Below are 57,958 nucleotides of genomic sequence, written 5' to 3' on the forward strand. Positions count from 1 at the left end.
TTTCTGGTTAAGGAGGGGTGTGGAAAAGAGAAAATAAGACAATTGTTCTTTGAAATGTCATCAGCATTGTCTGGACTCCTTTTTCACAGTACAAGTCTTTTTTACATAATCTAGTTAGAATTTGAGTCTGAAGATGTTCAAGACATCCATCTTTTTACTAAACTTGTAATCTACTTCAATGTATTTTACTACTATATGAAGGAAAAGTTATTGGTTGTCATTATGAATGAATACTACAGTGCATGAAAATCTTTGAACATTTTTTTTTAATTCAAATGCATGTCTGTGATACAAATGACTAACCATCTTAAAAATTTCAATTACTATATATATATATATATATATATATATATATATATATATATATATATATATATATATATATATATATATATATATATATATAAACATGCTTTAAAAAACACAGAAAAACTTCTCTCTAAAAATGACAGTCACAGTCTATATACAGAATTTACATATACATAAATGCCTCTGCTGGAGAGTGGGATGGCATATGCCAGGCCTTGGCTTCTAGTATCACATGTAGTCAGATTTTATAAAATCTCTGAAATTCTATTAGTCATATAAAATAGCCCAAACTGTGTTACATTTTTTAATGTAGAAACAGAAAGGATATCTTTACTACCAAACAAAAGATTTTGGCCTTTAAGGAAGTGACAAAGCAATTTGGCATAAATATGTAACAATGTTTCCTAATACTCAGCAGTGACTTATGCAATGTGCAATGTTCCAGGATATGACTTACATACACATGGCATGTGCATTGTTCAGGAGCCAGTAACGTGGCTTGTGGTAGGTCAGAATTAATTAAGCACCAACCTTAAGCACTCTTGCTGTTTGTGTTTAACTTATAGATTAACCTTCATGTTAGACCAGTGGATGTGCAAAGCAACATTTGACTTCCAAATGACTGGATTGTCATGAATATTTTCTGCAACATTAGAAAAGTAGTAGCTCAGTAGTAACTGGAGTGATGGAACTCTGGCAATTAAAAAAATACTGAAAAATATCAAAGTTCTTGCACAACGTTTAAAGTGTTTTGAGTTCAATGTGAATGCATGATTGTATATAAAAGCTTTGCAAAACACAGTTTCCCAAGAAAAGACACCTTCAGTATCACTAGAAAGATTAGTATGGCAAGATTTTTAGCTAGAAAAGACTGCAAGATATCCATGTGGGTCAATTACCACAACAGAAACCAGCTGGGTTCAATCCTTCACATTAATATTTACTTGTTTGTGTGCAGCGGATATACTATTGTAATATCCTTCCATGATCCTGGGAAAGTGGTCCAGGCTATTTGACACAAATACTCTGCTCCCAGGTCCATAAATTCCCAAAGAAAATTCCACAGCAGGCGTTTCCCAGGGCAGGTCAGGTCGTGCTGTGCTACACAAGTGCTAGTGGTGCATGCTGGGAAAGCACATATGGCTCCGGGACAGCCCCGGGTCTGTTTTAGTTCTGCTCTCTGAGGGGGCAGTTTGGACTCCCCTCCACAGACACTTAGCTGGGAGGGACCAGTCACCCGCACTCTTCTTGATCTGTAGCGCTCTTCACAAAAACACCACTGCTCTCGAGTCCTTGGAGCTTGGTGTCCATAGGAAGGCAACACAGATGGATGTGAGAAAGACTCAAAGAGGAAGAGGATCCACAGCTTGGCTTGATCACTACACTATAGTTCCAGGCTTAGAGTCCTCATGCCAATAAAGTGTCTGATCTTCAGAGTCAAAACTATCCAGCGGGCTACTCGTGTGCGAATCCGTTTGGTTCACATCTATGTATGACCTGTAACACAGGGAATATAGATAAGAATCAAGCAACATTAAGGCAAGCTTATATTTCTGAGGATTTTTCTGAATATTTTAACCCTTGGTTGTCTACACTAAATCAGAAAAATATGGATCCAAAAGAATCACTGTTGCACCAATAGCATATAATACTAATTTTCCTGAAATAGTTTTTTGTTTCCCTAGAAGCTGAGAGATTTAGTAAATCTTAAAAAGTAAGAATTAAACTAATTTGGCCGTTCTTGTTCAGTTGTTAGTAGCCCAGCTCCCAGAATTTTGAAGGGGTTAGACACATGACCAATAATGTGAGGTTTTTTATTTTATTTTCAGCATAGGGTTAAAACATTCACACACCTGAAGCAGACCGTGCACAGCCAGCCAGTATTGCCAGTTGTAACTCGCACACAAGCAATCCAGACACACAAGCGCAGGCATCACGTGTTAGCCCTCAGAACAAGACCCCACCCCTTTTGCTTTGACATCAGACCAAAATGATCCCACCACCAGTGAGCACGCAAACCTCTCCAACAGCAAAAAATGAATAAATAAATAAATAAAATAAAAAATAAATAAATAAATAAAAAACCACACACACTACAGAGCTACCGGACAGGTTTGGTGTTATGAGCATGAAACGGTTGATTGAGCACCCTCGTTACAGAGTAAGTGTGGGTAGTTTGTATGCAGCTCACCACATTCTCTAGTGATGCGAGTCTCACTAGCACTGAGTGAAATAATAGTCCTGGTCATAACCACTGGCAACAGCACCAGGCATGTCTAAAGGTCCTGGAGCTGGGCTCCTCCTAGCAAACGCAGGTGGAGCTCTGTCCATGAGAGGGTCTGGGGGTGGTGCTAGCAGACAGAGGTCGTGGCTGGCATAGAAGGGAGGCTGGTTAGTCACTTATATATGGTAACTGTATGTGTGTGTGTTCTTTGAACCAGGAAGATATGTAAGCCCTGGACATGAGACTATGCTATCTGTAGAAACACAGACACACACAAAGCCATGCAGCTATGGTTTGACAGGGCTACAAACCAACAGCAGCAACATGGAGCACAAAACAACCAGAAACTCCTTAGAAACACTTCACAAAACTCCAAAACACACCACATGAAAAACAGAGGAGAAAAAAATAAAATAAAATAAAACCACATGACGCGTTTTTACTTACTATCAAGGGCTACTTTTAGCAAAGGAAGCTTTATTAAGCCTTTCAATTCTAGAGCCAGCAAAGGGATGCAGGACAGAGCCCGACTGCTCCAGCCGATAGTGAGGAGAAGAGGGCGGAGGGAGGGAGGAGGAGGAAGACCAAGTATGAGGTGAAAAGGGAGGAGGATGGTGCCAGGGAAGTTTAAAAAGGGAACTGGAGGCATGTCTATATGAGAGAAAAAAGCAAGAGAGAGAGCAGCAACGAGAGAGGGGCAGGCATGGGGAAAACACAGCGTGAGGGCAGCTTGCACTAAGCGCTGCTGAGGTATAAAAAAACAGATGTCATCTTAGGCTGTTGGCCCACTGCACTGATATCAGAGCAATTAGCTTGTCTATTCTCATCACTCACATAAAATACATGAACCTATGAATAATATGCAGTGAAACAAACCAAAACCGAACCGATATCCTGCTGAATGTCTGGAACAGTGGCGAAAATGCCCAGCTCTGTGATTAAGGTGGATTGCATTAGGGCCTGACAGAGGTCTTGCAGGATCTTACCTGCTATGTGAAGGGTGGCTGTGGTGGACTGTGCTGTAGCCGTATTCCTGCTGAGAGTGAAGGGCCATGTTGTACTCGGACAAGCCCATGGCCAGTTGGCCACGCCAATTACTTGTGCTAGTTGCTGAAGGAACCAGAGGGGAAAAGTGACGTGGTTGATGATGGTGTGTGAAAATGACTCTTGGCATGACTCATGACTTGTGGCAGTGGACCTTAGATTCCATAGTCAAATACTTTAATACTTTTGTATTAAGGAAATTAAGGAAAACCATATCTCATTTTGTTCTGAATGACAGTTACGCACCTCTATGTAGAGTATGCAGGACTTGCAGTAGTCTTATTACAAAATACATTGTATAATATACCCTTAAGTACACTCAAAAATCAATCATTTTTGATCAATAGCTTATACTTCAGTCAAAATGATACTTGCTCTACCCAAATTTCTCTCAATAATATTCTTCGAAGCAGCTTTATTATTTTATGTCAGAAACCTAGAGAACTGAGGCATTTACTTTTCGAAGTCCAGGCAGTGTTCACATTTTTAAAATTTGGACACATCACTATTCCTTAAAATAAATGCCTCACCTGGTGCATATGAGGAGGTGCAGTCATTATAGTTGTACGTGGACGGCACTGCCCTATAGGCCATGCTGTGCTGTGCACCTCTATCACATTCGTAGGCTGCCGGCTTGTGCACTGTGTTCCGATTATACCACCCTAGTAAGTGCTCTGCCACCATGGCCTTTTGTAGGCTCCTTGCTAGGTTCTCGTTCCTGGGGGGTGCACGGGTCCTCGACTGCCGGAACGTGGCATAGAGGTTCTGGCTCATGCCATCCAACTCGTCCTGCCTGTAGCCCCTGTATGGCTCGTGTGCAGGGTAGCCGTGGTAGGACGGGTTGACATTGTAATGTCCCTCCACCTCATCCTCGCACATGTAGCCACCGTTGGCGTACAGCTGGGGCTCTGGGTAGCATGGGTACCCGGTGACGTAGTAGGCAGTGGTGGTGGGCCGCGGGCGTGGCTGGCGGGTGGGGCAGTGCCCCTCACCCTGTGCTAGGTTGGGCATGCTGCCTGTGTTGGCATAGATGTTGGTTCTTCGACGTCGGTGGCGGTTGCGGGCACGCGAGTGACTGCAGTACTCCGTGCTCGATTGGCTGGTGTGGGAGGAGACATCATCCAGGACATCGGTGCTGTTGCTGCGGCGTGCCACCGAGCTGATCGAGAAGACATGATCCGGGCCATCCTGCTCAACAGCAAACACAGGGCTGCCGACATCACCCACCGCTGGGAAAACCGACTGAGACTCCAGACTGCCACTGCGCTGGCGGAAGTGGCAAGGACCGTCCTCTTCACACCTGAATGTGCATGTCCACCCACACACACACAAAAAAGCTCACTAAGTAAACATTTAAAAATGACTAACATGGCTAACAATAAAAGCTATGATGACAACATAACAGCTAGCATGATACCACCACAAGACTGCTGCCTCCACACCAAGTATTTTCAACCAAATCTTGAATGTGTGTTGGAGGGCACTGCTGGTCATTTGGTACCTGAGATGGATGCTGCTGAAGGCATTGCGGGTGAGCTGGGGTGTGGGGGGCATGCTCCTGGCATCACGCGGCTGCCGTGGGGCAGTGTAGGAGGGGCTGCTGTGTGTTGATAAGTGATCTTGTTGGACGTAGGGGTAAGGTTGCTGGACTTCGGCATAATTTAATCTGCAATGCAGATAAGGGCAGTTTACTTCTTCTGAGTTGGAGTTCTAGTCATTTCGACACCACCCATAAATCGCTCAAAGGGGAGACCCACAGGAAAAGGAAAAGGAAAAAAAAAAAAAAAAAAAAAAAAAAAAAAAAAAAAAAAAGCTATTCATGTTTTTTCCCCTGATAAGTTGTTGGCTCCATATTATTTCCTGACTCAAAGATCAAGCACTGCCGAAAAATGACACGAAACACACCCACACCCATACCCAAACCAAGCTCCTGACAACAAATGAATTAAATCTTATCTTCTGATAAAATCCAACCTCCAAATCAGTGGACTTCCAGATCAGTAACTAAAGGTCCCAAGGCAGCATGCCGGTGCAAGACTGCACATTTTCTCTCCACACTCCTTTTGTAACACCTGTCTGTGTTTTAGTGGTCACGCCATAACATGCTTTTCTCCTCAGGCTCTATTTTTACCATCGCAAAACTGCGCTCTCAGATAACAGCAATATGTGGAGGGAGAAAGCCAGGCAGGAATGTGGGCCTGGTTTCTTACATGCAAGCCTCAACTGGCTCTGCAAGGCATGGGACCGAACTGTAATGCCAGATCGAGCTAGGGGAGAAGCTCAGGAGGGGTGGGGGGGCGGTGACGGCGGCAGGATTGCATCACCTGTCTGGGTCCTGGGGCTGCTGGTCGTTGGCCGAGGCCCTGGGGTCCGAGTGGCACGGAACGCTGAGAGTGGAATGGGATCGCTGTCGCTGCATTCCAGGCTGCTCGTCTGGGGGTGAGGAGAGAGGAACGGGGTGCTGTTAGCCAGGCTAAGGTTCCCGTAGAGTCAGCCGTTTTTGCAACATGAAGCAGTGCTAACTATATTGCTGAAGAAATGGAGTTAAGCCTTACCATCGTCCAGATTTAGGCTATCAGAGAGAGAGCTGAGATCTGCTGCACTCACATCATCTATAATCAGGACAGAGATGGAGGATATATTTTAATGTCTCATGTCACTGTTGCAAGATGTACCACAATCATCAGTCATTATTACCCTCAAAATCACTCATATCTATTATGCAAGAGATGGAACATTTTGTACCCTACACTATAGTACTCTATTCTCCCTTGCCCATTACTGTATGAACTACCTTAAAGGTAAATCTGTTCTAGAGTTGTGAGTCAGTCTATTGGAGATCTAAATCAATCAATCATTAGCACATAACTCAATTAGCCAATTTAGTGAAGCAAAATACCTATCTAAAGATTAATCTACATTAATTATAAAAACAGGTGTGTACCAGAGATGATCAGTGAGGCTCTTTGAGTGGGCTTCTTGCCAGTTTTCACTCTGTAGTCATTCATTTCATTCTCGATCTCCTGGAGCTTCTTGACAGCATCAAGGTAGATTCGCCTTCGTTTCTTCTTTACAGTTTTATAGAGCTCCGTTTCGCTGGCAAGCTTCTTTGCTGCTTCGACGATCTTCTGCTGCAGAGCGAATTGGCCTTCCAGGTTCCTTAACTGAGGGTCCTGGTGTTGAGGAAATTTCAAATACTCAGTAGCATATATATCAGTCAATATCATTTAATATTGTATGTTCAGAGCTGAAGGTCTCGCAGTACTGCTGAACCATAGCTAATAAGACTGGGGAGGGCAGCATACCATATCACAGGGGGAAAGGTCCTCGAGTTTGAAGGCAGTTCCTACTCGTCTACGTACAGTAGGGGGTTTCTCTCCTGATTCTAGAGGGTATTCCTTAGGTAGCTTGCCAGTCAACGCCTTGGACAAAAAAAAAAAAAAAAAAAAAAAGTTTAAGTCTCTTTTTAAATAATATAACATCTACTTCAAAGAGGTATAACTTGGTGTCAAGATATAGAGGCATCAAGATATAAACTGAAACACCCACTGCTTCTCTGAGGCAGATCTTCTTAAGATCATTCAGTTTCTGGGTCAGAATATCCTGAAGATGCTTTTCTTTCGTCCTCAGCTCTGTGATCTTCTCTTTCTTCAGCTCCTCACATACCTCAGAATCCCCAGAACCTGAATGTGCAAAGCACAACCTTAGACACAATCTCCATCTTCAGGTCCATAATTATGTCAAACTTGGAGAAGGGCCAAACGTCCCTCTCAGCTCACAACTCCTCATAGATGAGCAACTAATGAGAGGACACCTGTAGTTCAAAGACTTTTATAAAATAAGAGAGTATATTGTCAATGTGCTTATTACCTGCAGAAACCAAGCTTCCATTGCTGGCCATGATGAGATGGTCTTTGCTCTCTTTGCTGACCATCTTACTTATCCTGGGAGCTCGAATATCTGTGAGGTCCATGGCGATGTCACCTAAGCTCTTGGCTGTGGTTATTTTAGCCTTTTTTAGAGAGGAAAAAGGGAGGGGAGAAAGAGCATTTGAGGACATAGTCGCTATATCACGTTAATTAATTTTTCTATAAAGAGCCCAAATCATCTCGCTTCTCGATGGAGAGTAGGAGAGATCATCAATCAGCTGGGAAACTATTCTTGGATTAGAGCTGCCGTTCTCACTGGAGAAAGCAGGTGAGATTAAAGAAGTGCTCATTGCTCCCCCATACGTTATCAAATACACCCTTATTTACACACATACATAAAAAATACAACATGCATGCTTCCATGCATATACTGCGGCATGCCAAACACTTGAAACAGTAATACTAACAGACTCACTTTACTTTGTTTGCGGTCCAGGTAAAACTGGTGCTGACTGATGGCCATTGCCCATATGGTTTTGATCAGAGAGTGGCTGGCATACCAGGAGTGGATAGTCTGTCCAGATTGGCCAAAAGTACGCTTGGACGTTGTCCTCCTGTGGATGCACATGCACGTGTTACAAAAGGGTATAAAAGAATGACCTCAGTGAAGCTGGTACAGAATGACACTTTGATACAGCAAACAACTGCATTGCTACTGCCTGCACAATATTAAGAAGGTACTATACATATCACGGATATAAAACAGCAACAAAAAAGAACACAATACTAATTATGATCATATGTAGTTACCTTAGTAAGGTGGTTAGCTGAAAATGCAGCTGCGTGACGCTTTAAGTTAAGAACTGAAAGGCTGTGATGTCACTTGTGATTACACATCCACTCTAGCCCCCTATTATATATCAAATGATGTACTGCGGATAACTAGACTAACCTTGAACATTGTACTGCTGCAAAGAGTTAACTGAGGTAGGATACTTTACCACTGGTTTCCTTGCTGTGTGGTGCTCACTTTGTGGTTACTTTAGAAGCAGTGCAGTTACATTAAAGGGACTCGCCTCAGTGACTTAATTATGGCCCATGTGGCCAAGAGCAGCATGTTAAATCTGGGTGCAGCACGGTATGAGTACCTAAAATGCTCTAACTGCTGCTGCTGTTAACTGTAGAAAAAAGTCTCAGGGGAGATGGCTAAGAGTTAAATGGTCAAATACATGCAGCCAGGAAGCTATAGCCTTCTGATACAGTGGTTTTGTAACCTCGTAAATCCTCACTGAGTGTATCTATGCTCAAAGGCGTCGTTTTCATTCTTTATCTCACCTGTGAGAGTTGTTGACCTCAACTGCGAATTTCTTCTCCCGGAAATACAAGTTCTCCAGCTGCTTCCAGTGAAAGATCTACAAACAGAAGAAGAGATAGCAGGTTTTCAGGTTTTCTTTTTAGTACATAAAGAACCACTGGAACCTACTATGAGGAAATAGGAGGTAAACAAAAAGATATGTGATGTACAGTTTATGGAAAACAAAACATTTGAATCCTTTCATTCCACAAGCCCAATACAGAAAATGCAACAGGACGGCCACCCAGATGCTGCAACTGACAACCCATTTCTGACAATCACCAGTGGACTTGCGTGAACGTCTATGCGCTTGGCTGCAAGCAGAGGAATAAAAGGCATCCAGTATGAGGTCAATAAAACACTGCTGGTGCTACAATGAAAGCGTAAGTGTTAAGGAAGCGCCTCGGTGGAAATCTGCCCTAAGTGGAGGGGTGAGCTCAAAACAGGGGCCCTGGAAGAAGCACAGGCAAACACACCTGCTTGCATGAGAGCGTGCCCCATGAGACGCAGCTCTTGCGCCGGGACCAGCTACGACCAAAAACCTGCGGCTACGTGCTCAGCCATGTACTGGCGAGATACCACCACACAAGACGATGACAGATCACTCAGGAAGAGTGCGAGCCGAATGGACTGTGTTACAGGACGAGCCGACAATGAGGAACAACACTTGGCTCCTTCAAATACACTCAGGTTATATATTACAGGATCCACAAATGAATGGCTGACCAAGACAATGAAGTGATATGCCTTTTAAATTCCTTCCAGCAAACAACTGAGCTTTTTAAAATTTATTTATTACAAATCTAACTGACAGACACAGTACCGTTTTCATACTGAGTTTACAATAACTCTCCTCCAGCACACCTGTTAGAATACTTGTCCAAGATAACAACCTAAAATGCCGCCTTCACACTGTATTGCAGGATCGGGGATTCATAAAATGGAGTTCTTACCAGTGGAAGTTAGGAAAATCTCTAGAGATTTGTGCCGAGTCCTGTGCTAGTTTCCCACTGGGCTGGGGCTTCCTTGAACAATACTCTCTTGTCTGCTCTCAGAGACCAAAAGGTGTTGCAAGAGCTTCATCTGAATGAGCCCCTCCCATCCACTCCTCCTCCACGTGACATCACAAGCACCGCACGCTGACCTAACCCACCTTTGGCAAGCGGACAGCTTTTAGAATACACATTTCTCTGCCGCTCCCTCCTTCTCTGTGTGTCTAAAACTAGGCCTACCTCTTTCATTTTCTAAGACTTTTTACCTCTACCTCACTCTTTGGCTTTGACTTCATCTTCTTGTCAAACCAGATAAACAGGTTTCACATACATGCACAGTCACAAGCCTACAGTGTGTTCTACCTCTGGTCTCCCTTGGGAAAGAATTTGCTTTTCATTCTATTTGCCATTGTGCAAAAGTTTCAGCACACAGCCGCTCAGTAAGCTTTGGGCTCTGATTCTTGGTGTGTGCATGCCTGTGTCTGTGTGCCTACATGTGTATAATTTTTCCAGCCTCTAAACTGCAACAGTATATCTTGTTGAGCAGGGTGCTAACTTCTCGACCCTCTCGATGCCTCCCAAGGAAAATATGCATGGAATCTACTACTTTCATTTAATCATTAATAGCTGGCCCTGGCACTCCTCACCTCTCTGGGAAAAACAAGACATCCCTCTCTCACAGCACCTAAAGCACTGCTGGAGCTGACAACTGAGAATGTCTCACCCCTTATCAGAGGCCCCAGAAGATCAGTACCTACTTCTACTGAACTCCACAATGCACAGATAAAAATGCAGGCCCTGTAAAAAAGATCATCAGCTGACAAAAGTTAAAAGACAAAAAAAAAACAAAAAACCCACCTTACATTTCTGGTAAAGCTCATTTTTGTTAGAGCTGAGAGTTTATTTGAATATAAAGCACACTGAGATGGTAAAGGTTGTGGGATTGATAATGCAGACACCACAAAAAACGCAAAGATAAGGATCTGTCCTAGAATCATGAAGCTAGGTGTCGTGCAGAATCTGCTATAAAGAGACTTTCTAACAGCTTTTTGCTATAGACCAATCAAATTAATTATCTATGACTTCCCCCAACTAAAATACAGAAAGTTAATTAAAAAGGCAGAAAGAAAAAAATCAGTAACAACACTGCTCAATGTCAGACAGAGCAGGACAAACACGTTATCAAATTTAGAGTTTTAGGGTTCATCCAATAAGTCTGTCTCTGAGAAGAAAAGGAGCAATTCATTAGCTTAACTGCAGTTCAGATAAGGTAATTACAATACAATGCTTGGCATAATTTAAGAGTAATTTTATTTTATCAGGAACTACTGCACTTAAATTATTCTGAAAATGAAATAATTTTGGTGCTATGAGAATGGTTACAACACCATCCCTAAATGTATTTATTAAAATAACTACAAAAATAGCCAAAGAATAAAACGACAAAGTACTATTGGTGCAGTCAGTACACACACATAGCCAGTTGGAGGTATGTCTTTTATGAACAGTAAATTCCCCAGTGGCAAACCTTGCAGATGAACTTGGCGGCAAGAGAAGAAGCTCCCTTCTGCCTTTCAAGACATCACACAGGTGGACTGTGTTCATCAAGTATACATTACAAAGTCAAATTTTCATCTCATCCCCAAAACATCATGCCAGGTTTTTTCTAGAATTCATGACTGACTGTCAAAACAATTATCCTGGCAAAACACATTAATTCAAAACATTTCATCTGCTTCAGGGTCAGTATTCTGGGAAGGAAAATAGCAGTCATGTTTTAGCATTTTATCTCCAAACACCAAACTGCAAACTGATTACCAAAGAAGGATACATTCAGTACTTCCAGTATTGCATTGCATAATGAAAGCACACACACACACGTTCGTGAGTCACTGTAAGAAAGGCAGTGAAGATGAGCCACTGTCAAAATATTTTTCATAGATTCTGACACACCTTAAGCCAATATACAGAACTCAAGTCCCTTCCTACATAGAACAGCGGAAATGAAACTGGAAAGGAATGTTAGAAATGTAGAACATCATGATTACAAGATAAGACTTACTCACCTGAAAAAACGGCAAGAAAACTAGCTATTGGTTTGAATAAAAATAAGTAACAAAGACAATCCTGAGTATAACAACCAGAAAGTATCTTATGAATTGTTGTAATTTTTTGAAGCAAAAACAGGCGAAAGGTGATGGAGTAAGGTCTGTGAGATGCACGTGATCACCCATGTTTTTGGTCATGACGATTTACCATCGTCAGTCCCTGTGTCAATATAACCAGGGATTCGAGGATCTCAACACATACAGCAGCCTCAGGCTCAGCTTTTTCAATATGAACGCATCACAGTTCCATACGCCATCAACTGCATCACCTAATATTAAACACTGACTCACCCAGGCCCCAGGCCTGGGTGAGATATGCCACCATCATACATCAGCCATGAACAGTAACTGTTACCATGTCGACGGGCTCAGGATGACAAGATATACACAAACTATGTGACAAGAGACATACACGTTCATGGTATGAGGCTAAAAGAGACAATAAATAATAATCCTGACAATCCTAAGTAACTAAGTAGCTCTCCCAAAAACACAAAAACAGCTAATGTAACCAAATTAATAGTGCATGAAGTGGAGCACAAGAGTGACATCAGCATCATGCTAGTTACTTTCAGAGATTATTAGAAAAATCACAAGTGAGGATTTTTTATACAGATTACTGCTAGAAAGGCTTATATGGTCAGTACTAGTGGAAAATAAATCTGATCGCTTCATGAAATACCCCAAATACCTCCACAACCACCATTCATACAGAGATATGGGGGGAAAAAAAAGTAGATTTCATGGCATGTTATTTAACAGACTAGGGGATGGGGGGGAGGGCACCATTTAAAAGCTTTTTAACCTGATGACCCCTCATAGATTCCCCATGTGAAGCAGGTCCAGGCACAAGACCTGTCCTCCCTGCTCTCAGCCCCCTGCTAAGCTAATTGTGTATTATTGCTTGGTCAATTGTTTGGGCTGAGAGAAGTACACAATGGCAGGGATAGATTTGCATAATGAGCACAGCCTGCTCGGAGCAGGGTTGGGGAGTGGGGCAGGGGTGAATACAAAGGCTCAAGCATTGACAGCAAGCACAATCGATGCTGGCAAGAAGATGGGGTGCACTCTGACGAGGGGGGGGATGTGTAGTTTTAAAACGAGTGTGTAAAAACATTCACAAGAGAGCGCGAGGGAGGGCAGCAAGGAAAAATAGAAAGGAGGTAGGAATAAAGAGAGGAAAGAAACCCCCCCCCCCACACACACACACACACACCACCACCACCACCTTATATAACTCTGCCAGAAGAGCTGGTAGAGAAAGAAATTGAGAGCAAGGAAAGGATGTACTCCTGGGACAATGCCAACAAATCCCTCACAACCAATCGATGCCTCAGAGGAAGAGTTGACTGGCAAAGGCAGCGCCATCTAAGCCAGGCCCTCCCACTTCAGGTGCCCCATCTATGGTTGGCGGGACTCCAGAGGCGACCCCTGCCTCCCGGAGGCGCGCCCCGTGGAGCTCCACAATTACACCCTCTCTTGCAGCACCGGGACACCCCCTTTAACGTTCTGCCACTGGGCAGGGCACACGCATGCCCAGATGAGCTCAACTGAGAATTCAGCTAATGGATGCCAGTAAGTACACAGAGCAATGAAGGGGGGCGGGGACAGGGACAGGAACAACAACAAAAAGAGTGCAGTACTACAGCTAAATGAAAAGGAGCTAAATGTATGTACAACTTACAGGGAAGGGCAGAAAGCCAAAAATTGTCTCAGTGAAAATGTCTAACAGGCAAGCGAAAGGTGCTAATTAATCACAGATTTATAGCAGGAGAATATCCTATTTCATTGACTGCTGTGTTTTGTCTCTGAAATATAACAGGACACTGGTAGAGTCTTCGGGAAGAGATTTCCAACAGTCACGATGAAAGTACCCAACTCTACCAATTAGCAACATGGTGAAATGCACAAAACATCTCTGTTGATATGAGCACCATTACCACAGTTTCCCTCATCTTAACGGGCCATTTACAGCTTCCTGTCAATTCTCACTGTATCACACATTCTCAGTCACCCTTAATGCTTTTCTCACAGACTGACTCAGTGTGACCTTATTTACAGTTTGGTGATATATTAACTTGGAAAGGTAGGTCTAGAGATAAAGCCTCCACGGGGTGAGGAGGAGCATGCCGCAGTGGTGGTGACAGCAACACAGTGTCCCACCTTCCTGGGTGTCAACTTGTCTTGCTGGTCATACTGGCCGATGCCTTTGTAGCTGATTCCCAGCCACCACGGGATCCCCTGCTTGTCCTGCGAGAAGGAAACAGCAGACCTTTTAAAATGTACAGTCTTAAAGAGATGCTAGGCCATTACTGAGGCAATTAGCCTGTAGTATTAGCAAAAGAAAGAGATCAAAAGCATACACTGTTGCTAGTCAGTTTAGGAGCATCTCATTGGAGAGTTTTAATGAGCTAGGTCAGCAAAATGGAAGCTTTAAACACTACTATAACTGTAGCAGATGAGGTACTAAAATTCTGCTTTTGTGAAGCAGGAAACACTTTAAACCACTTCTAGTTGTAAAATGTCACATTATAAAAATTAGCATACCTTCACTTCATAATAATGAACCCCATATGCAGGTAAAGATTCCACTAACAAAAGATACCTGTTGATGAAAAAGCAGGGATTATTCATTGCAGATAGGAAACTACTTGACCAAAAAGCCGTTGGGATGGACTACATTTCTTAAACACACCAACTAAAGCAATGTGGTTTAATTAATTTAATGATTGTGACAGGCTGTTTAAGACCTTTTTCCCCAATGAACCCTTGGCAGTGGAACAGGTCTAAAAAAACCTTACTCCTCACTGCACTTACTGGGTGTTGGAGAGATAAATTATCAGGATGCTTACTGTACGATGGCTTTTCCTCTGGTAAGTCCTTTGAGGGTCTTGTAATGTTCAATTACCTTGTCTTCACTGGGGGGGAAGGAATAGATTGAGAGAGAGGCAGACAAAGAGACGGGGCGGGGAGAGAGGCACATCTTCATCTACATGTGCAAAGTGAACAGTAATTGAATGCTAGGCTAAAGTGTGAATGTGCCATTTGAAAAGATTGTGCTCTTTAAGCAGTAAGATTCAGAGTTCAACGTGTTCATCCATGAAATGCCATCTGCCCAACTGTCCTTTCAATCACACACTCTCGGTCTGCCATCTCCTCTTATTACACTACACACATGCCAACCCAAAGTCACTAGCACTTTTGCAGCTGCTTCTGGATACATGCCCCCACCACACACACACACACCTAGATTTTTCACTTGTCTGATACAGCTGTTCTTCCTCCAGAATGTCCTCTGACTCAGGCTGACATATCAGTAGAATCCTATGTTAAATAGCTGCCTCTTCACATCTAGGTTTTTAAAACACTGTCTTAGCTTAGCAAGATCATTTGAGATTATTAGGTTGCAACATGCAATGCATGAACATATCTGGCTGTGCTAAAATAATTTTAGCTATCAGCATTTAAACCTTATGGCTATTAAGCTTCTAGCACCTGAGGATGATAATTAAAGAAAGCTTGGGGGGGAAACTTAACGTAAATTGAGGGAAATGGTAAACAAGTAAGCAAAGGCTCTAAATGGTTCTTGCTCCTTTCAAAGTCAGCAAATGTCTTACCAGTAGGCCAGGGATGGGTGCTCTTTTAAAACAGCTGTGGGAAATGTAGGGAGCTTCTTTAAGTCTGATTGTGCACTTTCGTCACTAGAAACAAAAAGAACATTTCACATTAGAAAACTGACCTGCAAGGCAAGGAAAGACAAAGACTCAGTACCCTCTTGGAAATGTTTATGTACAAGTGAGCTATAGACTTGAGAAAAACCATATAAGGTATTCATTGAGAAACACTACAAAGGTGAGTGCGCAGACATAGTCTTGTTTGGTCAATGAGATATGCGATGAGGAAGATGGAACCTCGCTTGTGTCTTAGGAGTGCAGCAGGCTTAAACACAACAGGATTCACACTGATAACAGCCAGCAGAAACTGATGTTATGAATATTTTCTCTCAAGGGATTTGCTGATGTTTGCAGACACCACAAGATTTGATCTCTCCTCATGTCTTGCCAAAGCTCTAGATAAAGACAAAATCTCCTGAGGTTAACAGTGCCTTACCCTTAACAAGAAAGCTGCTTCTTCAAGATTCCTTGTACTTGAAACCCTTGCTTACGTTTAAAATAAACCGTGGGCAATGTTTCCTGTGGTCTCCCTTAATCCCACAATGAATAAGTGGGTTGGTGCGAGAGAGAGAGTAAGAACTCTAAATTTGACTTCATACATCTCATTTTATCCCACATAATCTATAGTGATTATAAGAGATAAAACACAAGCCAGCAGCAATCTGGAATTAATGGCAATAGCATGTTATCTCTGTGGAGAGAACATGCTGTATGTCACTGTCAAGAAGGAAGATAGCACTACCTGTGAAACGCTCAGAACACACAGAGCAAAGTACCTTTCAATTATAAAGCAACAAAAGAGGCGTACTGCATGGCAGGGCATGGCACTGCCAAACTAAAACAAAAGCTTTGAGAGGTTTGGCTGGCTCCACTGCGTTGGAGAGGCAGACACAACCCTCCCATTCTCTAAAGGGCCATTCAGACAAGGAAGATCTGGGTTTTTTAACATATTGGCCTAGTTTGGTTTATCAGCCATTGTACAGTGGAGAAATAGTTAAATAAGTCCTTGGATTGCATCATCCTACCTACCCATGGTCATTAAGCACCACAAGAGAATGTTTGATAGCATTGTCAGGACACAAGTATCAAACTTTTTAAAGGCATACCAGGAACACCAAGCTGCATTAAAAGTAACTCCGCTAAAGTTGCTAACCAAAAACAAATGTACCTGAGATCACTTAGTACTCTCACTCATCTCTTCTGCATGGTAGGGGCCTTCACTATCTTAATACAAAGGACTATAATTTCTGGGAGAAATATTTTGAAAAGCACCTATTGGAAAACAATGGCAGCAGCTTGTATTCAAATGGAGTCATGGAACAAAGTTCAACTATCTAGGCTATTCCTAAGCTACTACAAGCGCAGCTGGATACAAGAACTGTTCTTAACAATTCAACAGTGCTCAGTGGCACAAATCTGGCTTGTAGTGTAGAGTGGTTTGATTATGTGGTAATGTACAGTGCATTTCTGCTCTCTGACCACAATGTTGAGTCAGCAATCTGGCATTCATTACAGTGTCTGTACTATCAAATGGCTGACTGCAGGGGGCCAATCACCCGCCCAACTGAAGCAACATGTAGAAGAAGAGTAATGTGTAAGCCATTTCACTGGAGACTTAACCAACCCACGCAGAAGAGAAATTGGAAAGAGAGAGGTCATCTTATTACAATGATGTCCTTCAGCCATACAGTAGGTGGGTTCTGGCAGAAATCAAACAAGAGTCCTCAAACAAAGAGCATTGTTATGTCAGCATCCAACCTGAAGTCTGAGGAAAAGGCTGTAGATGAGAGGTTTACCTCCCAGAACAACTGTCCAACATGATTGGCCTCTGAAGTCAAAATGAACTTTTCCCCAGGAACCCATGAGAACGCAAGAGATCCAACTCAAATAAGAGGTTCCAGACAGTTCTGAATGCAGAAACAACGCTGATATGACATCACCAGCCAGCCCGACGCCCTCTTGTCTGCCATAAACCCATATCTCGACTCCCTTTAAGCTCCGCATCCACTCAAGCTTAAACATGGAGGTGCAAGAGCACAGTGAGGAGGGAGAGTGGCTAGAGACCTCCTCCACTCTTGCTGCCCTAATCTCCTGCCATGTAGGCCTGCTACAGCTCACACTTTTAGATGGAGGGTTTCACATGGAGGAAAGCAAAGCATCTGGGTATAACAGAATCGGGGGGTGGGAGACGGCCACAACAACAGACTTTCTAAGCTCAGAGGCTGTGCAAATGCGTGCTTTTAGATTTGCTCTAACGGTCATGGAGCTACTTGATGGCTCAGTTTTTTGGTATTGCTAAAATAAAGACTGCCAAAAATAAATAAATAAATAAATAAATAAATAAATAAATAAGCTTGCATGATATTTTTCTCTAGGCAAACTCCATTTGTGCATTACACTATGAAAAGTTAAAAAAAAATAAAAAATAAAATAAATAAATAAATAAATAAATAAATCCACTGGCCCCTAAAAGCAGAATGTATTGATGTATGATGAATGCCTTATGACCATAACCATCATTCGCAGTAATCTTTTTTGCCATTTTGGGGAGGACTATTTTCTTCACAATACTGCCATGCATTTCCAACATACAGTTTACCAGAGAGGCAAAGACAGCTGTTGCAAGGCAAACGCTTTTCCTAGAGTAAAATGGTCTTTTTGCAGCTCTGAGCATACATATATCTCTGCTTTCACTCCACATGACACCTAACCGTGCACAAAGCTTTGTGTTCAAATAATGCAACATGAGGCCACTGGAGGGACAGAGGCGAGCAAACGGATTCAGGCTTAACCTCATCCACTTCACAAGCGTAATATTTACAGACTACTGCTGGCCTCAATATGTCATGATGCACTGCTAACACAGAAGTCCAAGCTCTGAATTTATGAGTACAAACAAAATATAAAACACACATTGTATAATGATTTGGGGAAATACAGAAGTACTTTGACAATGTAATAATCCTACCAGCACACCCTATCAAAACATTTCACCACATTATCTTTAAAATTACTGTAACAACCTTTATAAGATTTTTACATGTCTTAATCCATATCTGAAACTTCTAGTTTAGGATCAAACTGTTGTAAAATTAAACCTTAGAGGAGGGAAGTCAATCCAAGGACAGTGGAAGGAGATTCATTTAGTTAGCCTTTGCCACTCAGTGTCAACTATAGAATCCTGGGAAATGATCTACTGGGCTGGCCGAACTATGCAGACAACTAAGTACAAGAACTTTAACTTCAAACCCTAAATCCCATAACACCAATACCAAAGATCCTTCTTCTTTACATGTATCATCATGAAATGTACTTGGAATGCATTTGAATTTTAAAAAATGTAAGGAGATAAGGAACACAGTCTACTTCCAATTTAAAAAGATAAATAAATCCTACAGGAAAACGTTTGGAATATAGTACAAAACTAAATTTATAGTGACAGCCCTGCATAAATAACACCAGTGGCTTTCATCCATTATCAGATAGGTGATGACAGCAAGCTGAAATTTCTCCACCACAGTTATTTATGCATTTAGATATGGTCATGTTTCCACAAATTCACTTTTTGTACACAGTTACTTATTCGCACCCCAACATTAAAATTACTTTCCCCCCTGTAACATGAGTCATAAACAAGAGAATAAATCTCTAGCCTTTACCTTGTGTAGTCCCCTTTTGCCTCCTGAAAGACACAAAAATAAAATACATCATTGTGGTAGGCCACCTTCTGTGCAAAGTACTCCATGTCCAAAATGAACTGCTTGTCTTTACAAATAGACTTGTGCAGACATCCGAATAAGCTTTACACACATGTCGCCCCCACAGTGTAGTTTAAGTAGGATCTCGGTGCGCATAAGCTTGTTTTCGTAACGGTTTGTCAGCTAAACTTTAACGTGATACATACAGTGAACATCTACCCTGCATTTTCTAGTGAACCACGTTTCGTAAACAATGCGTAAGCAATAAATAAACACAATATAAAAGACCCTCGCGTGAGTTCCATTAACAAACTTCAACGTCACGATGCATCAATGCCACTTGCTATTCGGTTTTGATTCAAACAGAGGAGACTAACGTCCTTGCCTAGAGCCTGTCAAACTATGCAAAATTCAAAGACGCACTTACCTGCAGCACGTACGCAGCTAACTTGAAAACATTTTCACTCTCCACTTCAATAGTTCCCTGTAGATAAGAAAAAAACACGAGCAAATTATATTACAAAAACTTACGCGGATGGTAGCTCAAAATAATTTTCTTCCAACAGTGCCCTCACAGGTTCCTTCGCGGGTGAAACCATTACCAAAAAGGGGTGATACTAACGTCGCCTAATAAAACGTATAATGTTCTTTACGATGGCCGTACATTGAAGAGTACTTGATCATCATAACACGACACTGTTTCAGATTAAAGTTCCAAAATATAAACATCCCCACGACAAATATAGTTAGCATTTTTCTACAATACAAAGACATGGTACAGTCTGTGAGCAGGTTCAGCGTTTAAGTTTCGTCAAGTAAATAGTTACAACTTCTCATGAGGGGAAATGCTTGTCTTATTATCAACAATAGAAAGGTTTATTATTATTATTATTATTAAAAATTTTATTTCAGCATTGTTGTGATATGAGAGCATGTAATGTTACGTCTATTTCGGTTTCTAGTTAACATTTATATAAGCTCATAAAATTTATATTTTTATTCACCAATTTATTCTCTACTTTGTTATTACGACGAAACACTGCAGGAAAAAAACAAGTAAAATCCGGGCAGACAAGTGACATTTCTGCAGGATTATAGAATCAGTTGAAGTTTCTGAATGCTGACATGAAACAATGAATACCAGGCAGCAGAACAAGAAATCGAATTAAATTTAAAATAACTGGATGTCTTGGAGTAAACCTGAGGAGCCTAATGCTGAGCTACCATAATATCTTCAGTGCAATAACTGAAGAAGCAGCTTCATGCTGTGCCTGTGGCTCATAAAACACCCACTAGATAAAATTCAGGGAGGCGAACAGTTATTCTGGCCTGCCACACTTTTAAGACACTGAAGGGTACTGTAACATTTTTACAAGGTTACGAGTCCATCCTCTCATCGCTCTAAAATGAAATATGACCAAAGCGTTCCAACAATACAAACCGAAATGCATGATAGAAATTGTTAATAAATTAAGATAAATTAATAATACATGTTTTTTACAGTAAAACTGAACAGAGGTATTGTTTAACTTTTTTTTTTTTTTTTTTTTAATAGATTACTATAAATAAGGAGAATGTTTATGTGTTTAACACAATAATGGAATACATTTGGAGCACTCACATTGTAGACAGAAGATTTTGCATTCCGGTAAAACAGTTCCACTGTTGCTGTGTCTTTCAAATAAATTATACTCTCAATGTAAAACCTGTCAGAGAAGATAAGGCAGCTCAGTACAAGGAGGCAGTTTGATCAGATTAAATGACATAGAATTAAGAAATATGCTGTACTTCCAGTTGAAATAAATACCCATAATATATACATGTATTACTACAACAGAGACCATTGGATTTGTCTATAATGTTTTTCCAGTTTTCTAAATAAACCACAAATTATGTACTGTATAAACTATAAATTCTTTATGTGCTACTGAACAAAACAGCTCTCACCATTTACTGTATGTTGACATAATAGCGCCCTCTTTGGGACATGCCTGCACTGTGCGATATGCATAATGTCGTTTTATATACAAGTCTACACTCACCTGACTTGGAATTTGAGCTGGAGAGGGCCAGTCTTTTTGGAGAAATCATGCTCCAGTACTCTCCGTGTCAGCTGTAGCCAGTTTGTCTGACCACTAACAGGAAAAAAAAAAAAAGATTATTCACTTTATATTGTATAGAAACCATTATACTGGATATCATCTGTAATAATGACTTTGAACTTGAGTAGGCATTCAGCTTTAACAAAGCTTAATTATCTTCACTGACATTCATTCATCATAGTGGTTAAACAATGTCATTAAACTTTAATGTCATATCACTTGTCATGATATTATTTTCCCTGTGTCTTATCTCTAGGTGTTGTCTTATATTCCAAATAAAATTATGATTAGTGAAAGAGTTGAAGAACACAATAAATGTAATGACCAAGTTATCTGGGCTTTAAGTATATTATTTAGTTTAGTAGAGACCTTATAACAGCTCATTATACATGTTAGACAACAGCATGTGTAGGTCTGCAAGAAATTGTTAATTACTGGAAATTGGCTACACAATGTTTGCTTGATAAAATGAACAAACTTACTTCTCATCAGTGAAAGAAATGCCAAAATACTCTTTTTCCTTCAGGATAAAATGAGATGAGACCAGGTCCAAGAGATCTCGAGATAAAAGCTTTGGCTTCAGAAAGAGAAGTAAAGCTGTCACTACCGGTCTATAAAAATCATGTTTTCACAGAACAATAGAAGTACAATCCAGGCAGTAGCTACAGTGAAGTAAAGAGGCAGAGGCAGCAGAAAGTGCAGTGTAGTGTACAAGGTTTCCAGAGAACAGACCGAGGTCCTCAGATGTGTAAGCAAAGGGCTTCTCCTTTGCACTTTGCTTGCACAACGAATGAAATGTCCTGTTTCACTGGAAGCCTTGTGTGCCATACTGCAATTTTTCCTACCTCTACATCTTCAACTAAAGTACACTGCATAAACACACACACACACACACACACACACACACACACACACACACGCACGCACACACACAATTATAAGCCTCACCTGGACCAAGAGCTCCAGCTCTCTGTCGTCCAGCAGAAGCACCCGGCACTGCCGACCTTCCATCATCTGAGAGAGTGAACCAAACATGCACTGATCTCAATGCGGTGTAAAGGAGACAGCAGTTTAGCAAATAGTTGTTTGAAAGGGAGGATGGCGCTGAATGTTGTTATACTCTGCTATGAACTTTGGATGTAAACCAGGAACACTGAGTGGATGCTGTGGCTATACAGGTTCTGTAAAATGCATTTGGCGCTAATCTAATAACATGGGGGTTATTTGGGTTGCTTGAACCTCGTTCATCTGAAGATGATCAATTGGATTGTGTTTGTATGAACATGTGCATCTCAGGTGAGTCTCAGGTGAATGCCTTTAATAAAATCATCTTCAATAATATGCTGAATGGAGTAGATATGATTGGTGAACAATTATGCTGAAAATGTTGGATACCTTCATTTTTTACTGTACTATGAGTCATACAGAGTACTAATTTTGCATTACTACTCTCTAATCTCTCTGATCATATCTGTGTGATTAAAGTGTGAGTCATATGAAAGTGTGAGCCAAATTGGTGGGGGAGAGTCTATGGCAACATTAACAGTCATATGTGGCCCACTTCAGAAAAAAGGGTGTGGAGTTACATAGTGATGTACACTTGAGTTTGTGGAGACACACTGTTCTTTCCACAAGAACAACACAACAGTGCTTTAACTATCTCTTATGTCATTGTTTTGCACCCATCAAGATCCAAACTCAGGTCAGTTTAGCCAGATACAGATTATCAATCTGTCTAATCCCATTTCATTTTGCAGAATCTACATGTTAGTGTTTCTTAATTAATTGGCATTGACCCACCTCTTTTCAACAGATGCAAATTAAATTTAAGATCATAACATATCTTTAATTAACCAGAAAAAGGAATTCCTGTCCTTACACTGTAAAGGATGTTATCTTATCTTAGTTACCACAAATATTTGGGAATAGACATTTTAATTTGCTATGGAAGGAAATGTAATCAATACATTTTCTAAAACATTTAAACCATTTACAATATATTTACATATGCGAAATAAACTCTGACATGAGCTTCTTTAAAAACACACAGTATTAAGCTTAATTACAAAAGCTCCATTGTCCAAGCAAGGATTAGTAACTGCTTCATGCAAAAGGGCATGAAAACACACAGCACACTCAAAACACAATTGCATGTATAGTTTTTACTCTTTTAGAGCTACTCAAATCAGATGTAGCTACTACTGACTTGTTTCATGTGAACACTCTTTGAATACACATCTTTTGCAAAATTGCTACTTGACACTTTTTGTTACAGGTTATGAGAAATTATCCATTAATATCATTCAGATTAACAAACCATAGAGGTCTTGTTAGACAAGGAAAGACAAGTTTATTTGTGCATTTTCATGCACACTGGAAATTTAAAAAAAAACTTCACATAGACAATAAAGCTTATTACATGCAAAGGTCTATCACTTTGGGGAGGCTTTTGAAAAAATTGAAATGTTACAAAAATTGATTAAAATAAAGCTAAATATAGTTTATTTAAGCAGAAAATTAAGGTTAATTTAAATAAATAAAATGTATAAATGTATTGAGATAAAGAGATAAAAAGTGAATCAAAATAATGTGGAGAAACCTTACCAAAAAACCAAAAGACAATGTCCACAAGATATTTTTGTTGTATGGTAGTATCAACATTACCTAAGCTTAGTGCGGCTGTAGAAAGCACCCAAACCTTGTTGCACCCCCCAACCCCCCTGCCCTGACACACACACACACACACACACACACACACACACACACACACACACACACACATACATACACACACATACACACACACACACACATACACACACACACAGTGTGCTCCACAACACTCTTAACCTTCAGTAATGTATCTGTTAGCCCATTATGAATTCACATGTATTCATTCTGTTGTCTGACAGTCTATGAGGCAATGGCTCTGCCTGGTTCAGAGTGGTCTTGGCATCACCACTGACCACTGTGTCACATTGACTGAGGAGAGAAGCTCATTCAGACCAAGGCATAATCAGAGCAAATGACTATGATTCAATAGAATGTCCATGGTAGTTCTGTCTTTGAAATGACTGCAATTTTAAAACTTTAAAACTGCTTTTTTTTTTTTGGGGGGGGGGGGGGGGTGTTTGAGAACAGCAGTGTAGAAGGTTTCCAATTGAAAAACTGATTTGAAATGGTCAGAACAAATCTCAGGGTTAGGAACTTCAAATGAAGTCCCTTCACAAGTGGACAAGTCCCTGAACCTCTCTGTAGCCAACCACTTACCAATACATCATAAAAACCTTAAATATTCTACTAATTTTATTTATTTATTACTAATATTTTCCCATTTTGCAGTGATGCCTCTTCAGTGACCTGAAAATCCTCAAATTCTTGTGATACTAAAAATGTGATTTTTCCTCCAGCCCAATACTAAATACACACAAAGACTCCATTGGAAGTGTCAGGAAATGGAAAAAAAACAGACTCGTAATGAGTCAGACCTGCCAGCAACAAAAACTACTATAAAGGTTTAATGCCAACAACAACATCTGGAGAGATATGAATATCAGAGAAATGGCAAAACAGTGAAAACAAGACACTATCTTATTGTACAATAAAACGTTCATAAAAATGCAGAAACAATGCAACAAAACGATGCTTCTCAGGGCAACAAAATGATGGATATGTTTTGGTCTAGTAACAGACATTAGTTTCATCTTCTGGCCCAAAATTACAAGTTTAAACAGCTGTCCACAGTACTGACAATGATTTCCATATGGTCCATGGAAATCTCATCAAAACACATCTTTTGGGTTAGAGAGGAACTGGAGAGTGTGTGCAATCCACACTTGGACTCACTTAGCAAACACAGACCAAAAACAAGTTTTGAGCTTTGGGAAAGATTCACCAGGCTGCTCTTAATTCTGTCATAAAATTTCTTCTAAAGTGATCCTCTAATCTGTGTAATTTGCAGAACTGTCATATATTCTTTAAACCATGAAAATGACATTCTGCTTGCCTTCACCAAACCCCATTCAAACAATGCTGTTCATGCTTGTTCTCCAAATGAAAAGCTAAAAAAACAGCCATTGTCATGATATTATTTGATGCTAAATCAGTTTCCCTTTCCAGTGGAAATGCCACAGCTTTGAGAGAAAAAGAGCTCCAGGCAGAGCATCCTCCATGATGCTGGATACAGACACAACAAGTCTAGTTTAGTGCGGAACATTCCCTCGACACTCTGGATACAAAGCAGATCACGTTGTCATCATCAGCTTGGAGTTCTCTCGTCAAAGCCAGAGAAACTCATAGTCACCCTCACAACATAAAGAGCACACTAGAGTTTTTGTGTCAGACCCATAGGCCTGACTGAGGACATTCTGTAATATACTGACATTTATCTAATATTTATTTTAGAAACCAAATTCAGGTCTTGCAATAAAAGCAGAATGGCTAATCCATGTGATGCTTAACTTTCTAATCACTACGTTACCTTTTAAACACAGCTGCTCCTCTTGAAAGAAATCATAATTAAATACTTTGTTAAGTCCGCCATACCTGATAGACATCACCTATATGACACCATGTCTGGAGAAACTTCCTACAGGGCAAGAAGCCATCGTTATAGCATCTCCTCAGCACCTGTTCAGCCACTGTCCACACTAACTGACTCCCAGAAGCTAGAAGGTCTTCTACATCACATAGGAAGCCCAGGGCCATGTCTGTCCTTAGGGGATGTTGAGGAGTGATCCTGCCGTAGGGGCTGATGAAGACTGACTGTATCCCAGAGGAGGCTTGGTATTGAAGCGTCACTGACTGGGCGCAAGGCTTTCTTGTGGGCTTGAGTCTAAGGCTTACTCCCTTGGAGGAGAATAGGAGGGCAGTACCCAGAGTTACCCGGCATAGTCAATCCTCCCATCGTGCCTGCACTACCCACTTCTCACACACACACACACACACACACACACACACACACACACACACACACACACACACAAAAGTATATACACCCACAAGTAGACACAATGACTGCTCCAGTCTTTCCACTGCTCCCACATAAACAAGCACTGTGGTTTGCGATTCTATTCTTTTCATGCTTTTCACAGTCCTCCGTCCCATAAAAAGGGCATTTTTGTGTCTGCAGTGACCAGCATACAATATTGCAGGTTTAGGACTCTGATAGATACAATGTATACCTCAAATTTTACTTCTTGTCACATCTAATGATTGGATACATTGTTTCATACAGTAGGGCTATTTTAAAACTTTCATGCTGAGAAAGCCAGGGAATAAAAGCTTTAATTGTGTGTGTGTTTGTGTGCATGTGTGTGCGCGTGCATGTGCGCATGGTGTGTTATTTTCACTATGCATCCAGTATAATCCAAAGTGAAACCTTTTAAAAATAGAGAGTTTCATTTCAACCAGCTATGGCATTAGCCTTGCTCTGAGACAGTATGACTCTGACTGGGATTTCTTTTATTTTCCCTCTGCGTGTGTCCTGGAAAAGAGGTATCGGCCTCATATTACGACAAAAGAATGACACACACACACACACACACACACACACACACACACACACACACACACACACACACACACATATATACGCACACAAACACACACAGCTGTCACATACAGCAGTGGTCCATCTGAAAACCATTTCCTTTCACTTGTTTGTGAGGTTGCTGTCTCCCAGGACACACAGAACTTGCTACAAATAAACAAACAAAAAACTCCCAAACAAACAGACAGATAGCATAAACTGACTGAGCAGCTCTTTATTTGATTAAAATGTTTGGGTCTGATACCACCAACTCAAAGAACTGATCCAATGGGTAACAGAAAGAGTGGTTTAGAACTTCAGAGATGATACACAGATGTTACTGGGCTTTTTACTTTAACATGTTATTGCCTAATATGCTAGCTAATTTTTGTATTTTAATTTGGTTAAAAATTTACAAAAAATTAAAAAATTACCCCCCCCCATACCCATTTACGAAATGACAGTCACTGATGAATTCTGAGATCATTTTAGTTCAGTACCTCTGATCACTGTGATCAGGGTTCAAGCTCAACCCATGATCCCGCCACAGGATATTTAGGAATGTGGGAGAAGCTTATTCAATAAAGTCTCTTCTCTCTCTCTCTCTCTCTCTCTCTCTCTCTCTCTCTCTCTCTCTCTCTCTCTCTCTCTCTCTCTCTCTCTCTCTCTCTCTCTCTCACACACACACACTCTCACACACACACACACACACACACACACACACACACACACACACACACACACTCTCTCTCTCACACTCTCACACACAAACAAACATCCCACTATGATATTTGCAGCTGTCCTGAACACATCACTTGCATTCAAAAGGAATTCATGTCAAGTGCCTTCTAACTATGACTGACAAAGATTTGACTCTTTGTAGAAACAGGCAGCTGGGGTTTAGCGTGCCGTTGATGCCATTCATGACTGATTTGAGGGTTGGGATCTTTAAGGCAAAGGTTGAAGTGCCTTTGGGAATACAGAGAGCTCATAACTACATTAGAAGGCACAGTTGTTCTAGTGCTGCATCCTCGTGGTCTGCAGATTCACACTTGCTAGGCGGGACTGGAATTTAGAATTCTGGGAACGATAGCACATGAGTTGGCACTCATTAGGGCGTAGAATTCTGGCAATTGCAACTCATTCCAGAAGTAAAATTTCAGGAATCAAATCTGATTTACAGATTCATCAGAATTCCATTAGCCACACCACCTGAGACAAAGTTAAGACAAAAGTACATGCCACTCGCACTGTACACTACAGTCAAACTCCATCCTTTGTATTCAAGTTGGTAGAAGCCCAAGTGCCATTCTTCTGGAATTCTGGTTCATGTCCCAGATGTGCTACTTGGTGACCCTTCCATTCTTTCAGAATCTAACAGAAAGGTTATCATGCATGTGTGTAAAATGAAACATAACAGAGTGAGGGAAAACCTTCATAGTTTAACTGTATATTTTAAACCTGTGCTGTTGTTTTAACCTCTGGTTGGCACCCAGCCAAACCAACAATCACTCATCCACCAATCACACACCGACCACTTCCCAGGATCCAATTATCCATTTATTAGTCCATTCCCTGATCCCATGACTCATTTGCTTATTCCTATTTATTTCCACAGGTCCCTATCCCAGACTCTTCCCTTTAACATGAATACAGATTAAAGCTACACTGCATCAATCTATGGCTCCTGCAGTTTTCTACAGACTTCCTTGTTTTTCAAGACACTCTGCAAGTTTTTTTTAAAACTGTGTGCTCCTTCACTCATGCCTCACTCTCCGACTAACTCTCCTGTGATGTCACACATTCTATGTGGTACAGGCCAACAAGACTCCGAGTTAATCCATTTTACAGACAGACTAACTTACCTTCCCCATAAAAACAGACCAACAACTTCCCTCACTCCCTAGATACTAAAAAAAGGGCAGACAAAAACCCAAGCCAGATAAAAATGACTGCCACACCCTACTCCCTTTGAGATTAAAAAAGAAACATAAACACATAAAAGATATAATGCGTACTAACATTTTACAGACACATACAAAAAAAAACAAAAAACCCAAAAACAAATCAAGCAATCCAGAAGGGTGCAAGGCACTGTCAAAGTCAAGAAACAAGCAGACAAAGTTTGTCACCAGTAAATCTAGCCAAATAATACCATGCAAGCATGAACCCCTTCATGACAAAATACACAAAACCTGATTTAAATTTCCATCACCTGGCAGAGGCTGCTATCTAGAACAAGTTAACAGATTATGCAATCTATATCATCATAACAGTACTTGTGCTTTTTGGAACTGAACTCATGACCTTGGTGTTGCTAGCCTCTTGCTACAGGACTTCAGCTCCTAGCTTACAAACAGCTATTAGAGTCCATAATTTATTTCAAATTTATACTACAACCCAGAACCAAATGCAGTCAAGGTGTATATATATATATATATATATATATATATATATATATATATATATATATATATATATAAATAATTTATTTATTTTTACATTTTATTTATTTATTTTTTTTTTGCCTTTCCAGTTGTATCACAACTTATTTAGAAACAAAATCTACTTTGGAGTTTGCCACAATGTTTGCCACAATGGCGTATTAGGAGAATAATGGTGTGTGTTGTATGAAGTAATGCAGTCTAGGTGGAGGTGGTACAAAGGACAGATAGGTACATATATGGCTCCCTGTCTAAAATAGCAATGTGTGCAGAATTTCCCATGACTTTTAATACATGTACTGAATGAACCAAAAAACACTACAAAACACTTCAATAGCAGCCAAATAACCACAATGAACTAGTTCCAACACGTCTCTTACACTTGTGAGACATATATTAAATTATATTGATTCCATCCACTCAGGCATTTTGGATGGGCAGGCATTTGGCTCAGAGAATAAGTGTGTGTATGTATATATGTATATGTATGTATGTATGTATGTATGTATGCGTGTGTGTGTGTGTGTGTGTGTGTGTGTGTGTGTGTGTGTGTGTGTGTGATTGCCTTAATAATAAATGAAGTTAAGTCAGCTTCTCTGAGGCTCAACTTGCAGTCTTACAGCAGTAGACGAAGCAGAACTCAGCACAAAAACCAAAACATCCACACCCAGTGTTGGACACAGTACAGCATATACATAAACACACCACCACCAGGTGAGACACACACACAAAAATATATATATACAACTGTAGACACACATAGGCACACATCCTTGGTTCACACTCTGTTTCCTGTTTGTACCTCTGAAAAAATTGTGGTTTGGGATGAGTTTAAATGAGTATGGACTAGAAATATGACAATAGATATAGGATTGCTATTAATTCTAATGTGGTTTGTTGACTCACACTCTATGTATCTTTAGTATTTTCACTCATTTAAAGACATTCAGATTGTTGTAGAAAACATTCTGTACCTGTAAGACACTTTAATCAACATAAAGCATTATCTATTCATAAGACAAGTTGCATCTAAATGTTGTCCTAACCTAAACTAAAGCTACTTTTCTCCAGTATCCCTGCTTCAGCTGGGCAATGAATGATGATCTCAGATCCTGGCTCACACTGCTCTGCTGTCATACGTGTGAACTCTGCATTGTGAAGCATCTACATATCATGGGCTACACAGAGGGGCCCTTTCATCACAATGGCCTGTTACTTGCCTGGCCATACCCTGCTAGCCCTTAAGTGTTTATTATTGTTCTTTCAATTAAGGGACAATTGCATGTTGTTTTACAGGACACCCACAGTGTAGTGTTCAACTAAGCATCTCCTGTAGTTGCTCAGGCTGAGCCAGTAGAGGGAGGAAGATCTCAAAGGAGCAGGAAAATGACGGGTACTGTGGGATTAAAGTCAACAACTAGACAGCTAGAGTAAAATGCTCTGTCAGTCCTATCTGATCTGCTTTCTGCATTAAGACACTTTATCAGCATGTGATCCTTTGTTGAAAAGACTGCTGACAGAAAAGAACCACAAAGACCTGTTAAAGCATAAGGCTGCTGTTTAAAGTTTAAGGCAAATATTGGATCTGTATCAGACATAAAAGAATCAGGTCTGACTGTCTCTCTTAAGAGTAACGTCTGACACTAAAAGTAAAAAATGTTATTAAAAAATAAAACACCGTTCCATATATGCATTTCTGGTAGGGTACTTCTGACACACAGATTGACACACAGAGTGCCAGTTCATCCTTCTCTTTGGCCTGTCTAGGGCAGATCATGGTCAGATGCTCACAGTGCATGCACACAACCTTTGTTCTCCTGTATTACAGTCACATGGCATTCATTAGCATGCACAGCAGGAGGAAGGTTATTTGCCTACGTGGCACATGTGAGAACACACATGCGCACATATACATGCGCTTGCCAAACATGGCCACACACAGGCACACACACATGCACAGCTGACAGCCTGAGTTGGAGTCTGTAGTGTATGCATCAGGCTGCTGCCCAGCTCTATCCTATTTGACTGCAACCTCTGTTTCGTCTGGTAGAACAGGTGGACCAGCTGAAGTACCAGAGCAGTCATTCTGAGCTGTAAGTCACCAGCTTAAAGTGATCGCCATACAAATATGATGCAATCTGTCAAAACAAGTGTCTTTGACACTTGTCTAGTTATATAGTTACAGGGGTTAACATCCTAGTAAATGGCAGAGTTAGGGGATATAGTTCACCCAAGCTATCCCATGACCGCATTATTCAGATGTCCCTTTCTTTTATTAATTTTTTTACTATGGTCTTTATGGAGTTGTGTTTCGTCCATTCACTAATACAGTCAGTAAAACAAAGACACCTGATCATTAGCTAAGGCCAACCATACATGCATCAGTGGCCTGTAAATCCACATGGAGACGGAATCTCCATACAGACATCCCCTGCTTTTGTGGGTCTTGACAGTGGCTCTGAGGTGCTAGAGCCTGGGGGTCTGGCCCTGCCACTACCGTACCATTCAGATGTCTGTTGATTTGGGGGCCTGCTGTTGGCTTCAGGCCATGGTGAAGTGTCCTGCCCAAGCCCCTGAACAGTGGCAAACAGGGGGTCTGTGTGAGTGTGTGGGGAGGGGGGGTGGGGGTGCTTAACACAGCTGCCACGGAGCAGTCGGGGAGGTGACTGATGCTACCATCTAGCGTCACTTGCATGCTGTCTGTCTAGGGAGATCCCAAAGGGATATGAGTAGTGAGAGAGAGAGAGAGAGAGAGAGAGAGAGAGAGAGAGAGAGAGGTAGACAGACAGTCACGGAAAGAAAAGAGAGGCTGTGTGGTTTGAATATCATATGCATGAGATGAACAGCATGACTGGATTCTCTTCGCTTCCCTGCAGGGGCTAGAACACCCAGTGACTTGGAGGGCAGTATGCCTCATTTTTAAACACTTTCTGAAATGTAGGACCACAAGAACTCATGTCACTGCACACAGACTAAGGAAGACACCTTTTCAACTGAAGTCTATATCTATAATCTCTGTCTCAACCATAGCTGCTCGCCTTTTTACCAGAGGCCTGGGAGTTCCTGGGTGCAGCGCAACATTTCCACCATTCCCAGGATTGTGCTTGTCTGCATTAAAAGCAATGTTGTCATTCCTGGGATGTGTTCGAGCCACTCCTCCAGTTTAGGGTTCACAGCAACAAAGTCCCTTAATTACCACTGGAAAACACTTTGTGTTATGTATCAATCAAAGTTAATTAAAAAAAAACACACACACAAATGGCACAGATGGGCTATAATCTCTTACTGCACACATAAGGTGTTTTTTCATAAAGTGGTTGGTGAATGAATACACAGTGAACACTGGAAACTCTTTAGCTTCCCTGAGAAACACTACTCTAAAGTGTACTTTCATTTCTATAACTCTAAAACATTATATCCATGCATCATTGTATATCTTCATCCTGCTGACTCAGGATGGGATGATGTTTGCAAATGAGGAACTCTAGAGTTGAATAAATACCAGTGAATCATAGGCAACATCTCTGTTGCCACACAGCATGCTGGTTCAGCCTGGGGCCAAAAAGTCTTTATGGAAAGACACAAATCCAGCTGACTACTGTACTAGATGGATTGTGTGTTTTGTCTGCCATATGGCACAGACAATGACTCCTTCCAGCGGATGGGATTCAAAGTGAATTAGGGTTCATATGATAAACTGCTAACAGAGAGCAAAGTGAATATGTTCCAGCATTTCACTGCTCTTCACATTTAATCACATTTAATCATCCTTTTCATTTCCTTTTACAGTCAGTGTGAGCACAAGACAGCATGGAAGGTCTATGTAACTGAGCTCCACCAGGTTGTTTTACAAGTTCCTGGAAGGAAATGGCCAAAGATTCATTATGTGACAAAAAGAGAGAGATTTAAAGAATTTAAAGAGTCCACTGACGCGAACAGCTTTATATAAGGGTGATTACTTCAATTACTTGTAATTCTTTTAGTCTGAGGTTAAATTATAGTTAGATCTCCCTTGTTGTTTGTGCAAAAAAGTATACATGAAAATGGTCGTAATGGTAGTTATACGCCAGAACTCTCGTCTTAGAGCCGCATAAGTTTAGGCTCATTTGGTGTCATCACTGAACCACCTTTGTTCTGTCTGACACAAGCATATCACTTACACTAACAGGGTTACCTCCTTTCACCAAACCTTCCCACTGTTTTTATCACTTCCACAAGCCTATTATACATTATTGTTAACCAGCAATGTCGCCTGCGTGGTACCCCATCTCAAGCTCATCTACCTTCCCGAGTTGGTCAGGGGGTGGGTGGGTGTTGTCTGACACAGGGCATGTTGGGCAAGCATCAGGTTTCTAACCAAGTCCATGCAGCATTGTCGGCTAATTCCACTCTGTTGCCAAATCCTGGTCATTTTCCAGATGAAGACTGCCAGTGGCCATAAACCTGAGATGGTTCCAAGAGCAAAACTGACAGTGAAACACAGCAGAACTGCAGTGACCACAGGTACTGAGTGAAAATCACCACTGTAAACTCAACACCTATAGTGTGCACTTGAGACTGGTGTAACTGTACACCATATACTGCATAACAGTTTAACCCTTCTGGCGTAAATGTAACACAAGAGCTCTTGCTGTATAAAGAACGTGTAAAGAACATTGCTGCTTCTTACAAAAAATAAATTCTGAAAATAAATTACTATTGTTAGAAAATGCTTGCAAACCCTTGACAATGGTATCTGTCTTTTTATGGTAGACCCATAAACACAAATATTATTAAGTGGAAGAGATGCCTGCATAATTTAAAAATCTCCTAGTTCTTTACCACTTGAGATGACCCTAGAGCATGCCTTTACATTACATCTTCATAAGAAGGCCACATGTAGGGAGAGTAGCAGGATTTCTGAGTTTCATCCAAACTTCCAAACCTTTCCTTTGAGGTCCTTTGAATCTCCTTTAACTGGGTCATACTCTACCCGAACAGAAGTCTATTGTGAACAGCGCATTCTTGCTACAACAGATTAGTTCTGAATTAAATGGAGCATCTGTTTTTTTTCAGTTTTTTTTTTCTCAAACTTTTTTTCTCACATCTTGTCTGAAAGAGTAAGTTTACAAAGTCTACACAGTTCTTCATTTACTGAAGCAAAGTGGTCAAATTCTTTTCATCCCACATCCTGTCCTCTTTGCTAAGGTACACTGTCACTGATGTGTCAGCTAGTTGCACCAATAGCCTAGTCTCGATTCCTGTTATCGTGAGCTCATCCAGGACATCTGCAGGAGGCCCGACTTGAGAATGGAACTGAGTAGAGGGAGACTGATAACTTACCCAATAACAGGCAGAAGTCTGACTCAACAGGAAATCCTGCCTCATATTACTAGATATATGACTAAAACCATGCATTGAACTAATTCCTCTGTCCCCAGCATAAATAATGCTGAAATGGTCAGAATACCGTGGCTGAAGAACGTAATAGTCCTATGCACTTATGCTCTTGTGAAACACATTCACAGACTTAGCAGAGACAGGGGAGGACAGGAAAAGGGAGGGGTGGGGCCTCTCCAGCTAACCATCTCACTCCCATACAAAAGCACCTCTCCTCCCCCAACAAGCTACATCATTCATATGGGGAGTTAAGCTTTATTCACACTGCTCTATTGATTTTTGCTGTTTCCACACTCTAGGCCATGACTGCTCCCATGCACCCTATTATTTCTATAACTCTATGTTAATGTTTCTCTAGAGAGGAAACACATGCAGAGACACAGACACACAGAGAGCGGCATCAGTCTCGATGGTAGCGGATACACCCATCTTCAACAACCTTTCCTTCCCCTGTCTGTCACTGTGGAATTATATTAACAATCAGTATTATTCAGGCTGTGCACTGCTGTGTATGTGTATATGTGTGTTCGCATGCATGTTTTTGCACATGTGTATGTGCCTATGCACATGGGTTTGTCTGTGTGTGTATGTGTGTGTGATGGACAAGGCAATTACTGAGCAAATCATCTTCAATTTTCCCCTATTGCATGTAAGTGGAGCAACAGGGAAGCTACAGAGCACCGTAGGAAACAGATCAGCACCTAAAACAGCCTGCTTTGTTCTTGAGGCTTTCTGCTGTGAGTTACTGCTTGTGATCCACAGGGATAAACACATGTAGTAAAAGACGCCAAAAATGGCAGACACTTGAAGCCTTTTACGGAGCCGACTGCTGCAGTGCTCTAAGGCGTAAGACTTGGACAGCTCATGTGAGGCTTTGTTTCACAGAACAAAACAGTAAAACCTGCTTCAAAGCAGCTCCACGAAAAATACACCAGACAAACAATGGAAAACTTAAAATGGATCATTTCATTGACAGTGGACACAACTTTAGATAAACATAGCACAGGAAAACAAGTCAAGCATAAATAAATTGGCCATGACAAAGAAAGAAGTTATTATGAAAGCAGATATACTTAGCAAACAGATCACCTTTGGGACAAGCACTTAATTATATAGCATAGCACAAAATTGCAAAAAGTAAGGCAATGATATAATGCATTTGAAACATAAATAATTAATGTGGGCAAGTGAGATTTTCCAGGGATTTGTTCACAAATGTGCTAGCTATTGTTCCTGGAAAGTGCTTTTCACTCTGTACAGAGAAAACCTCTCTCCTCACAGAATATCCCAATAGCAAACAGCACTTGAAGCATCTGCCATTGCATCCACCCCCCCCCCCCCCCCCCCCAAATGCACAAGATGGAATAATATGCCATGATGAATTGGCCTATGTATAATCCAAGGGACTAATATGACTCAATAAATTCACGTTCACCTTGTTTACATAATTCCAACAACCCCAATTCTCTTGGATTTAATCAGTTGCGTGAGGGGTACATATTTAGAACATCCATATTGTAAGTCTGAAATGTGTAAGTCTGAAAGAAGTTCTAAGCAAACTATTTTTTTCATGTTCACTAACTTTCAATTTAGGCAAACACCATATTCTAGGTAGCCCTTATTTGGTAGTTCCAAATAAGACCCGTCTTAGATTGGATCAAAGGTTTGCATTCATCACTCTGCTGCTAAGACATTTATAAGCATAAATATACAAACAGAAAACAGCCCATATGAGAATAACACACAGGTGGAAATCTAATTTCTGTGAGATATACATGTGCATGTGAGAGAGACAAAATGACAGAGAGAAAGACGATGGCTCCTTTTTATTGTAGTCTGCTAAACAGTCAGCAAAGATTCTTGTTGACCAAACTAATGCTGTGAACACAAGAAAGTTTGTTGTTTCTCATGCAATCTGATCACTAACCAGCATTTCACATGACATGCAGTGACATGGTTACTTTTATCCACTCAAATTACAAAAAGCCGGTAGAGAAAATGAACTCACTGGTCTTTTGTCCTTCACTCCAATTGTATATTGTCCACCTACGCTGACATAAATATTCAGCCTTATCGTTACTTTAGAACAGAGGGTTAATTATCTGACAAGTAAATTGATTTAATTGAATCTTAATTTGCACAGCTCTTTGGGAGTTATGGTTACCAGTGCATATGGGGGCTTTGAATTGATTTCCATTCAAGTAGAAAGCCTACTGTTGATCCAGTCTCAGACATTGACTATCAGCTCCCGAAACCTCAAATCTACTTTAGTTTCCAAGCTAATCAAGTCACTGAACCCAAGACACATGTCAAATCACATTAGTAGTGTGAATAGTGAGCTTTTAGAATTCAATTCTGCTGCAACATAACATGTTCTTTTAGATGTGTCAAACTTTTTTGTTTCTCCTTATCTTTTTGCAAGAAAAAAGCCAGTTGTCCTTGAGGAAGCATATTGAGGAGATCCTTTGTTCTGAGCCTGCATTTTTGAAAACCTGTTCAGCAGGGTGTTAGACACAATTCAGCTACCTGTCAAATTACACACCAAAATCAAAAGCGAACTGGATGTGCAACGGTGTCATATGACAACACCTGCTAATCCTTACCATGTGAATTTAAATGACTGAAATGCAACACGAGTAGAAAAGATAACAAAAGGACAACAGTCAACATTCAAGATGAGGTAAGATTCAATGATTTTTAACCAATGATATTGACCCAAAAGTCTCCTGCAGCTGAATAAGGAATTTAGTCTAGATAGACAGAACATCACTGCTTTTCTATAATGTTTTGCACTTTAAAGGTTTAGATTTAATGGACTCCATTAATGTAGCCTGACTAGCAAGTCAGCTATTATCTATGCTGCCGAGAACCAGCAGTGGGGTCTTTGGTATCTGTTTTATTGAATTGCAACAGCTTCCCAATAGGAGGAACAAAACATCCCTAAAATGACAAAGCCCACCTGGTTTTATCCTGTGTTCAAGTGCCTGTGTCCCCTTTCATGACCTCTGACCTCTAACTTTTAACCTCTACAAACCTGTAAAAAATATATCTCTTTACCCAATCTTCAGTGGTATAAATTAACAACCTGTGGTCAAATCCAGGACCAGATTTTAGACTCCAGAGTTGAAGGAGTCTGCCTCTATTCTAGGTATTTTAGCTTGGCTTTAACAAGATCATTTGACTCAAATGTCCATGGCTGCTCAAACTTGTACCACAAAGGCCAGCTTTATTTGATCTGGGGGGCAGCTTGTGTTATGTTCTGTCTAATTCTGGCCTGCAGTGGGTCAGTCTCACACACAGCAGGCAGGATGTCACATGTACTCCCCTCCTATTGTTTGTCTTTCTCAGGAAACAGGAAGTCAAGAGCCAGAGACCACAACAGTGGAGGGAAAGACAGAGCCTTTGATAAAGTTTCAACTTCTGCGCTTCATTTAAAACACTGTCCAAGGCAACCAGACTGGAGTTGCTATGTGTTTTTCTAGGAAAACAAGCATGCACATGTCCCTCTGTTGACAACACTGCTGGTTCTCCCTTGGGGCTGACTGGCAGAGGAGCATACCATGGGTACCTGCCGCTAGGTTTGTATTGCTGTGCAAATAGTTTACCTAAAAGCATACTTTGTATGAGCAATGTATGAGCTACTTTGCGAATACCTTTTTTTCTTTTTCTTTTTACCGTAATCAAATCAGTAATCAGAGCTTCCTTGTCTGTGAACATGTGAAGGGCTCTTTTATATTTGTCTGTCTGGTTTCTATTTTTTATTTTTATTTTGTAAAAAAAAAAGTATCATTTATATCACTCTTTTCACTCTTTCAAAAAGTAAAAAAAAAATAGACGTTTTATCAGTGCTGGCAAATTCCGTATTCTGTAACTCATCACCTAGTTGATTCACAGTGCACTTGTCTCGAATGTCAGCTGACCGTCAAATTAAAATCCATGATGAAAAATGTATAATTCTACCGTCTCCAATATACACATTACTAATATGTTGTGAAAGAACACAAGTAATAACAGGACTGTCTTAGGCTTCACGCATTAAAGCTCCTGAACTACCGAGGAGACGATACGGAATGTCACAGCGCAGAGCCGGAACAAAGTACGAATTGCCTTTCCCTGAAAATACTAACCTACAACAAAAGTAAAAAGCTGTAAATAAATAAATAAATAAATAAATTTATTTAAAAAAATTTAAAAAAGAAAAAGAAAAAAAATACCAGTTTAGCGTACATCTCAATAACAAAGAGAACCCATCTCTTACCACTATTTGCTGTCTCCCGACCCCAGGTTTGACAAGTCCGGTCGTTACGTCTTTTGTTTATTTATTCCTACGGAGCCGTAGCTCTTCAGGGTAGTTTAAGCAGATACAAAGTCATTTGTACACCGCAAAGCCAGAAAGCACAGCGAAATACACAGCAAATGTTCTTCACGTTTGCTTTTGTAATGAAGCAAGATCTATCGGCAAGTCTATATCGCGCAGGGTCCCGTCCATTCATGCACTAGCCTACTTCCCTTCCGCCCCTACCTTCACAACCAATCCGTAAACCACTTTCCCACTATTACTGCCAGCGTAACATGACCGCAAGTGACGCTCAAAGTATCAGCCCTGGGTGTAGGAGCCATGCAGGACTGATAGAAGACTGGCTTGACTATTACCTGAATAAGACATGTTTCTAAAGTTTATTGATCTTAATTAACAACTGATACGAATTTCTTTTAAGAGTATCCCAAAATAATAGGCTTTATCCACAGGTTTTGCCATAATGTTTCGTTTATTTCGGATAATTAAGTAAATTAGCATAATGCGTCATCGCCTTCTATAGTTTGATCTCTTTTGATAGTTACATAAAATTTGGGTTGACTGCAATTTCACTTCACATGCGAGTAGCTCACAGCAGGGTCTTTTGTCTTGTTTGGACTACTTACTCAGGTAGCAGCCCATCCCTTTGTTTAGTACAGTCATGGGAAACTCCCACAATAATAATGCCCCGTCAGCTCCATCCCCCTTCACTTTACAAAAAAGTATTTTTTAAAGAAAAAAAAAAAGGTGAAGGATATGGTCTGCAGAGATGACAAGATCAGAAGCCTCTGTATATTTATCCCACCAAATCTCTAGTGCACATAGTGCTTAGTGGGTAGTCTGAGGAATCAGCCTCGTCCACCTCTGTGATTTTACCCTTTAGTGAGGAAGACTGATGCGGGCATCTCTCTCCCCATCCCCATAATGATGCGCCTCATTATGTGGAGCCACGGTTTAACAAGCTCTCAGGACTCACTGACCATGGAAAAGTCTCACCTCAGCAGGCAAGATGGATGGAGGGGGTGGGGGGGTTATAACTTCTCAAAATAGAACAGGGTTACTAATGAGTTGCCTTGCATGTCACAGTGATTTCAAAGTAAATTAGGAATACATTTTTGGAATAGTGGACCTTTCTGTACACAGGAAGGAAACAATTGTAGAAGTGACAGGGTTGCATGTGTATTGCTGGTAACAGAGATCAATCAATGTTGCTGGAGTTTATAAGCATGTTAAAGTCCTTGCTAGGTTCAGAGTGTTGATACAGTGTTGATATACAAATCATGCATAGCAACAGACAGCCTGTGGTCTCTAAATGTATAACGACAAGCGAATGTTTCTAACAAAGTGAATGGTACTTGTGGATTAAATGTCATATATGTGGGTAAAGTACAAAAATAAGAGCTAAAATAAATCAGGTTTGCCTTTAAGATTCATTCTGTCTTCCACATTCCATCCTATCCTACACACAGAGAAGAAGGGAAAACCACGACTGCCTGTGAGCTTATTTGTATACGGAGGTGTCTAGTGACTGTGCGGAAGTGTGGAAAAGGCCATGCAAAGATAGAGAGAGAGGGAAAGAGAGAGAAAGAGAGAGATAGACATGGGGAAGGAAGGGAGTGTCAGAGCTTTGGGACTCATTCAGCATTCAGAACAATGGAAGTGCTCCTGAAATCATTAAATCCACCATTGCATGGAAAAAGGAATAGGAACAGAAAAGAAGCTTTGTTGTACACGGGTTATAGCCACGTATGGCACAGACATAATCACAGAAGCCATGTGCGATATGAATGTATGAGACAAAGAGCTCACGGCCAGTGTGTCCATGAGCCATGTGCATAAGCATACAACAAAGGAGCATGGTGCCCACTGTCTGCTTCTGCACTTGCCTGGCACAGTTCTCACTTCTATGCCAGTGAGGAAAGAGGTTGGAGGGGAAAAACACTGTTTCAGTCTGTCAGTTAAAAAAAACACACACTGTGGAAAAGTCACCCCCCCCCCCCCACACACACACACACTAAAGAAAGACAAAAACCCCAGACACCTCTCTTGGCATACACTAAACAAAGGGTGTGGATGTCTGCATGTCTTCTATTGTCATCATGTATACAGAAAGACAGATATTAGCTAAAATTTTTATAATGCTACGGTTAATTAAACCTTAATTTAAACCCAGAATGAATTTGCTCTACATTTAAAAACTGTTATATCTCAATCTTTTTACCCACTACATCAGACATCATTGCAAGACATCATTGCAAGTCATAGCTGTACGTTAAATAATGCATTGAGCAATTACATTACAACAAAAGGCTTAAGTTGCCGGCAATGTCTGGATAGATATAAGCACAAAGCAGATTTTGTCAAGCTAAAACTGAAGCAGTTGACGTGAGGATTTACCTCCTCCCTCCCAACCCCCCTGATGACTGGTTTTTCTGGTGGAGTGTAATTAGGCCTCCTCCTTCTTTGCCGTGCGGGCAAGGAGCATCCCAGCACCCCCAAATCTCCCCCTGGCCTTCGGTTCCCCCCAGGGGATTACCGCAGGCTTGTCATTTCCATGTAGTCCATTCCTCTGCTATTTCGACGTTTGCATGCATTTACACATAAATGCCGTGGTGCCAGACTAGGGCATCTCCAAAGGTGATCGTTGTTTATATGAGCTTACACATTGTTTAGTGAGATACGGGTAAGTGTATTAAACAACTAGAAAAACAGACCATTTTACATTAAGGGCTTTGTTTGATTTCCATGGCAATATATTTTCCAATGTAAGGCACCCTATTAAATTTTTAATAGGCATAGCACAGCCTACTAATATGGAACTAATTTTAGATGTATTTGTCATTATGCACTTTTAGTTTAGTTTTTCATTTGACAAATTTAGGACATATAACTGTAATAACTGCATGATTGAAAACACTAAATTGGATAGTAAATTGCACTGTAATGGCAGGCAATGGATATTAAATAGAGTGTATCATATATTAATCTGGGTCTGTAATGGAGCAGATGTTAACATGGGGAAGTGACCTACCAAAAGCAACCCACTGCCAGCTTCTCATATTATTGTCACTCATCCTGCACCCCAATTATAATGGCTCATCTGATCTGACTGCCTGCAGGCAAGAACAAAGTCTGCCATTTATTGTAACATCCTGTCCTAACATCTGGATCGCTATTAGATCTAACCATGACAAATCATGTGTCACTTCTGTACATTTTAGCCCTAAAGTACACATTAATACATGTCTTATCAGAGTATACAGAAACAGATTGTTGTCATTTTGATTAAACCCAAAGAGATCTGGGTCTTTTTTTCTTGAGCCATGTTTTCTCACTTCTGCATGATTGATCTGGACACATCAGTCCTTTCATTTGACAGTGGATTTTTTAAGGTCATTAAACTGCCCTACATTTAATATGGTGTTAAATTGGATATGGTGTAGGTCAACATTGTGACTGCTGTCTGTACACAGGGAATACTGATAAGTAACTTGCTCATTATCGTGGTTCATTAACAGGTTCTTTTTAAAATATTTTTTGCAACTGTGTTTCTCTTGTTGAGACTGGTTCAACGCTGTTAGAATAATTATCCTCCCATTAATATCACTGAGCCAAGATGCTCACCGTCACACACTAATGCTTAAACTATTCTATACTGACATCTAGTGGATGAATAGTAGAGTGCTGCTTGTGACATGGGCCTATTACTGTTGATAAAATATTTGAACATCCCTACGCACCATCTGGACTCAAAAATCTGAGAGAACTGCCATCATGCCTGTGCCATTAAACTCACTTAATCCACATTTGTGTGTCTGGGCACTCGGTGTGTGCGTTTACAGCTTTAAGTGTCCCATTTTGCAAATAATGTAATGCCCAGTGTACTTGATGTGCTCCAGCCGAGAAGAAGTATTTGAGTATTTGTCTTATTTTATCTATTGCTATTTACACGCAAAAAAAATTAAAAAAAATTATATATATATATATATATATATATATATATATATATATATATATATATATATATATATATATATATATATATATATATATATATCTCCATGCCATGGGACTTTAAAGTTACAAGAGTGTAGATGAGTTATTTTCTTTAGGTTTCCTAATTTCATTGTTGCCATAGCAACAACTGGCAATGCAAACAACAGATATGCCATTAATACAATGTCCATTAATATTAAAATGTCTTGCCACTGGAAACGACAAATCCTTAATTCAGATGGTCCGAAGGTGTACAATAAACTGATCAGCAAACCTTCTCTTGGTTGCTCCAAGATAAATATGATTACATCTCATTACAAGTAATACTGTAGACAACTCCCACAGTGATGCATGAGGACAAAGGACCCTTTTGTGCCAGTTATTTTAGTGTTAATACATTTACATGTAGGTTAGCACATCTAGAGCGATTGCAGGCTACAGTACCACAGCCATTGTTTGAATTATCATTTATGCTTATATGACCAGTCAATGACCAATATGACAGTGGCTTTATTTAGTTCTTGTTAGCTCACTTTGGTCGATTTAGTTTTGTTACTTTCATTAAACTCTTCCGTTGCAGACCTACGATTGCTTACCTTTTTCCTACATGTTCTATGCCTGTGACATCTCCAGTTTTTTACGTTTATAAAATGATTGTCTAAACTGTCGATTACTTGTTACATTTTAAAATATTTAATCCTTTACCAGCATATATTGATCTCTGTCTACCACATAAGCATCAAGGTTTACATTGCATAGTCAGTTACAGATTATCATTTTGATGCATTGAAAAATAAAATTACTGAAGCCTACTGAAACATGGCTAACCAGTAGCATGACCGATGATAATGTGGACATTTCTGGATTTACTAATGTCATAGCGGACAGGGACGCTAAACTAAGCGGCAAGAGCAGAGGTGGCGGTGTTGTGCTATTTGTAAATATCAGATGGTGTAAACTTGACAGTAAAGGAGATGATCTGTTGTCGGGACTTTGAACTGCTGGCGGCTAGTCTGCGACCGTATTACATTCCGGGAATGTTCTCCCTAGGGTAGAGACAACCAATAACTTCACGCTCTTTCAGGAAATGGAGACATGAAGCCGAGGTGATTCCACTGCATCCATTGAGTGAAGTGTACTGCAGAACCACATGAGGATTATACAGAGGAGATTACATACTGCATAACAGATTACATGAATTTCTGCATGGACTATGCAATCCCTGTAAAAACTGTGTGCTAACAACAAGCCATGGATCACCAGCAATGTCAAAGACCAACTGAATAAGAAGAAGGCCATTAAAGACAAGAATCAGGAGCAGCTGAGGATCTTACAGAGGGAACTCAAAGTCTGCTTGTGTGAGGCCAAGGAGTCCTACAGGGTGAAGGTTGAACAAAAGCTTTAGAAGAATAATATGAGGGAGGTATGCAATGGTATGAAAACCGTTACAGGATGTAAACAGAGGACAGACAGCCCACTGGACAGTAATATGAAGAAAGAGTTCAATGTCTTCTTTAGCTGGTTTGACTGACCTGTTTTGGCTTCTACAGTCCCTGCATGTATATTGGCTACCAAAGTGTGGTCAAGACTACTAAAGTCCTGTGCAGCTGAATTAGCAGAACCGTGTCAGCACATTTTAAATCAGAGTCTGTGTTTGGGGGGATCCCAACACTGTGGACATCATGCATCATTCCTGTGCTCTAGAAGGGGATTCCCAATGGGCTTTCAGGCCAGTTCACTTCACATATCATGAAAACCATGTAGCGACTGATCCTCCATCTCTTTAGACCTCAGGTTCAGCATGCAATGGACCCCCTACAGTTTTCCTACCAAGAGAAAGTGGGAGTAGAAGATGCAATTCTATACCTTCTCCATCAGACCCACTCTTATCTGGATAAGCGATAAGTGTATATGTGTATATACTGTACATAGAGGACTGTACAGATACATATACTGTACATATAAGATAAGAGTACTATACATATAGGAGGCATACCTCCTATATGTATATACATTGTACATGCAGGAGACATACCTCACAGCTTGTCAATAGGACATTGTCCAAATAGGACATTTGGGAAGTCGTTAAGTGCCTGGAATACAGTATATCTAGACACTATACTACTACTTCAATAGAGCCTATTTGCACATATATATAAATCTGTACACTGTGCATTTATGTATATGGGGAATAGGTGTACCTGGGGGTATTCCATATCACTCTGTAATGTTTGTGTCTAATTTGGTGTAGCCCTTTGGTGTAGTCTATATTTTATTGCTGCATACCATGCTACTGCTTGTTAAGTTTCCTTCAGGATCAATAAAGTATTTATCTGTCTATCTGAAATGCCATTTATTTTACAACAACAGGCAACAAGATGTTCCCAGACTGTCACACGTTTCTGTTTGTGTGGAAGACAGTTGTGCTAGTTAGTTTCAATAGAGTTAATTTATTGTCTCTTCTGATATTCCTCCACCCAGGCCAGCAGCATGTCATCCTCCCTCACACACACAGCAGAAGCAGCACAAGTGACCTCAACACCCTGAAGCTTGCAGTCCCCCTTCACAAGGGCTTTGGAGAACTTAGAGTTGGACCCAGAGGTATGGTGAACACCCCAAAACATTCCCTGGAATTCCTCCCTTCTGCAGATAGCTGGAACAGGAGCCTCAAACTGGCAAGCAAGTCTGAAGCTGTGGGCAGAAATGGACAGAGCTGCAGACAGCCAGGTCAGCAGGCAGTGGTGCAAAGATGGGAATTTATTTTAAAAGAAGCAAACCCATAAAAATGTATTAAACATTATGTGGTGTCAGAAAAATCTAAACCCAAATGAGAAAATGGATTTGATGGGAGTTCCAGGGCTGACCATGGACTGATAATATTTGATCTTGAAGGAGGTTTCTCCATTACGTCAAGATGAGGTCCTGATCAACTCTCAGCCAGAAAGAGAGGACCAGTAGAGCAGGAAAGAAAGATGAGATGTGTTAAAACATAGGCATTATCTGCAGAAAATTACTTGAGATGAATTATGACAAATTAAGTGTATATGATGCCAAAGACAAACCACACCTTTGACCGAAAAGTTTCCAGATAAAGTGCAGTGAGGTAGCAAGTGCTTAGACCTTTTTGTAACAGAGGTAAAGTTGCTAGTGATGGACTGTGGCTATGTTAACAGTGATGAGATCATGATTGCCTGTATTGGTCTGTTCAGAACCAATTTGCAGCACGTAACAGTAAAATGAGCCACTGAGTGGATTTAACACAGAAAAAGGCATTACACATTGCATGCTCACATGAAATTGCAAAGCAGAAGTTGAAAACTATGGGTAATGTTTTCATAGTACTACAAACAATGCAGTTAACACATGGTCAGTAAACAATATACTTCAACTGAAAATAGTGCATGCAGTTGAAAATGCCAACTAGAAGGTTGCTGATGAAACCACTTTAGTAATGTTGAGCTACAACACAGCAAGTTATGATGGAGAGCCACTGGGTGTACTGGATGTTAAAAGCATATGTCAACTGAAGTGCAAATACAGAGAACACCCAGGCACCCCATACTTAGTCTTGCTATGACATGGTTCCCTGATCCTGCCAGTTAAAACTTTTGTGTCAGTTCATGCCGACATTAAGAAGGAATTTGTTGATTCCCAAAGGAATATGGGAGTTCCCATGTGAATGTAGTGCACACCTTGCCTGGTTCCATGGGTCTTAAACAAGGCAATCAAAAGACCACTTTATCATTTTAACTCTGCAGGGGCAAAGTTCTTCATTGTAATAGAAGACAGGTCTGGCTATTTGGCAATAAAACTATGACATAGTTTATGACAAAAATATAACAAGGATCATGTCATAGGAGTTACTAGGCAAGAAAATACAAAATTTCTAATATGCCAGACTTTTCATCTTGGTGTCATGGGACGTCACGGACACCAGATCGCTGTCCTTCGATGTCACACTACAAGACCTGTTGCTTGTCTCCAATGCTGGACATTTCTCAGCTATGTTAAAATTTTGTAAAAATCAGGAACTTGTGTAGTATGACCCCAACATAAGATGGGACAGAAATAATTTACCATCATTTCCTTCCAAAAATTAGAGTGCAAAGTTGGATTATGATTGCGATTATTGATGGATAACTGTACTTTATGTGGTTTTAATAGACATTGTTTTATCAGTAATAAAGTAATAAATCATGTTAACTTGATAATAAATGAGCAGTGGTGTGTTTTCCCCACCATTATCAGAGTGCAGATGTTCTAAACATTTAAAAGGATTTTCTTTTTTGAATTTCTGTACTACTCAATAACAATAAATAAATAGATAGATAGATAGATAGATAGATAGATAGATAGATAGATAGACTAATTAATTAATTAATTAATTAATTAACAGGTCCAAGAGCTACCAGGGACTACAGGCCAGAAAGGAAAACTACTTCTGGTGTAAAATGGGCTTAACATAAACAAAGTTAACTAATTAATCAACACTGCAAGATTGAAGCAGAATAGCTGCAAGCTGGACACAAGGCATTTTTCTCAGTAGTAGGTCTAAGATACCCGTCAGTGATTTCCTTCAACAGGATGTGTGTCTTTAGCTAAGATCCTATTTACACCTAGATATTTCATATGTATCAGTATTATATCTGGTGAAAGATTATCCACATAAAAATTCAGGTGCAAATACACCCAACACGCATTTAAAACAGATTCGCTCAACCCACTTCAGGAGGTGGTACGAGATGCATTTTAGCCAAATGTTATAGTAGTGTAAATGCATCCATTTCCTCAACCCATATTCAACAAACATAACCCAGCTCAGTACAGTACGTCAAAACGCACATGATCCATGAACACATGGAAGCAAATTATGCAGGACAGACTTGGTCACCAGACCACACTAAATGCTTACTAGTCGTTCTTGCACCCAAACTGATCTGTGGACTAGAGTTGTGGAAAGGATCATTGCTGTATTAAAGAGCTTAATCAGTCGCTTTTGTGTAAATATCAACTGCTGCTGTTGGTGCCTTCCTCCAAGTTTAATGAAATGTCTAATGTCATGCAAAATTCTGATTTTTGAGGCAGCAACCTTCATTTGCATAGCAGGAAAATGCAGACAACAGGTAGTTGCTTGCAGTATATGAGCTGGCAGTTGGATGCTGTATATGAGTTGAGTTACATATTACGTGTTGCAAAGGAATCAGATTTCAAAGTGACTAACCGAAAATGCTTTTGACTACCAAGTGTAAATGCATAATTGTAAAGCAACCTTGGGTTCCTTGAAAGGCACTATATATCTTAATTCATTTATTAATTCATTTTTTCATTCATGGTGGCATGAATGCATTTTGGTCATATTTATATCGACCATTGTCTTAGACGAATGCATGTTCTGCGCTTAGTGATATTTCAGTGTATTTAATGTTAACTAGCAAGCAGTGAGTGATGCATATGCATCTGCATTATTTGTTCTCAAGTAACTGTGGTGAAATGACACAGTCCTACATGTATGGTCAAACGACACAGTCCTATATCTGTGGTGAAATGACACAATCCTATATCTGGTCTCATTTACCAACAATTGCAGAGTACGGGTATATGGCTTTGCTCGAAGTAGACTATTATTGTAATTATGCTATATACTCAAAGTTATATGAAGGGATGCAAGGATGTGTAAAGGTGTTTATAGCCACATACTATTCAAACTAGCTAATGATAGTTAGCAATTAATGATCAATGTGTATATAATCTCCACAGACAAGACATTCTCTCTCTCTCTCCCTAAATAAGCAAAATCTCCTAGTGGTAGTTCTAATTACACATGCAACATGAACAAAATTCAGTGGTTTCCTGTGGTAATGCAAATGATGTATTCTGAACATCATCAAAACACTGTTACTATAGTTTATTACTATAACACTGTACTTCAGTATATTGTCAGAAAAATCCATATTAAATACGCCACAAAAATAAATAAGCACTTTTAGTTAACTTTTAGTTAAGGTGACAGGTGGTGCTACAATTTACCCCCTTTTCCTACTGAAGCCAGCATTTAACAGATCACAGATTTAGTTTTGTTTTTTTTTAACAGCTCCTAAACTTGTAAATATGTGCAAATTGGTGAATGTGGTTCTCTTAAATCGCTTGTACAAGCAATTTAAATAGAAATCTTGTTTTAAGGATCTGGCATCATACCTAATAAGCCATATGGAGGTTAGGTTCATTGAATACTCTAAATCGTTCGGTATGAATTAGATATGTATACACACACGTATACATATATATATATAAATATATATATATATATATATATATATATATATATATAATATATATATATATATATATATATATATATATATATATATATATATATATATTTATGTGTGTGTGTGTGTGTGTGTGTGTGTGTGTGTGTGTGTGTGTATTTTCACCTGTGTGTAAGTGATTTGATTGTAAAAGCTGATTTCTGTTTGTAAAGCATTTTTGGTTTTGAGAAAGGCTCTATATATTAATGTCACTAATAATAATAATAATAATTAATATTTTTCAAAACAGTCATCCATATATGGTAACATCATCCGCAATACAACATAAAAAACAGGAAGCATGTATACACAAGTGGACAGGTGAAAGCAACAAGTTAATGAATAGAAATTAGTATTTGAGAGAGACTGCCCTGGCAGCTGTGAAAGGCATTGTAGGGAATCAGCACGAAAATTAGAATTCAGGAAAGCCACCATCTGGCAACTAGTGATGGTTTTATTTACCATTATGTTATTCTCCCCAATGTGAAGACATAGTGTATACAAATCACTAGATGCATACAAAAAATAATGTACAAATCACATCCCTTATTTAATCATTATATTGATTTGATTTATTTTTTAATTCAGGATGATTTTAAAGGACAACTCTTTATTCCCTGTCTGTAAGCCTGTATTATGTAAGCTATTAAAGTTTGTCCAAAAGTTATTAAGCCTACAGCCGAATATGCAGAAGCCTATCAATTTACCTTGTTAACTGCAGGTGTGTTTATCTACAGTCCTGGAGATCTTCCTTGCATATTATGACCACGTGTCTTGAATTAGTACAAACTATAGGAATAGATTTGGGTTTTTTTGGAAGGAATGGTGCCTATATAAACATTATTTATATAAATGTTATGATTCTACATTCTATATAAATGTTATAATTTTCTAATTAGTTAGTAGTATTAAAGTTTTAAATAGGCCACAACTTTCTGAGTGTCTTAAACTGCCCCTCTATCATTTTTTCCTGAGCCATAAGGTGCAATAATAACCTATTTTTATGGCTGCTGTTAAAATCCATATATGAATATAATGAGAACTGAAATTAATTTGAATAGAATTTATTCATAACATTTTGTAGTATTTTTATGTTCTACAAGATCTTAACAATGACTCACTAATCCACTTCAATATTATGCTTTTTCCATAGGTAGCACGTCATGCTTTGCTTTATTAGACAAATGGGAAACACTTGCATTTGGCATGCATTTATACAGCCTTACAAAAGTGTGCAAGTGTGGATAATGGTACAGGCCCATTACATCTCAGATTTCTGACAGAGAAGGTACTTAAGGTTCATAAATAATTGGAAGTTGTCATAGATTCACTGTCTCAGATAATAGCTGATACTGAGAAAAATACACACACACACACACACACACACACACACACACACACACACACACACACACACAGACCTTTTGTGTATGGCATAGAGATGATTTTACAATAGTCTTCATACTTGTCTCTGTCAATTGGAGAAAAAGCAAGCAAGACTCCAAACATTCCAGTGCCCAACCTTGGAGACATGTGACAATCACAATGCACACAGTCTCTGGGGTGAAAACCTGTTAGCATAGTTCCCCAGAGCACACATTCAGTTTAAGCCCCTATATGAACATAGAAGCCCATTACACATCAACCTCATATTTAGAAAGAAAGAAAAAAGGAAATATGAAAAGGAATATGAATTTGACTAAAGTTATTAAGGTTTCTAAGCTCGGTCATGGACTATCTCAAACTATCCTTTTTGCAAGGTTTTCACAAGACTTTCAAATTGACCTTGTTAATTTCTCAGTAATTCAACTGCTCAGTCACATGTGTAAAGCAATATTCATGTTCCACCTAAATGAAGTTTGCTCATTTAAAATAAGGAAGATTATGCAATCCGCCACAGATTTTTTAAATTATTGATTCACTGTATGTTTGGTTTTGGTTTATTTAAAATTTGGCACTTAGCTGACACTTTTATCCAAAGCGACAATTATGACTGTGTACAACTGGAGCAATTGAGGGTTAAGGACCTTACTCAGGGGCCCAACAGTAGCAACTTGGCAATGGTGAGGCTTAAACCAGCAACCTTCTGCTTACAAGTCAAGTACCTTAACCACTGGGCTTTTTTGCTTTTTTAATATATTGTGTGAATAGCTCAAACTCAGAATCAGGGGTGAGGAAGGAAACAGAGCACATAGAAGGGGGGTACTGATCATTACACCATCCTCCCTTATCCTCCAACCAGGTCCAGCCAGCTGAGAGAGAGGCAGCTGGCTGGGGAAGACAGTGAAGAGGGCAGTGTGACGAGGCCAAGCAACAGAGCCCATTATAATTAGCTATTACCATCTTCGTGTTGTATGTGCTTTTTAGTTAACCCTCCCCATGTTTCCCCAATTATGAACAAACATGAAAAAAACACAATGGTTTGTCGTGGTAATACAAATGATGTTGTTGTTACGGTATGCCCCCCCCCCCCCAGACGTCAATGTGGCCACACCCTCCTTGTGTCTCACACCTGCTCCTTATTATGTCGTTATCATATGTATAAAGTTCTGTCGTTTACGTGTTTGTGTTGTCGGTGTGCGTGTCTGAACGTTAAATAAAACGTAAGTTTCTGTTTCACGCTACTCATCTCTGCATCCTGCCTAAAGCCTCCCACGTTACAGAAAAAACGACCGACGAAGGATGCCCGAGAAGGAGAAGAAAGGAGGTAAACGCCCTTCCACAACTCGTGCAGTGAGACCCTCCATCATCCTGGCCTCACTCCACACTTCCAACGCGGGGGAGGAGGCCACTGGACGATTTTGGGGGCGCCCACCGAGTATGGTCCAGGGTCGGACTCTGCGGAGCCCTACAGACCCCAGCCAGACTATGAGGATTGGCACACGGAAGTAGACTCTGCTGGGTCCTATGACCACTACATGGACTTCCACGAGGGGCTCGCGGATTATGGGGAATATGGGGTGTGTAGCGATGTTAGTCTGCGGTCGGACTTCGAGGCTCGACTATGGGGCGGACCCATCTATGGAGGTGGAGGAGATCCTCTATGGGGATCCCCACAATGACAGCGACATGGAGTCTTAAGACTCAGAGCGACGAGGTCCCGGTACTTCAGATAACACCCAAAGCTCCGCCTAGGAGCTGGCGCTCGGCAGCGAGTAAACCTTCCCGAGCGGTATAAAGAGGGGCAACCGTGTTCGAGGACACTCTTCCCACTAGGGCCTACAGCCCCAGAACTCGTGCGTCGGTACCTAAACCTCGTAGAGGCAAGGGTGAGGCGTCACCAGTGCCCTCCCCAGAGACAGGCAAAGCAACTGGTGCGCCGCGGAGGACACCGCCCCCCAAATCGGCGAGAGGCGATCCCCCACAGGCAGGTGGAACTCCAGCCCGGCCGACAGCTGGAGGAGAGGCCAGGGTTCCTACCAGCCCCCCTTAACTTTTCATTAGTCCTTTATGTAACTTTGTACTCGTCATTGTGTCTGTCGTTGTCGTGATCCCCGTTCTTCCCCCCGCTGTCCTGCTCGCGCTGGCCTGTGTCGGGTTGCTCGGTCCCCTGGCCTCGCCGTTTGGTGTTGGTTTCGGGGCCGCAGCCCGATAGGCTGGCGCGCCGGGAGTCGCGCCCTTAAGGGGGCGCTCTGTGTAACGTGAGAGGCTTTAGGCAGGATGCGGAGACGAGTAGCGCGAAACAGAAACTTACGTTTTATTTAACGTTCAGACACGCACACCGACAACACAAACACGTAAACGACAGAACTTTATACATATGATAACGACATAATAAGGAGCAGGTGTGAGACACAAGGAGGGCGTGGCCACATTGACGAACACACGCACACACGCACGGAGACGGGTAGGGGGGGGGACCGTGACAGTTGTATTATAAACGTCATCAAAACACTTACTATAGTTTATTACTATAGCACTGTAATTCACTATATTGTCAGAAAAAGCCAGATTAAATACACCACAAAAATATCAAAAAACAAAGAGGAGGAAGACAGGTCATTTCTGGCTGAATCAATTTGCAATTGACCCTCCCCACTTTTCCCCAATTAGTCAGTCCTTCCTTGTCATTCTTTTGTGGCTGTATTTGTTTTGCTGTCTCTAATAAAGTGTTCACTAGAGCCGTGATGATTTCTGGCTCTTCTTTCTTTGCGCTACAATATAGTGCTTTGTAGAGAGCGACCCGTATGCAATTTGGAGAAATGATAAGCATCGGTAGTTCATGTTCTCATATGGACATGTCTATACTCTAACACTTTATTTATTAATTATATATTTATGTCTTTATTAAAAATACCTTAGCAATTTCCAGGTAAATACTATAGTGTTCTCTAATTTATGTTAGCTGTGGTCCAACAGTTTATTGGTTCATCAACACTAGCCGAACACGTTCTGACAAATCCAGCAATGAGACTGCCATGTGTAAAAACTCCAGCAACACTACTGTGCCTGGTATCCTCATACCAGTGCAACACTCACTACCCTTCCACTACCATGTTGTGTTTCACTGAGGTGTTATACAAAAATATCAGCCGCTGTGATCAGAAAATGACCACAGATGAACAGAGGTAGAGGGTGGCTGTCAAATCATACATGGCAACAGATGTAATACAGTCTGTAATTGTGAGACTGATTGACTTTCAGTTTTCATATAAGGAGAATCCAAATCAGTTGCACATTTATGAATTCAGTTCTTTAGGTGTAGATGGTTGTGGACGAAAGGGTTGGAGCTTTTATGCTCTGTCTCCATGAGAATTATTTTAAGTGGCAGTCTAGAGATGAAGTAGCAGTAGGTTCAATGGATGAGGTGCTTCGCAAGGTCAACCCATAGATGACAATTAAGGCAGTATCGCCAGAACCAAGGCCTAAACAAAAGAGTTTAATCATGATCTTGAGAGCACATGATCCTACTTATACCACAGTACCACAATCATCCATCCCAAGTTACCTGACACTGGTCACAACTTGAAACAATGGAAGAACTGTCAGAAATGCAAAAAGAACTTAGGGACCAGGTCACAGCTCTGGGAAACTTCCTTGGTAGCTTCAGCTATGGTTTTCTTCAAACCTTAATGGAGCAGAACCCACTCCACCAATGAGGGGAGCCAATTTGCAGTGCCAACCATTGCAGGACCAAGCGGTAAGAACTGGGCCTCAAACATATCAGTGGGATTTGATGGACCAACCAATGTACTAGCACTGTGGGCACTGTGGAGACATGGCTCATTCTCAAGGCTCCTGTGCCAAGCATCAAGGTAACATTGGTTTTTAACAAAGCTTCCATGGAAAGCCCTAGCCTCTCTCTCCCCAGAGACTGAGCTGCTCCTCTGGACCCAGGTCCCCAAGGTTGTCAGTGAGCCAGACTTTTATGTGCTGATTGAGGACTTGGTGGAGAGGCCCTGGGGACTGTGTGTATGGCTAGGACTTTGAGAGGAGGTAAACTTACCTAACCCCTTCTCAGTTGAAGTGCCACAGAGGTGGCTTCTGACAGCAGAACTCAAGTGGATGTTAAAGGTCAAACAGAACTTGCATTGAGGAGTATTAAACCAGCAGTAGTCAAAGCAAGAGCAAGATTTATTAGTGGCAAATCCAGTCATAGTTGTCCACATAGTCCAGGATCACAGAGCCAACAGAGAGTCCGAGAATACATGCATTGGGAGTTTACTGTTGACGGTGTTCACTGTGACTGCCTTGTTTGTTGCCATGCCCCCTTGTTAGCACACACAACTGCACTTGGTTCTTTGTTTCATCTATGTATGTATTTAAACCCCTGTGTGTGTGCTGTTCGATGTCGTTCATTGTTGGTATCATGTTAGATGTTTGTATCATGTTCATGGTCTATACCGTGTTCACATAAGTGTTAGTGTTTGCGTGCTTTAGCTCTAGTGTTCCTTCTGTATGTTAATATCACACTGCACTGATTGTTATGTGTGAGTGCCATATTGTTTATCATTCGTGTCTTATGTTAATAAATGTCTGTCTACGTCGAGAGAGCTCTATGGGTCCTGCTCCTTGCTCTGTGGCACTCGGGCCATCACAGGTAGAGTCTAATGAGTATTATATTTTAGGATTTTTTAGTATAGTTCACAGTGCTTGCTGATATATCATATAAACTATTGTTTATTTATTATTATTCAAACTCTACAGGTAGCATTAGTGACACTGAGTACCCCAATAGAATGATTGCATATGTCACCTGCAAATATGTTGTTAGTCATAACATAAAGGATCCATATCCAAAGCATGAATAAGCATTAACTGCAAACACAAATAAAGATATTAAAGTACATTATATAAAATGGTACATTTGTGATATGTATGGAGTGGTGGGTGCTTTTTAGCTGCAAACAAAACTGAGTAACTCAGTAAGGTTAGTGGGCTGTCATCACTTCCCCATAATGAGGAGTACAACAGATGGCAATAAACTCCAAAGCATATTCTATCATTTGTATGGTATCTTTATCTGATGGGATAAGGGGATAAGTAGAAAAAAAGGCCCATGCAATCTCCAACAGTAACAGTCTGGCGAGAGGTGAGGAAATGAACAGGAACCTTTCATGAAGCCAGGTGTATATTTAGCTTCAATCAGAGCCTGGAAACAAACTCATCATGACATATTCTTCCTGTTTTGAGGTCAGCCTCAAGCAAAGAGATGGCCACTTGAAAAGCCAGGCTTGGAAGGACTTCTGCTTTGACTGGAAGTTTCCAAACATCAGCCACATTTCTGTGTTTTCTATAAAAAGATATTTTGCTTCAAAGAGCAGTTTTTAGCCGTACATCTGATGCAGCTAGAGTAGGCAAGCTGTTGCATTCAGCCCGCATTAAGAACTCGGTAGCTGCTAATAATTCAGTAAATCCTCCTGCAGCAGCTGTGGTAAGAAGGACCACTTTGCCCAAATCTTTTCCATTATCTAAGTTATTTGAGTAAATCAAGAACTTATTTTTTTAGATTGAGACACCCACAATGTGTTCTGTCTTGTCTTCCTTTGATATTCAGTTCTATAGTCATTACAAACTCATTTTACATGCTCTGAAAATAGTCTGTACTGTGTCAGTATTAGAATTTGCAGGTTTTTTTTTAAAGACTGTGACTTAGAGGGTCTGGTCAGTGATTTTGAATGAGTCATTTCTTTGAGGCCCTAACACAGCTAGAGCTTTAAAAAGAGCTCCTGGGTCACACCTTGTCACTGCAAATGGGAGAGAAGAAGCTATTTTAGCTTTTGAATAGGTCACATTTTGGTTTTATTTGCAGCACAGCATCCATAATTGCTGGCAAAACTGCGCTGTCTCCATTGAAGCTGAAATCTTAGCATCACTGCTGGTAAGTGTTGCTAACTTTTGAATATAGATCATGATAGGTAGAAAATCAAGACATATGGTTTAAAAAAATAAAAATTCTTGTTCAAGTAGCAGTGCGTGTGAAGCTACTGAATTAATATTGCATATTTGTTATGAAAACGTGGTTTAACAATATGAAGCACTTAAAAATGTCAATATTTTGTGCATTTTCATCGTAACAATGATAAGCAAACAATACTGAATTTGTACAGTTGTTTATGTACTAGACTCACTTGCTCATTCATTCTTTATGCATTCAATCATTTTATTCATGGAAGGGCAGACTAATTGTTATAGGAAAGTAGATTCTAAAAAGATTTCCTGGGAATTGCACATTTAAGCTAAGAAGTAATTTATTACAAGTGGACTTTGTATTGGGATATCCAGGTCAGAGTGGTGATTAGGTTACCGTTGGCTAGTCTTCACTGTCACTGTGCCAGATATAAAGATTTTAGAGGAAATCTCAATCTCTCCATTCTCTCTCTCTCACTCAGTGAAAACTCAGTGAGACCACACACAGGGAGACAGTGAACAAGAGCAAGAACGAGAGAATCACTAACATCTTAACTCAATTATTGTTTCTCCCTCTCACTTATTCTGCTAATAACGTCTTTTTGCTACATTCTTCTTCCTTGTGTAAGTACTATTTTCCTACCCTCTCAGCCCTTCTCTCTTGGCTGTAACAAAGTTCACTCTCTGACACTGCTGAATTGTTGCTTAACATCAGGCATTGTCCTATTTGTTAAACGTGTCAAGTTTTAGTACAATCTGATCTTTCCCTCAGTGTCTGAGCAAACCTCATAATGAACATGTAGCACCAAACCACTGCTGCTACTGAGCCCAGTGTCAGTGACATCATTGCAAGCATCACCCCATCAGAACCCTGCCATCATCCCAGCATCTACTAACAATGAAAGCACCGAAGGTGAGTTTACAGTGGTAGGACTCTGCTTTCACACTGCCCAAGTACATTTAAAGAATATAAGGTCCAACAATACCACAAATCCAACAGGGCAGGGAATTTTGTAATCACTGGTAGTTAAACAAGCCATTAATATAAATGGTGTGCCATTTTGTCATCAAACTTGACTCTAGTTCAGGGTGAGGGTAGAATGGTTGTAGGACCCAGACATAAAGGAATTTGTTTTGAAGACCTCCAGTGAAGTCAGTAAGAATGCAATGTGTGTTAGGATGGAGATAATTGAATATCCTAACAAGGACTTTATAGCACTTTGAAGCCAGTAAGACTGTGATAATGGGCATGATCCGGACTGCCTATTATGATCCCAGTT

The 57,958-nt window shown here is 40.4% G+C and overlaps 1 protein-coding gene across 2 annotated transcripts; it reads right to left on the bottom strand.

Moving 5' to 3' along the window:
• Positions 1-382: 382 nt before the first annotated feature.
• Positions 383-39,229, bottom strand: frmd4ba (FERM domain containing 4Ba). 2 transcript variants are annotated; one of them, XM_081717568.1, is made up of 24 exons: positions 38,986-39,229; positions 22,323-22,388; positions 21,857-21,951; positions 21,315-21,407; positions 20,894-20,978; positions 19,700-19,756; positions 19,234-19,256; positions 15,518-15,601; positions 14,753-14,818; positions 14,448-14,505; positions 14,064-14,150; positions 8,782-8,858; positions 7,922-8,060; positions 7,448-7,589; positions 7,127-7,260; positions 6,883-6,999; positions 6,522-6,750; positions 6,133-6,189; positions 5,902-6,010; positions 5,079-5,243; positions 4,108-4,877; positions 3,520-3,643; positions 2,501-2,680; positions 383-1,806 (listed from the first exon to the last, which is right to left on the bottom strand). In XM_081717568.1, exons 2-23 carry the CDS (start codon positions 22,386-22,388, stop codon positions 2,527-2,529), a joined length of 2,931 nt encoding a protein of 976 aa, XP_081573694.1. In that variant the 5' UTR covers positions 38,986-39,229; the 3' UTR covers positions 383-1,806; positions 2,501-2,526. The 2 variants fall into 2 exon arrangements, with proteins under 2 accessions (XP_081573694.1, XP_026855468.2); XM_026999667.3 differs by lacking the exons at positions 2,501-2,680; positions 38,986-39,229 and adding an exon at positions 25,920-26,293.
• Positions 39,230-57,958: the final 18,729 nt, after the last annotated feature.

This window comes from Electrophorus electricus, chromosome 7 (genome assembly GCF_041902795.1).
Source record: "Electrophorus electricus isolate QZ-2024a chromosome 7, ASM4190279v1, whole genome shotgun sequence".
Classification (NCBI taxonomy): domain Eukaryota; kingdom Metazoa; phylum Chordata; class Actinopteri; order Gymnotiformes; family Gymnotidae; genus Electrophorus; species Electrophorus electricus.

What these genes read in the sequence shown, in the direction of transcription:
- frmd4ba (XM_026999667.3), bottom strand. Translation starts at nt 26,081, where the DNA reads ATGGCCCTGGGCTTCCTATGTGATGTAGAAGACCTTCTAGCTTCTGGG. An exon ending in TAGCTGCGTACGTGCTGCAG is followed by an intron (nt 19,257 to 19,699) that starts GTAAGTGCGTCT and finishes TGTGTCTTTCAG; the next exon opens with GAGGCAAAAGGGGACTACAC. An exon ending in AGCCACCCTTCACATAGCAG is followed by an intron (nt 1,807 to 3,519) that starts GTAAGATCCTGC and finishes CCTGTGTTACAG; the next exon opens with GTCATACATAGATGTGAACC.